General features: G+C 37.2%; 2 protein-coding genes and 1 long non-coding RNA gene across 19 annotated transcripts; all 3 read left to right on the top strand.

The window, feature by feature from the left end:
* The first annotated feature begins 23,746 nt into the window (after positions 1 to 23,746).
* Positions 23,747 to 28,453, top strand: LOC114294966 (uncharacterized). Of its 17 annotated transcripts, none has more exons than XR_014328104.1 (6): positions 23,747 to 23,989; positions 24,167 to 25,925; positions 26,496 to 26,616; positions 26,738 to 26,858; positions 27,769 to 27,974; positions 28,141 to 28,453. It is a non-coding gene; the product is annotated as an uncharacterized LOC114294966 (long non-coding RNA). The 17 variants fall into 17 exon arrangements; XR_014328101.1 differs by having other exon boundaries at positions 23,748 to 23,989; positions 26,496 to 26,575; XR_014328109.1 differs by having other exon boundaries at positions 23,754 to 23,989; positions 24,167 to 24,309; positions 24,476 to 24,551; positions 25,873 to 25,925; positions 26,496 to 27,974.
* Positions 28,454 to 30,841: 2,388 nt separating this feature from the next.
* LOC145823517 (kinesin-like protein KIN-7L) lies at positions 30,842 to 34,041 on the top strand. The gene is made up of 5 exons (XM_082923021.1): positions 30,842 to 30,915; positions 31,654 to 31,756; positions 31,858 to 31,938; positions 32,885 to 33,038; positions 33,655 to 34,041. Exons 1-4 carry the CDS (start codon positions 30,899 to 30,901, stop codon positions 32,963 to 32,965), a joined length of 282 nt encoding a protein of 93 aa, XP_082779147.1. The 5' UTR covers positions 30,842 to 30,898; the 3' UTR covers positions 32,966 to 33,038; positions 33,655 to 34,041.
* A 3,176-nt stretch (positions 34,042 to 37,217) lies between these two features.
* Positions 37,218 to 39,058, top strand: LOC114263304 (uncharacterized). The gene is made up of 2 exons (XM_028203802.2): positions 37,218 to 37,744; positions 38,497 to 39,058. The coding sequence occupies exons 1-2, from the start codon at positions 37,370 to 37,372 to the stop codon at positions 38,740 to 38,742; spliced, it is 621 nt and encodes a 206-aa protein (XP_028059603.2). The 5' UTR covers positions 37,218 to 37,369; the 3' UTR covers positions 38,743 to 39,058.
* Positions 39,059 to 72,089: the final 33,031 nt, after the last annotated feature.

Raw genomic sequence — 72,089 nt, 5'->3', positions numbered from 1 at the left:
TGAATTATACTTGCATATAATAGAGTTGAACTAAGTTGAATTAACCTAAACTTGCCATATCAATAGAGTTAAACTCGGAATGGAACTAAGTTCGTTTCAGTTAGGTTAACAGAGAAACCAAGGTTGAACACCTCGGTTAGTCTTTGATTGAATCTGACTTCAGCGAAAGACCATAAACGCATAATGTGAACTTAAGTCGAACTTAGGTTCATAGTAGGGGGCAGAGAGCAGGAATGATAAATAAACTTGAGAGCTTGGGACTTGTTGAAATTTTTAGAAAAATTTACAAGTTAAAGATTGGCCAAGGCAATAATGAAAGATGTACCCGAGGTACATCTTATCCCGAGATGACCAACCAGGTTGTCAAGCTTGGAAAGGTGGGAAGGGTGAAGTCTTGATAGAAGACAACAAGTAGAAGTAAAGAAGCAATACTTGATTGAATAAATTTTAAGAAACAGCACTTGTAAAAATATTTTGAAATATTTTTAAGTATTAGCCAAAGTATTCCAATGGTTGGCTGAGACAAACAGTCGAGGTATTATATCCGAGGTCCTCTAAACCGAAGTGGTTACACAGTTAAGGTGTGCTAGGATGAAAGTGGTGGAAGAGCAAAAATATTCTAAGTATGGAAGCATACATTCAACACTTAGAGAAAAAGAAGCATGCATTCATAGAAGCAACTTGTTCAAAATTGCAGACAAAAAAGGCACTTCGGCCTGACAAAGAGATTACTTGTCCAAAGTTGCAAAGAATTACAATTGTTCAAAAGTAAAGTTCAAAGTGAAGAAAAATTCCTAAGTATTGGAATTATGGGCACTGATCTCAGGTTGCTCAACCTCGGCTGTTGGCGTTGTGTCAACGTTGGTTGGCAATGTGGCTTCCTTCTTTGCCTCTATCTCGGCGTCAATTTCCAAAAGGGTCTAGTCCAAGATTTTCTCGACTGTCTTGACCTTGGCCTCGGAAGTTGTTTGTTTGGGAGAGGCACCCTTGGAAACCAAGTCTTCCTCCTCATCATAAGTCAAGTCCAGGACTTGATCATTCCATGTTGGAGACTTGGCCCCATCAGCAACTAGCTTCTCTTCTTTGGCATCCCTTGCGTCGGTTTCCTCTTCATCGGCATTGCCGCCCAATCCTTTAGTAGGCGGAGGGAAAAGAACTTGGAGTTTGTTGATATCTCGGAGGTCGAAATCCATTGGGATGGAAAGTTTGTTCAGAGCAGCCGTCCAAAGCAGCTGTCCAGCCAAGATAAAAACCTCGGCTGCAAGCCTGGTTTTGCTTGTTCATTGTAGGCGTCACGTACGTTGGCTTGGCCTTCAGTGTAGGCCTTTTTGTTAGCTGCCTTAATTTCGGCTGCCTTGGTCGCCAGGGCCTCCTGCAACTCCGCCTCAGCTTTGACAATTTTGCCTTCGGATTCTTTGGCCTTGGTTCTGAGTACATAGGCAACCGCTTCAGCAGCTTGCGTCTTTTCCTCAGCTTGATCTTGAGCTTGTTTGGTAGCTTTGGCTTGATCCAGCAGCATCTTCATTTTTGCCTCGGCGTTATTGAGGGAAGCAAGGAAGCCAGCAGTCTCTTTGGTCTTGTAGACCAATTCTTTCTTGAAAGCCTCGGCTTTCGTTGCAAAGGAATGAGTGCGCTGGATCACCTGAAAGAGGAAGAATGAGCAAGTTAGTAACATTTCTAAGTATGAGAACTTGAGATAAAAGCCAAAAAAGACAGGAGTTGAAAACTTACCAAAACAAAGTGTTGCATTATTAAAGCAAAGTTTTCATATTCGGTGATCTCGGCCATTCGATTGAGATCAATAGGCAGAAGAACAGCGGTGGAGAGAGAGGCGCCAACTTCGATGCTGTCAATCACACTGTCGCTAGTTGTCATCGGCTGGTCGCCAATCAAAATCGCTGGGGTCCATGGCTCGTTGGTTTTGAAAAATCCTCAGTCGTCTTCACTTTTGGACCTCAACATTTTGATTGCCGATTGTCGAATATCTCGACATTGGAAGGCCTCTTCTCGGTGGAGGCATTTTTCTCAACCTTGGCTAGTTTGGAGATCGGCAAGGTGTCTTCGATGTCCACTTGGGTAGTTGAGGCCTTTGCCTTAGCCTTTTTCACCCTCTTTGATTTTGGCTTGGACTAAGACTCTGATGGAGAAGATTGTACAGTCACCACTCCTGGCAGGTCGGCCAAGAGGTCCTCTACGACGGCTTTGTTGCAGCCCATCTCTTCAGCTATTGCAGCGACAGTGATTTTAGTGCCAAAATGAATTACTAGCAGAGCGATTGGTGGGTTTGCTGGGTCGTATGCCGATTCCTCAAAATCTCGTTATTTGCGACTTCAGGTTCTGCTGGCAGGGACGTTTGGTGGAGCTTGACGTTGGCGTCAGCGTTGGGAATGTGGAATCAACTGGGGATGGATGTAGATGTAACCTCAACGGGATGTGAAGAAAAGGCCTGGTCTAGCCTGGGTAAGGAAGCAACTGGTGGAGTTGTTGCAGAAAATAGAGTCTCGCTTCGACGGGGAACGTCAGGCAAGGCCGACTTGTAAGTCGGAATGTAATCAAACAGTAAGGGGGCCTTGCTTTTCTCCATTGGCAAGTCCAGCAACTTTTTTAGATCGGAGCCGGAGAAGAAAGTTTGTCGGAAATCCTTTGCTGGCTGGGGAAGAGTTACAAAAGAGAACAAGAAGAAAAACATTCAAAAAGAGATATATAAGTTGACAAGTCCTAGCAACAATAGGATTAAGAGGATGACTCGGTTCTTACCATCACCCTCTTTAAACACCGATCGGCGCAGAAGGAAGAGATGAAGATCATCATCAGGAGCAAACTCCTAGTTATCCGAGACGATCAAGTAATCATCTCCAGTACCTTTGTTGGAGTCTGGGAGGTCGGCTATGATTTTGTAGGTAGTGGATATGGGCTTGAGGTAATAAATGTAGCCTTTTTCAGACTTTAGGCCACACATGTTATAACAAAATTGGATGTCAGCCAATGTGATCCTAACTTTTTCTTGATGTGCAAGGGCAATTATACCATTGATAACCCTGTAAGAATTGATGGCTAACTGCATAAGGTTGAGTTTGTAATAGTGGAGGACTTCCTTGAAGCGAATGTCTAAAGGAAACCGAAGTTCACACTTAATCAATACAACAACGGGGAAGGGCATGGAGTCTCCATTAGGCATGATGGAATCCTCCTCTCCAACTAACCTAATCTGGACGTTGGCTGGGATAGAGAACTCTCTCTTAAAGTACTCAAATTTTTTTGGGGTGTCTACCTCCACCTGAACATACCCATGTTCTCGACTTATGATATTTTTTGAGGGATTTCAGAGAGAAAAGACTAGTAGGGCTTGGGAACCTTGGCTAAACCCTAAACAGGTACTGAGGCAAGAGTTTTGAAGATCTAAAGGGAATCTGTTTCAATTTTCCTAAGAATGTGATTGCTGTCAAACCCCCAAGCCTAAGTCTATAACAAAAATAAGAATCAAAGGCAAGAATCTAGAAAACAAGTCAAAGAGAAACATAAAAGAGCATGATTCAGACTAAAAAAAAACAACATAAATTCAAGGACACAGAGTAGGTGTGTGCAGATATGTAAGAGTCAAGCGCAGTGTCAAATTGTTAAACATCAAACACATGAACAGTGCGTATATATGTGCAAGAACCACGAACATTGTATATAGACAAAGATAGATTGAACAGCACAAATCGCAAACAAGCATGTTTGACATTTTAAGTGCTAAAATTCAAAGCACAGTGAAGATTCAAGATGATCAAAACATAAGAATAGGTGAAAAAACAGAAAGGGGATTCGATGGCAACATGTGGGGCATTTCGACAGACACAATGTAAAACAATATGGCGAAGAACAGTACAAATTATTCAAAAAATACTAACAGAAATACGGATAAGTATCAAGGACTTATCGACTGGAGCCAAAGTAAGATACGCCGAAGTCAAATGACTTGAACGATTAGAGTCAAATGATGAATGGTTCACCGACGGTAACAAAAAAGGCAGTTGCAGAGCTTGAGAGCTTGAGAGCTTGAGAAATGGCAGTTTGAAAGAGAAATGTTAGAGAGAGAGAGAGTCTGAGAGACGAAGCAAATTGAATTCGTAAAAATGAAAAGACAAAGGAAGAAGAAAGGGTTTTGTGGAAAAAATTGAAAAGGTGGCAAAACATAATGAGGCGCCTTGGATGACGTACTTGTCAGGCGGTGTACGTAGAAGCGACGCGACCTGACAGCGCGTGTCAGGTACGAACGGATACGTGGAGGAAACGGTTGAGTAAACTATGTGTAACAGCTCATGCGCAACCAAAACTCTTGGAGTTCTTGATTAATTAAGCAAAAACCTCAGCCAGAGGTGCAATCTCAGTTAAGACATTAAAAGAACTTGACTCTTGGTTCTTGATCATTAGTAAAGATGGACAATTGAGTTCTAGGTACTTGAAACCGACGAGTCATGATCTCGGTCATAGAAAAAATGAATTCTAGCTAACATAATATATAAGCGATGTAGGTTCCATCACCTCAGGTTGCCGAGGTAATAGAACTAGGGGACAGTTGTAGGGACATATTTTGTGAATGACAACAAGTGGCCAAAGGTGATGCTGAAGTGTCAGCTAAGGAACCAAGTGGCCTGGTCATGATACCGAGGCAATCTCGGATGGGCTGAGGTTATCTGCGGAGATGTCAGAATCCGAAATGAAAGGATAAGAGACAAAAGTCCTAGAACAGAAGAGGATCTCAGTCTGAATAAAGATAAAGCTCTTAGGGAGTTTATCCCTATCTAGCTGAAAGTCCAGAATGAGCATTGAGCCTGAGTCCATTGAAGTTAGGCTTTTATAGGGATCAGGTCAGGGCTGCCTATAAAAGCAGGTACCCCTGTGGGTCTTAGGTATGTGTGATATGCTGTGAGCAGTAAGTTCTTTCTTGTGAGTTAAACATAATTTGCTATCTTTGAGAGATATTAGATTACTGACTTGGTTGTCGGAGTGCCCCCGAGTGGACGAACCATCGCCAGATTCTTATCTTTCTATGACAAGTTGTTCGGACTTGATCTATTATGTCGGTGCTCTCCAGCTGAGTTCTCTGTTTAGTTGTGTGGTCAAAAATCAACACCCACAACTATATTTATTTATATGATTATTGTGTAATAATTTTCTATAACTCCTGTCATTTAAATTTTAATTTAATTTTTAGAGTTATAAGGTTTGTAATTTAATTGGGAGTTATAAGCTATTAAATGAATTTATTATTTTTACAGTTTCTTTAGATTATTTGTTGTGTATTTTGTTGTGGCTTTCTACTAACTTTCTTTACAGAAATACATATGCGTAAAGGAATGGAAAAATAAATATATATATATATATACAAATCCAAATGAATGAAATTTGGGATTGCAAGGAAATAAAAATTTGGATTACGAACTTTTTTTTGATTGAGCAGAAATACCTAAGCGAGGAAAGGAGTTTAGAAAATGGATAATCCTATTTGGATTGGTTTACATTTGTTTAGTGAAGCAATTTTTTGCTTAGGTTTAGTTGGTTTTTACCAATTGTGTAAAAGCAAGTTTTATTTGTTTATATTATTTGCTTAATCATTGTTGTAGCAATTTTTTACATTGCTTGTAATTTAGTAAGCAATTTTTAAATTGCTTGTAAATTTGGAACTTGGTTTGGTTTTCTATAATAAAAACCAAACTGTTTAGCCTTGGCTAAAGAATAGTTCTTATTTGTTCAAAAATGACAACTAAGACGGATTTGGTTTCAAACCTTTGGGGTTTGTGAAAGTCTTTGGATTTAATCATTTTATTCCCAAAGTGTTGGAAAACCAAGTTTGGAGAAAGTCTTTGGTTATAATCTGATTATTTCCAAAGTGTTTTTGGTTTATAATTTGATTATTTCCAAAGTGTTTTGGTTTTGAGAAAAGAAACCACTTTTTATTTTATTCAGAAATAATGGGCTCAGTTTCGGGAGTACTGGTTAACTTTTATGAGTGGTGTAATTTTGGTAGAAAAGTTTATTTGCTTGGAAATTGGTTTGTATAAACCTAGTTTATCCCTTGAAAAACTTAATTCTAAATTTATTTCTCATGGATTAGAAGTCAACATACTCTTGAAAGTTTTGTCTAAGATTAACTGGGTCTTAAGTGGGACTGGTGTGCCCCCTCCAGTCTTCCTGAAAACTTTCTTGACCATGTTCAATTATAGGGTAAGTGGTGAGATCAATTTTGAATTAAATTTCAAACTTTGGGATTTCCTATTGTTACGTTTAGTTTCTGGAAAAATAGAATAGTGAAATTTTGTTGTGGTTTTCTAGAAATGGCTTCAAGATGTGACAACAGAAATGTTGTTCCACTTGCCAACCTTAAAGCCTTACAAGGTTCTTAAAGGAAGATCTAGAGAGATCAAGTGTGATTAAAGGAAATCATAAGATTGCATGATAATATCTCTGAATTAATCAGAGGCGATTAGTATGTTATCATTGTGCCAATTATAACATATATGATTGCTATGTGACTTTGCTTGAAAATAAAGTTGAGACAACCCGTTAGGATGGGTAAATATAATTTTGAATTTTTAAATTCCAAATATATTCTTAAATTGGTGGCTCCTAGTGAGTGCAAGATCACTAATCGCAGAGATAGAAAACTAGTGGTTCCGAGGAGGTGTTAGACCACTGGCTACACAATTATGAGATTGTAGTTCCTAGTAGTGAACAGATTACTAATCACATGTCAAGACATGATGATTCCTAGTAGTGGAGATGCCACTGATCATATGTTAAGACATGATGATTCCTAGTAATGAAAGAGTCTATTGATCCTATGTCAGGACGTTGTGATTCCTAGTAGTAAAGTGACTACTGGTCACAGGTTAAAACATCGTGATTCTTAGTAACAGAAAGTCTATTGACCACATGTTGAGAAATTAGTGATTCCTAGTGATAAGACTACTAACCATGTTATGAAGTTCCAAATAGTAGACTATTGAACACTGGATTTGTGTTTCCTAATAGCAATAAGACTGTTGGCTTCAAAGTGATAGGTTGGACCAAATATGTTTGGGTGCCTAATTCAGTTGATGACATTCTGAGAATGTATTTACTGTGATATGATTTTAAGAGTTTCATAATTATTGTAACACAAGGAATTGTTTAAAGATCCTGTATGAATTTTTGGAAAAGGCCAAAAACCTTTGTATAAATGCTACAAATGTAGGGGTGTCATGCAAAAAGTAGTAATACCTAAACCCAAGAGGGTTAGAATAAGCCTAAAAATATGTTGACTTTGTATTCAACAGTTATGCACAATATAGCAGTGCATATCGATTTCTTGTGTTTAAGTCTGCTATTCCAGATATACACAAGAATACTATCATGGAATCCAAAAAAATGCATCCTTCTTTGAAAAGGCATTACCTTGTCATATCCAAGAAGGGGTTCCAAGTTCCATGAAAAAGGTTGAAAGTGACAATGATCACATAGATAATCAAGTTGATGATCAAGCGAAGGAATTAGATGAGCCAAGAAAGGGTAAAAGGGCTAGGACTGCGAAGTCCTTTGGTCCGGATTTCTTGACTTATATGTGAGAGGGAGGACCTCGAACTTTCCATGAAGCTGTGACTTCATTGGAAAGTCCTTTGTGGAAAGAAGCAATTAAGAGTGAGATTGACTCCATCTTACAAAACCATACTTGGGAGTTAGTTGATCTACCCCAAGTAATAAGGCCTTGGAGAGCAAGTGGGTCTTTAGAAGAAGAATGAAAGTAGATAGATCAATTAATAAGTATAAAACTAGGCTAGTTATCAAAGGATACAAGCAATGAGAAGACCTAGATTACTTTGATACGTATTCACCTGTGATAACGATTACATCCATTCGCATGATGATTGCAATAGCAGCTTTACGTGGTCTAGAGATACATCAGATGGATGTAAAGACAGCTTTCTTAAATGGAGATTTGAATGAAAAAATCTACATGGAACAACCCGAGGTGTTTTCAGCTCCAGGACAAAATAAGAAAGTCTGTAAGCTTAGCAAATCATTGTATGGTTTGAAGCAAGCTCCTAAACAATAGCATAAGAAGTTTAACAATGCTATGTTGTCAAATGGGTTCAAAATCAATGAGTATGACAAATGCGTATATGTCAAAGACACTGACAGAGGTTATGTCATTTTGTGTCTATACATTAATGACATACTCATTGTTGGTAGTTATGATGAAATAATTAGAACTGCCAAGAGATTGTTAAACTCTAAGTTTGACATGAAAGATATGGGCCTTGCAAATGTCATTCTCGATATTAAGATTACCAAAATATCTAGTGATATTATACTTTCTCAGTCTCACTATGTTGAGAAGATACTTGAGAAATTTGGTAAATCAAATACAAGTGTGTCTAGAACACCGGTAGACGTGAGTCTACATTTGACCAAGAATAATGGTGAGAGTATCTCTCAGTTAGAATATTCTCTGGTCATTAGAAGTTTGATGTATCTGATGAGTTGTACAAGGCCAGATATAGCCTACTCTATTAGCAGGCTTAGTAGATACACGAATAATCCGAATGCCACTCATTGGAGAGACATTACACGAGTGTTAGGTTATCTTCGCTACACCTAGGATTATGGGCTGCATTATACCAGATACCCAATGGTACTAGAAGGGTATAGTGACACTAATATCTGATATAAAGGACTCCAAATCCACTAGTGGTTATGTGTTTACCCTCGGAGGGGCAGTCGTGTCTTGAAAATCTTCCAAGCAAACGTGTATACTGAGATCAACGATGGAATCTAAGTTTATTGCTTTGGATAAAGCAACTGAAGAAGCTGAATGGCTTCGCCAGTTCATTGAGGATATTCCGCGTTGGTTGAAACCTGTGTCTGCTATCTGTATTCATTATGATAACCAATCGGCGATTGGACGGGCACAGAGTAATATGTATAATAGAAAGTGTAGACATATCTGTCATAGGCATGATTCCATATGACAGCTACTCTCTAATAGAGTGTTCTCTCTAGACTATGAAAAGTCTAAGGACAACATTGCAGATCCGCTAACCAAAGGGTTAACTCGAGAGTTAGTAGAAATGTCATCAAGAGGAATGGGGTGAAGGCCTTTAGTAATGTTATCAGAATAGAAAACCTAACCTAATTGACAGTAGATCCCAAGATCTAAGTTCAAAGGGACAACCAAATTGCGTGTAACGGATGAGTCATTGCGAAGGTAAATCCTCATGCCCATTCCTTTATATAGTGATACCTTATGGGATGGAAGGTTAAGTTGATACTTTTAATGATCTAAGTGTTGTGAATAGTCAACTATGGTATATCAAGATACCTTATGCAGGTCACCTATGTAAGTGCGAAGTGGGGCTGCTTCTTTAAGAATTGACAAGGCTGAATTCTTTAAAAATACTCACTAAACCATGCTAGTGTTCTAGGGCCAAACCGGACACACCAGTGAGAACAAGAATAATGGTTAGAGTAACTCCTGTGTGAGATTTATTGTCTCGATTTACACAAACGGCAGAACAGTTCAAGCCATCACGTTCACTGGTCAGCTAGTAAATCCGATAGGCATTCACTACGAAAGGTTCAAGGCCAACAACTACCCTTTTTGATGCAGGGTTATTCTATGTGGTCTTTCTCAAAGTCTTTGTTGTTAAACGTTGTCCGTTTTTCTTTATTTGGTCAATTTTATTCATGTAGGGGATTGTTGAAAAATAATGGTTTTCGGCAACTTTAATTCGAAATTAAAGTGGGACCCAACCACTGGTTGAGGTAGGTCTGAGTGGTTTTGTATTCTCTCAAGTAAGAAGATTACAATATAAAAATGATGGGTAGAAACCATTGAGTTGTGAATGAGAATTGTCTCATAAAGTGGGCATCAATAGAAGTTGGGCTTGGACTTGGACTTATATTTAGTTTTAGTCTTGGTCTGGACTGGTCTAGGCTTGTGTATGTGCATGTGTTGGACTTAGTCTTGGGCATGGGTTATGTGCTATGTTGGACCGGGCTTGTCTTGTGCGTATGTTTTAGACTAGGTGTGGATCAGGTTGTGACCCAATATTCGTATCCATTTTGCGATCCATCTAGTTGGATTATTTAAATAGCATTATATATATATATATATATTTATTTATTTATTCAACCTTTGTAACTCTCATCTTTTAATAATAGAGTTGATGATCATTATGCACATGGGAGTTTTGCACCTTTGTAACTTTAGTCCTAAAGGCTAAAATTGACGGCCATTGATGTTAGGTTTTATGGTAGCCTTCATGGCTAAGACCTCTTCCCTACAAGTATAAAAAAAGTTTTTCCCCCTTCAACTTAGAAGAAGAGTTTAAGAGAGATTTTTAATGGAAAATTGAGATGTTGTTTTGAGATAAAAAAAGTTGGAGATGTTTTTTATACCAAAGAAAAATTTCATATCTTCTTTTGATAGTCCCTTCTTTGGTTCTTGTTAGAGAGAGTGCAACCATTATCAAGTTTGCCGAAACTATTCAGAAGGTGCTTCTGCATTAGGTGGTTTCGACCATCGTATCCTGGGAGATAGACGCCGACGTACCTTCAGCATCCATCGGGAGGCGGTGAATCTGTTTTAAGAAAATTGTGGTATCACACAGGCTTTAGTTTGCTTCATTTTATTAGTTTTATTTTAATATAAATTTCTGCAAATTCCAGCATGTTCTTGTTCTGAAATTCAAAGTGGTTGTTTAATATGAATCTATTTATTTTGTTTGATTTACACAATTTGTACAACATTTTCCGTATCAGTAGTCTCTTGCTTTTTCTTTTTCTTTTTCTTTTTTTTCTATTTTTCCCCTGTTTTTGAAAAGAAAATAGAAAACCAAAAATGACATACCAAACATGCCCTTATGTTTTGGGTTTTCTTGCTATATGTATCTGCTCTAAGACTAACTTTTTAAGTGGATTGTATTAAAAAAACTATCAACATGTGGATCCTTGTTTCACAAGCAACCTCGTTCATTATTCGCTTCATATTTGGAATTAAGATAGGAAGCAATACCCTCAAACTACTACAGAATTGAGGAATGAGTGCTTACAAATTTAATCGATTCCACTGATATGGCTGACGATGCTAAGCTAGAAACTTTTTAAAATGAAGTAGTTAAGACATTTTAATATCAACCCATTAATTGATAAGTACAAATCTAATAACATCTATAATTTCTCACTAAACCTCTTCTATGGTATTATGTTCAAGAATAAAGATGACAACAGATAACTCATCTTCTTTTTTTTATTTTATAACCAAGTCAAGCAAGATGATCACCACTTTGCCTCTTCAATTTTACTTTAATTCATATACTTTTAGTCATTACATATGTCTTGAATGACATTCATAAGTTGTATGTAATTTTTAAAATCATTGACCATTTACTTAATATTCTGTCCCAGTTATTTGATGAAAACAACTTTGAAATTGAGTTTATGCAAGATGATAGTACAATGGATAACAAAGAACAAAGCTGATGAAGTTTACATTGATGACACATCAAATAAAAGAGTTGTTCAAATGCATAGAGTTTGCAAAGAACACATTTCCACCTTCATATACTTTTCCCTACAAGGTCTGTTGTTATCATCCATGGGGAGATAATGGTGATCTCTTGGTTTGAAAATTAGATCTTTAATGGGATCCAAATGTTTTAAATGCAAAAGAAAGTATTCTCATTCATGATATGATGCGCTTAAAAGACAGGGGATATTTTCTGATTGAGAATGGTAGAAGTAATCTGAACTGATACTTGTTGATTGGTATCTATTACATCAATTTCATCATTCGGGAAGTCCCTTCAAAAGCATAAGTGTTCCATTATGCAGGCTTTGTGACCCTTACCAAAAAGAAGGTGCCCATTGCTGCAGTTATTATGTCGTTATAACTTGCTTCTTGTGTTCTACATCAAGCAGCATTAGATGGCGGGCCTTTGTCGTCAGTTTTATTACTCACTTGGCCATTGGTGGGTTGTTATTTTCTCCTTCCTGTGGGGCCATAATCTCCCTTGATCTATAAGAGAAAATAGTTGGTGGCTATCTGCATTTATGACTCTACTTGTGAGAAAACTTCATTCTGTTTTCTTATGAGATTAGTTGTTCTATGAAACTTAGTTGCATGAAGCGGAAGTGGGCACAGGAGAGTGAGGGCATACAGAAGTTGCTAAGGTTGGAAACACCTATTGGAGAGTGTATATATTTTATGCATTCGAACAATTATTTTTCTCTACTTAGTTGTAATATATGTGTTAAAATATAAATAAACATTTGAGATTGGCATCAACTACTAATTGTCTTTGTCAAGTATAAATAAATATTAGAAAATACTATAATAAGTTTAAGTTATTTTTCTTTTGTTTTTTCGAAATTTGTATTGTTTAAGAGTTTCTATCTTAGTTGGGAGCGAGTTGCTTTCTCAACAAAAGTGAGAGTTTGTTACAAGTTTCTTACTTAGGAGCGTGGAAACATGTTTGTAAGTAAGAAACATCACCTAATTAGGAGTTTCCAACTACTAAGGAATGAAGTATATAGACAATAAAGAAGTTGTTGACTTGGTTCTCTTCTCTATATGGAATTGGATACTTCTTATTTCATTTCAAATGGTATAGCAAGGAGGCTAGTCGTGGAGGTTAACATTCTGACAAGCATGTAGTTGATCATCTTGTGAGAAACTGAACATGTATTTGTAAAAAGCAGCTATTCCAAACAACACAGTTTCTGCTTATGGGGGATCTGAAGTGAAGATATAACAGAGGCTGGACATTACAAGATTTGTAGAGCACAAGGATTCCTTTTGTGGTTTCGACTTTTCAAGTACATCTAACAGGTAATTCTTCCAAAATGGGAATTTATTTATATTGTTTTCCTAGGTTGAAGGATACTTGGTACTGGGCATTTTAAAATGTGACCATTGGACAAAGGTTGTCATAATTATACAAACTCAGTACACCTGATTTCTCAAAACTGAATTTCTATTTATACCTATTACAGATTATTGCATTATTTATCTTGTACATGTACATTAAAATCAAACTTTGGCATAAGTTGTATTTGAGCTTGAGTTCTGATTTTGAGATGAGTTAGTTGAAGCTTAGTGTAGACAGGGACGGAGGCACCTAATGCCTAGGGTCATGTGCCCCCCTAAACTTTCAATAGTTATACTATTACCCATATATATAAAAATTATGTATTCTTTATCTCTCGTAAAATTGTAATATTGTCCCTCCTTAAATCATATAAAACTTCTTGTGTTTTTAAAACTTTAAAAATGCTCTATTCTATTTTTTTGGTTATTCTTGTACACTTTTAACTAACAAAGTGCAGGCAAGAATTGAATTAATTGATAATTCATTTCCTATTTGGGGTCTGTTTAGTTGTTTATTTCTCTTCATTATGGGGCTCTTTTGTTAATATAATTGAACTTATTGATTGTAGATTTAGTTATTTCTTTGTACATATTGTTGGGTTAATAGAATTTTAGTTATTGATTATGAATTTATTTTTTTATTTTTTTGATAAATATAAGTCGCGTTGTTGTAAATCTCAAGATAATTATAATATTATACTTCATGAATTGACAAAAAAATAAAAATATATAAGTTTAATAAAATCACATTGTTACTTGGAATGAAAAAAAAAATTAAAAAAAAATTCAACGCTGTGATTAATATGTATGCCCTCTACGTTGAATTTGAATTTCTAACTCTGCCATTACGCGTAGGTATGCGAGTATATAAGATTATGTCGTTCTTCTCTTGAAAACTTGCAAAATGTTGTCAAAATGTCAAATGGTTATTCTCTTCAAAACCCAAGGTTATGATCATGGGTTCTGATTCTTTTTTTAAAACTCTTAACAGTTAAAAGGTGAAATTGTATATGATATGTACCTTTTTAGAATGCATACTGTTTAAATTTCCCTTATAGTTTGAATTGTGATAATGTACTTGGCTACAAGCTCTGAGTTTGATATACAAATACTTCTAAATATTTTTTATGCTAATAAAAAATAATTAGTATGTTTGGTTTGAGTTTTTTAGATTTAGTTTTTGAAAATTGAGTTTTTTAATTTTCGTGTTGTTTGTTTTTAGTGTAAATTTTTAAAATTTTAAAATTTTTTTTTACTTTTTAGATGTACTTTATTTAGATGTATCTAAAAAGTAAAAAAATTATGAAAAAATATTTTAAAAAGTTAATAAATACATAAAAATACAAAAAAATGTATTGAATTCTCATATTTTTTTTGTATTTTTGGTATTTAGTGAATTTTTAAAAGGTTTTTTTCACAAATTTTTTACTTTTTAGGTATATTTATGTTAGGTGTGTCTAAAAGTAAAAAAGAAAATTACTTAAAATATTTTTAAAAATTCAGTAAAAATAAAAAAATAAAGAAAAAAATAAAGTAAAATTTTTTAAAAAGTGTTTTTAAAAAAATTGGAACTAAGCAAATCTGATGCTTCTGTCTTAATTTAGCAGGTGATTACTAACTAGTATTTCACGGGTCCGTATCCAAAAAAGTGTAGGATTTGGGTCATTACACTATATAAATGATAGAAGCTCCAAAATTTCTACGGACCACACCCATGTGACATTTGGTTTTGATAGAATTTTTAAGCTTTCTTCAATGGCATTAAATATTTTGTATTTCTTCGTTTGGTTTTTGATTTTTGGCTAAAAAAAATATAAATAAACAATATTAGTTACATAAGTCAACAAGGAAAAATGTCACATCCAAACCATAATTATTATACTTTTTCTCTCATAAAAATTAAAAAAGTCAAAAAAATCAAACCAAACGAAGCTAAAAAGTCCCAACACAAAAAATTCAGCTAAAAAAACCAATATCAAACGAATACAACGAATATTGGATTACAATGTGTAGCTTTTATAGATTTTTGTTTCCTTTTGTAGAAGTCAAAATTCAAAACATGAATAGGAAAAGGGGTCAGTTAGAGATGTATCAAAAGAAAGAATGAAAGAAAGAGCGTTCACGCAAACAAGAGAATAAAATGAAGAATTTCTTCTCTTTCTTCCATCTGTCAAAATAATAATAATAATAATAATAAATATATATATATATATATATATAAAAACTTGAAAGAGGAATTATAAATCAATTGAAAATAGAGAAAGTATTTGTAAAAATATGAAAGTACTAATGCAAACAAAGTCATAACTTTCACTTATACTAGAGCATAGACTCGCATGTACTTTTATTTTTGTACAATATATATATTTTGCGTCCCCTTAATTTATAATTCTCCTAAAAATTACAAAGACCTCGGAAAGTCCATATCCAATGTATGCAACTTGGATCTTCAACAAATATGAGCCGAATATGATAGATTATATGTGTACATGTATGGTTTGTTGTATGGATTTATTTTTAAAAAATGGTGAAATTTATTTAATAATAAATTTTTGTGGGAGTGGCCAATATGGAAGCAGACTTGTTCGAAAACATGATGGGTGAACAAATTTACTTGCAGGTTTTTGTACATGATTAGGCAAGCTAGATCATTAAATGCACAAAAAAAAGGATCTATCAAGGCAAAAAGGTACATTCCAACACAAATTAGTCTAAAGAATAAGGAGTTGATTTAGTGGATGAGACACTTATTTACCACGTTATTGAACTAAATCGGATCTATCAATGCATAAGGATGCATTCCAAAAGGTACATTCCAACACAAATTAGTCTAAAGAATAAGGAGTTGATTTAGTGGATGAGACACTTATTTACCACGTTATTGAACTAAATCGGATCTATCAATGCATAAGGATGCATTCCAATACTAACTAGTCTAGTGACTAAAGTTGTGTTTTCTTTTCAAATTTCTATCTAAATCTATGAGTCAAACACAACCTAAAGAATTGACTTGGTAGAAGAGGCACTCATTTACCATGGTAAATTGGTAATGCACTAAAATGGATCTGTCTATGCAAAAAGATGCATTCAAATACTAAGATTAAAAAGCAACTCTAAATGAAGGATTTGAGAGGAATTTGTGAAAACACTTTTGCTTCATTCACTTTTCTCTTAATTTTTCAAAATATTTTTCATTCACTTTTCCCTCTAGACAAACTCGTCTCAAACCATTGATCCGAACACACCCTAAAAATTGTTGGAATACAAAATATTGTATATTTAGGAGATCCCCGTGATTTCTATAAATTACGATTATTTAGGGATTTGATTTTTAGGATTTGATTGTGTAATTATTTAATTCATTTTTCCTGTGTATCTTATATTGATTATAAATAGACATGGTCTCACCCAAATTAGAGTAAGCCAATATTGTACAACTTTCTTCTTGGTATCAGTGCCAAAGAAACCTTAGCCGCCCCTACCCATCACCACTGCCAGCCTCTCCTCCCTTTCCTAGTAACCGACTCACCTACCCAGCCCCCTTCAACCACCTTACACCACCCGAAACCCTTTCTCTCTCCCTCAACAGTCCTTTCCAGTCACAGCCGGGGTTCCTACAGCAGCCAACCAGGCTCCGTCCTGGTTCTGTGCAGTTTGGCATCCTTCTAGGGTGGTTTGGGCTGGTTTCTAACCCTGTTATGATTGTGTGTTGCTGATGTGGTAAGAAACCTGTGTGTGTTCCTTATTACTTGGGCTACCGGTTTGTTCGGTAGCATCTCTTTTGTGTGGCGTTGTTACTTTAGCTTCGTGGTGTTTCAGAATGTCTAACTTTGTTACACAAACGCAGAGCATTATGCCTCGTTCAGATGTTTCCCTTGCCTCTCATGTTTCGGTTCATCGGATTACTAGTGTGTTGCTTTATAGTCGTAACTTTGCTGCTTGAAGTCAGTCTATACGTCTCTATCTTGGAGGTAGAGGCAAATATGGATAGCTTCTGGAAATCAAGACACAACCTCCCGCTGATGATCCTAAGCGAGTTCAATAGGATATTGACAATTGCACCTTACTTGGTTGGATGTTTAACTCTATGGAAGAACGCATCTACAACATGTTCATGTACTGTGATACAGTTCATCGGTTGTGGAATGCTCTAACCCAGATATACGCACATGCCCACAATGATGCTAGGATTTTCGAACTCTATTAGGATATTTCTCATGTCTCTTAGGAAGCTTTGAGTTTTATCGTTGCCAAATTTTTTGGGTACTTTCAAACTCGCTAGGAGGAGTTAGCACAGTATGAGCCATTGAGTGATTTTTCAATTGTTGCCGCTTTTATTATGTCTGCTCATCTTGCATGCCAGCACACCTACCAATTTCTGATGGGTTTAAAGCCTGAATTCGAGTCTCTTCGTATTCAGATTTTGAATACATCACATATGCCATCCTTATATAAGGCTTTTGTTACTATTGGCAGCAAAGAGCGTCATCGTCGATTGATTCAACTGGTGGCTCCGCTTCCTTCATCTGTTCTTACCTTATCTTCAATTTCAGATCAAATAGCTTTTGCTGCCAAGTTTAGTTCTCGTGCTTCTAGTAGCATGGTTATTTTCCACCATTGTGGCACAACTGGTCATGTCCAAGCATAGTGCTTCAAGTTTCATCTTGAGTTAAAGCAACGCTTTGCAAGGACACACCCTTCAGGCCCTCCCCATACTGTTATTATTGCCGACACATCTAGTACTCCTCAGCCGACTCACTCTGTTGATCTTCATTAGCTTCAATCTCAGATTGGTCGCCTTCAAGAGCAACTTGGTTCATTCACTACCATGTCTCCAAGTGTCTCTTCCACTGTCACACTCACTACATATACTCCTACAGCCTTCATGTCCACGTTGTACCTACTTGGGTATTGGATTCTAGGGCCAATGATTATATGACCGGTGAGTTTTTTTGTTTATCCTCTCCTGTCTCTACTACTGCTCAGATTGTATGTCTTGCTAATGGGTCTATTTCACAAGTCCAACATAAGGGTGATGTGTCCTTGTCGTTTGATATTGCACTTACTTCTATCTTACATGTACCTCGTTTTGCTTGTAATCTTCTCTCTGTTAGTCGCATTGCTGAAAACCTTTATTGTGCTGTTATTTTCTTACCTACTTATTGCTTATTACAGGACTTGACTTCAAAGAAGATTTTTGGTAGAGGGTTTGAGCACGACGAGTTGTACTATTTCGAGGACCCTACACATTTCCATCCTACCACTTCAGGCCTACAAGCAGCTGTGTTACCTAAGTCGTCTTCCTATGTGTTTTCTTTTCAAACTTTTTCCTTGTGGCATGCTTGTTTAGGACATGCAAACTTTAATTATTTATGTTTACTTTTTCCATCACTTAATAAAACTTGCAAGGATCATCAGTTTCATTGTGTTGTTTGTAAACTGTCAAAACATACTCTACTTCTTATATTCCTCGCATGTATCGCACCTCCTGTATGTTTGACCTTATTTACTCTGATATCTGGAGTTCTTCTCCTCTTTTGACTTTTTTTGGGCATTGCTTTTATGTGGCTTTCATAGATGACTATTCTAGGTGTACTTGGGTTTATTTGCTTAAAAAGAAGTCTGATGTGCTTCCACTTTTTATTCAATTTCTACAAATGGTCAAAACCCAATTCCACACCGTTATACGCAATATTCGTTCTGATAATGGGGAGGAATACATCTCTGATGCATTTCGCTCCCAACTTAATTAACAGGAAATTTTGCAGCAACCTACTTGTATTTACACCCCTGAACAAAATGGGATTGCTGAACGTAAAAACCGTTAGATTATGTCTGTTGCCCGGTGTCTTTTTTGTGGGATGAATGTCCCTAAATTTCACTGGCATATGGTTATGCTTACTGCTGTTTACCTCATTAATCGGACACCTAGTTAGATTCTTCACGATTTGGCCCCTTTTCAATTACTTCGTCCGAATACCGTGTTATTTCCTCTTGTGCCTCGTGTGTTTGGTTGTACTTGTTTTGTTTAGGATCATAGTCCTACTCAAACCAAGTTAGATAACAAGTCTCTTAAATGCATCTTCTTGGGCTATCTAGCTCTCTCTAAAGGCTATAGGTGTTATGATTTGCTGTCTCGTCGTTTTTGTCATTCTATGGAAGTCACATTTTACGAAGATATGCCATTTTTTGGTTCTAACCATGTGTTTCAGGATTCCGTCTCGAGTGCACCGCCTCCTATTATGTCACCGAGTGCTCGCCATGTTCCTATCATTGATTCATTTGCTTCTTCATCATCGCATGTATCTGCACCTGCCAGTCCTCCGCCATTACAAACATACTCTCGTCACCCTCATGCTCTGCCCCCTCCAATATCTTTTTTGCCCTCAGGCCCAGGTACTCCCTCTACTATTCACTCCCCAGCTCCTTCCCGTTATCCTACTCGTGAACACCGTCCCCCTAATCAGTTTGGTTGGTTTGGTAGTACTAATCACCCTATTTTTCAGTTTTTATGTTATGATGCCCTTTTAGCTTCTCATCGGTCTTTTCTTGGCAAGCTTGAGTCGGTCTCTATCCCGCAGTCTATGTCTGAGGCACTCTAGAATCCCCAATGGGTTGTAGCTCTGCAAACTGAAATGGCTGCTTTGGAGCATAATCACACTTGAGATCTTGTCTCTTTACTTTTTGGTGAGACGACTGTTGGGTACAAATGGGTTTTTACTGTCAAATACTTAGCTGATGGTATAGTGGACCGATATAAGGCTTCTCTTGTTGCTAAGGGCTTTACCCAGGTTCCTGGCAAGGATTTTGGGGCTACATTTGCACTAGTTGCTAAATTGACCACTGTTCGTTTGCTTATTTCGTTAGCTGCCTCTTCTTCTTGGCCCATTCATCAACTTGATGTCAAGAATATTTTTCTATATAGAGACTTACTTGAAACAACCTACATGGATCCTTCACCCGTGTTTCGAGCTGAGGGGGAGTATGCTGGCAAGGTCTGTCGTCTGCGTAAGTCTTTCTATGACTTGAAGCAATCTCCTCGTGCATGGTTCCACCGTTTTAGCTCTGTTATCCTATCCATGGATTTTATTCAGTGTCACTCCGACCATACATGCTTCATTCCTCATCAGCTCCATGGTCAATGTATTATTTTGTTAGTCTATATGGATGATATCATCCTTATAGGAGATGACTCCATTGGTATTGCTAAGGCAAAATAGGAACTTAGTCGAGTATTTAACATCAAGGACTTGGGTCCTCTCAAATATTTCTTGGGGATTGAAGTAGCTCGTTCTCATAGTGAGATATCATTGTCCCAATGGAAGTATACTTTAGATTTTCTTCCGAACACCGATATGATGGGATGCAAGCCTGCATTTACTCCTATGGATCCAAATCTAAAACTTTCGGCTGAGTCTGGTGAGTTGCTTTCTGATCCATCTCGCTACCAGAGATTGGTAGGACGTTTGATCTATTTGACTAATACACGACCATATTTGATATTTGCTGTGAGTATAGTTAGTTAGTTTATGCATTCACCTCGTACTGTTCACATTGATGCTATTCACCACATTTTGAGATATCTCAAGTCATGTCCAGGTTTGGGTTTATTCTTCAATGATAGGCCTCAGATAGGATTGTTTTGTTTTACTAATGTAGACTATGCAAGTTCATTGACTGACAGACATTCTACTTCTGGGGTATGTACTTTCCTTGGAACCCTTCTTCTGTAATGGAAAAGCAAAAAGCAAGCGGTTGTTTCTCGATCATCTGCTGAAGCTGAGTACTGAGTACCGAGCTATGGCTTATGGGGCATGTGAGTTACTATGGCTCCGGTCCATTCTTACTGAGTTAGGCTTTGAGAAGAATAATTCCTCCAAGCTATTTTATGACAATAAGTCTGCCATCTTACTTGCCTCTAACTCTGTGCTTCATGAGCGTACTAAGCATATTGAAGTTAATATTCATTTCATCCGGGAAAAGGTTTGAGCTGGCATTATATGTCCCTCGTTTGTTCCATCTTCTGATCAGACTGCCGACATCTTCACCAAATCTGTTAGATCATCCCTACTTTGATCTTCCATTGGCAAACTGTGTTTGGTGGACATCTTTGATCCAACTTAAGGGGGAGTGTTGGAATACAGAATATTGTATATTTAGGAGATCCCGTGATTTCTATAAATTACGATTATTTAGGGATTTGATTTTTAGGATTTGATTGTGTAATTATTTAATTCATTTTTCTTGTGTGTCTTATATTAATTATAAATAGACATGGTCTTATCCAAATAAAAGTAAGCCAATATTGTACAACTTTCTTCTAGAAGTTGGCTTGGTAAATGAAGGTGCAATATCTTAATTCAAGTCTCATTGTTGCGTGTTGCAATTTCACCCATTTTCATTTCCTCGTGCAAAATATAATAATAATAATAATAACCAAAGTAAGTCATTGAAGCAAAAGTTGGCTTATCACCAAGTACCATGCATGGAATGGCATGGCAAGTTTCAAATTAGGAGTTGAAAGTTTTGTGATAAAATTGACTTTGATGCAAGTTGTTCTGCCCATGGCACAACAAGTGAGAGTTGACCCTAAAAACTAAATCTTTCAAAGAGCTTTTCTTTGCTGTTGAAATTCCCAATTACTACTACTCCATTAACTATCAACTATCCAGAAGGCAAAAAGAACGAGCATACACACACAAATTGATTGGCTCCATACATTTTTTAATAGAATATATTCTTCTTCTTTTTTTTTCTTTTTTTGGTGGGCCTTTTTTACATACAATATGATTCAGTCATTCATGCATGCAGATGATGAGGACGTGGTGGAATATATCAAAAGAAAAAGGAGAGAAGAGACTTGTTTTTGAAAAAGAAGCAATTTGATTGTAAGGAATACTCATATATCATATATATCCGAATCGTATGTCTAGTCTCTCTCTCTCTCTCTCTTATTTCTTCTTCCTTTTTTCTATTTGAATTGTATGTCTACGCTCTCTCAAATTGGCTATAAATAGAGACATCCATGGCCATGTATTTTTATGTCATGAAATGGAGAATTGAGTTGTGTTTGAGAGAGAGAGAGGAAAAGAGGCCTTACATGAAGGGGTAGAGTGTAGAGTTTGGTAGCCAAGGATGACTTGCCTACTCCCACACAAGGGTTGAGAGATGGATCACTTGGTAATTTTTATTCAGCCCTTGTTCGATTCTTAGGCAGTCATCTTGGCTAATCTGACTGGCTCTTCTCTCTCATGCTAGGCTTTCTCTTCTTCCATGAACATTGAAGACCGCTTTTATTTTGTTGATCATTTTGTTGTTTCAAGGTTTACATGAAATCAAAACAAACATTATTTGTGTATGTAGAATTTATCTTATTTAAAAAATAGTGAGAATTTATCATGCTACTTGGAAAACTATGTATATATATAGCTATGCTTATCTTATTAGCAGTGCTACGAACACATGCCACAAAATGGACATGCTTGTGGGAATCATTCTTTTGTCCCACATCTCTAGGCCATTATGTGAGATTAATCTATACATCTAAGCTTATTCTATGCTTATATGTCATTTTTGTTGAGTTATGTTTCTCATTTGATATAGTTAATAGTTATCTACGCAATATATATTTAGATAAGCTTTTAAAATTTAAAATATATAGATTAAATTTAATCTAAGTGCCCTACATCACTCCAAATTTAAATGTATACCATAAATTTAAATTTTGTATACTTCATGAATATTTTATAATATATAGCATTTATGTTCCCATTTTCCATTTTTCACTAGTAATGAACACAATCCCCTATTATTTTGCTCAAATGAACCAATAATGCTACTTTTACTATTTTTCATCTAATTCTATTTGAACAATGCTATACTAATAAACTTCTTGTACACTTTTATATATATATATATATATATGTATATATTATAAATTGATGTGGCATACAGTACCAAGCATTGGTCTTTGAAATGGATGCATTAAAATTAAATGACAGTGTATTTGTAAGAAAATTTGCTTTTATTGCATTGAGTAATTTTATTTATCACTATGCATCTATAACTATTAGACCAATTCACGTTTGTAATGACTCATGTCATGTGAGATTTATTATACCAATCGTAATTCAACAGTGGTCAAAAAATTTTGAGACTTCAGGTTAAACAACAAAATGAGATTTTATCTAAGTTTTTGAAAATTTGAGACCTTCCATGATAAAAATAAAAAATAAATTATAATTTTTTTTGTGAAGAACTTTATTCAGCTTGTTAAAAACTTGTTCGAACTCAATTCGTTAGGTAAACAAACTAATCTTGAACACATTTTAAAACTCATTATAGTTTTCAAATCAAGTTTGAACAATTGCATAGTTTGATAAAATTAAAAGTATATAAAAATATCAAATTACTCGAGCTGGCTCGACAAAAACTCATTTAAGTTCAATTCAAAATTTTGATAAACTAAACTCAAATATATTTTAAAACTCGTTAAAGTTTTTAACTAAATTTAAATAATTAACTATTCATCTCGTTCAACGCCCCTTTAACTGACGGGTTAAATGAGCTAATAGATGAAAAAAAAAAAAAAAAAAACCAACCTCTGCAATAAACCATCAACTTTATGACCCAATTAAGAAGGGCTAACTATGTGAGTAGCAGACTGGGCCTGAGATAGCCCAATCATGTCTCTAGACACTACAAGAAAAATAAGATATTACCACGTTTTTTTATCTGACGTTTTTTGAAAAACGTTGTGAAATCTCTTATAATTTTTTTTTTGAGCAAATTTAATTATCCAACTCGTTTTGTACACGGTTATTAAAAAATTGTGAAATACATTTATTTGTGATTGAAGAGGCTCCTTTGATAAAAAAGAGAGACGTGACTTTAGAGAACAGAGCATGACTTTTGAGAGAGAGCGAGAGAGATAGAGGGATAGAGACAGAACCAGAGAGAGAAATCAAGGCCTTGGATCTTCGATCTCCATCGATTCTTTGGTTGTATGATCTGGAAATTCTTATTCTACACTTGATTTGAGCATTTGTCTGTAATATCGTTTGAATCCCTCTTATCTAAGTCGATCTAGGGCTCAAGGTTAGAGTTTTTTGATATGGATTTGCTACATTCTCACAAGATCTGTAGACTTTCATGGCTTAAACTAACGATTTATAGTTGATTTCTAGTTTCTTTTCTTCTATTTTGTATTTTCTCTTTTCGAATCGATTTATCTAGGGTTTTGAGTGTCGTGTTAATGTCTCTGATCACGTATAGTGTAAGCAAGCAGCGTTGGATCTAGATTGTTAGCAACAGTGAGTAGAAGCAAGTTCAACAACGTAGAGATGTAGATCTTATTCTCAGATCTGCTCTCTATCCGATCAGATATGCTCTCTCTGTCTCTCTGATCTACTATTATGGTAATATCAAATCTGCTTTCTCAATCTCTCCGATCGAATTTCACGTATTCTATTCATTGCTCTATGAGATTTGGACCTCTCTCTCTCTCTCTCTCTCTCTGTTTTTGATTGAATCTCATTATCTTTGTCACTATTACATTTTTCTTACAAAAAAATGTCAAAACAGTTTCTAAAATTGGTGTTGGTGACTAGTTCATTGGTGCTCTTCTATGCATATTGATGATGACTGATTTGTAGTTGAGGTTAGTATTCCTGATGCTATGATTCATATCCTACTGACATAAAAAATTTTTATGGATTTTTTTGTTGTTGGAATTGCTTGTTGATATTGTGATTCTTATTGTACCATTTTCCTTGCATGTCAAATGTTCGATAAAATGTGTCAATGGAAAAATTTTGTTATTTTTATTTTATCTTTTAATTTTTAGCCAAACACTGGAAAATAAAAATGATGATAAAACTTTTATTGTAAAATAAACTTTTATTAGTGTAGTATTTTCTGCCAATCTGAAAGGGGTGTTATCTGTGTCTACCATGGGATCTTGTGCGCCCTTAATGATAATAATGTGAAAAATAGTTGTAGTGAACTATGTAATCATCTATCTCACAATCTTTTTGTTGTCTAAAATATTAGCTCCCCTTATCTTTCCTGATATCCTCTTGATATTGTTTCCTATGAGAAATATCAAATGGTCCATTTTTGGAAATAAATGGTCTGGACATTTGAAGATTCACCTACATTTTCAGTTTGATGTCAAACAAACTTGTCTAAATGGTTATTTTGGTACTAAGAATAGTCATTATCAGGTTGGACTGTTATCGAGCATGAATATGAAGCAACTAGGCAGCTATAGACTAAAGATTTTGATCCATAGTTTCTTATTTGTTAAGTGACTTGTTTGTCATACTGCTCAGAAATGGTCCTTTACTTTTGTTTGTAAATCTTACATTTTAATATTGAAATGGCAGAGGATGCACACTTTGCTTGTGATTTTCATTAGAAAGGTCATGATGAAATAATAAAGTTCTCAATTATAAAGTTCTCTATTATATATTTTCTTGAATGCTGGTTTCTAGAAAGTGGAACCATAAACCATAAAAATGATGGAAAACTTAAGTTTTATGTTGAGAAAGTTAAACCAAATATGAGTTATGGAAGCCTAATATGGAATCCTCTGATACTCTGAATATAAAGTAAAAAAAAATTGGTTGGGAAATCATGGATGGGATTCCGTTCTAGTCTTGATGTTAATGCTGTTTGGGGTTGATTTAGCCACTTCTTTTTTAGTTATTGCTATTAGGTGACCTGAGCTGTTTTGTTACTTGGTGGGATCTAAACTGGGTATCACTTCCTTCAGCTGAGTATTTGGTGGTCTCTTCTGTAGCTGAGTTGTTATATCTGCTGTATCTGTTTTTATGCTGTTAGATCTGTGTATCTGTGTATATGTTGGTAACACCTCTGCTGTCTTTGGTTTTGTGCTGTTACCTCTGCTGTAGTATTTTGTGTATCTGTTGGTCTCTCACTAACAGTTACCTGGTTTGATGGCTTCCACGTTATTGCAGAAAATATGATCGGTCTTAGCCAGTTGAAGTTGCTTTAGCTTCCCTAGACTTTGGTAGGCCACAACTCCTGTACCTTTGAGGATCATCCTCAGGAATCTAGAAGCTTTTTTATTTGGAAATGATCCGAGATTACTAATTTTCAAAACGGGATTTGTTGAATCATAAACTTTCAGTCTAAGCTCTTTTATGCTTGCTGAGTGTTAGTTTATGTTTTCCCTCTTTTGTTTCTATAGTTATAGGCACTGTTCTTTTTTTTCTTCATTTGCTTAATGGTCTCTGTGAGGGACATTAAGGGTGCATTTTGTATTGTTTTTGTTTTTGTTTTTGTTATTATTATTATTTTTTTGTTATTGAAAACTACCATGAAAACTTGTTTGGAAAACTATTTCTGGGAAAGTTTTCTGAAAACTCTTTTTATTAGAACACTTTAAAATTGTTTTCTGAATCTTCTAAAACTATTTTTGCAAAAATGAAAATGATACGACACTGAGGGGTGTTGAACTAAAAACGAAAATTTTGAAAATGATACCAAACAAAGCCTTTATGCCTATTACCATGCTGAGCTTGACCTATTAGTGTTGATCACTGTATCACAATAATGTTATTTAGTCATTTCATAACAGGTAAGCACTTGATCAACTTATTCATTCAATACACACCCTATAAACCCTCTGATGGCAGCTGGGAAGACCCTGCATATAGAGTGAGCAGGATTTAAATACTCATTTTCTACTTCTAACTCTGGTAGTATGTGAAGCATTGATATTGATTTCTTAGTTTGTTTCCTTCTTTATCTCTATAGGCAACACACTTTTTCTGTTTGATTATAAATCATTAGACAGTTAACAGATGAACATTTCTGTAGGAGTCCTTTGCACAAAGATGTTTTATCTTGATCGATGAGTATGCCGTAGGCTTCAGCTCATCAATTATTGGCTATGACATGTTGACTCCACCAGACCTTGAAAGAGAAATTGGTCTAACAGGTATGTTTTGCATAGCTACATGTGTTTGCTGTCCTCAAGAAAAAAACTCTTGGTTATTAAGTCTATATGTTTAACATAAAATTCGTCTAAATGTTTTTTTTTTTTTTTTTTTTGAAGGTGTTTAACTCAAGTCTTTCTTTAATATGTTCCTTCCAAGATATGATCAGAAATTTTTATAACAGAAACTTGAATATACTAGTGTTACAGCTAAAGAGTCAAATATATTCACTACTGTTGTTATCGTGTCTACAACTAGGGATGGTTGTTGAGCCTATTTGTTGTTCATACTTGTTTTTTTGGGGGGTAAATCTCCACCATTTGCTATCAAACCATCACCATCACCGTCACTTAAAAATATGGTAAAGACAAGACCCCCCAACCCACAAGGGAGCCATTTGCTAGATTTCGAGAAGAATTCACTTTATATACAATTCACTGTTTGCTGGTTTATAAAATCTCTCTTCTTCCAGATTATTGATGAAAAGTCTTTGATTAAAAAGTCTCTCAATACAGCATTTATAGCAGCTTGCCCCATAAAAACTGTCTTATATGAATACCTTTGGCTGTGGCATACATATTTGACAATTATAGATTGTGAAACACTTGCTAAACAAATAAATGGTTCAACAACAATTGAAGATAATAATAATAATAAATGAAGAAGAATGAGTAAAATTATAAAAAGAAACTTCTTACATGTTACATTTTTCTCTAACTATAAAGAACTCAAGGTTATATTGGTTGTAGCTCACTCTTGTACATAAATACCAACACCCCACACATGTACCCAGTCAATGTAACAGTAAATTTTCTTGTTATGCATTACTTTCAAGAATTTGGAAACATAATATTTCTACCTTTTAAGTTACTTTGACTTTGCAAAATTAGTTGTTATTGGTGTTTGGCGTAGGTTTATTTCCATGACATACCAAATGAGGTCATTGATAGCCTGGTAAAAATAGACAAACAATATGGATTTTATTTGTAATTTTTTTTATATAATATGCCTACTCTATGTGGCGAGTTATGTTCAGGGTTGAGGAAGGAATTATGCTCAATGTTGCTGGAGGTTTCATGCTTGAATATCCTTTGACATTGCCCTTTGTTGACACCATGGTAAGCTTGTCATCAAATTTGTTATTCCTTTCATCTGATTTGTATCTGAGTAATTATGTAAATGATTGAGAACTCCTCTCATCAAATTTGTTTGTTAGTTGGTTATTTGCATCATTTGATGGGTTGATTTCTCACAACATGGGCATCTATTGCTTTTCTCCTGCAGGTAAGGACAACTGATTTTGTTACGGAACTTCCAAAATCTCTGACAGAGAAGCTTATTCAAGAAGCTCTTTAAATTCTGTTAGTGGTGCTGATGTTCTGATCTTGATTCATTATCTTCGATATTTGTTTTTTTTTTTGCCATATTTCAAGTTATATGGGCTAAGTTGATTCGTTTGATTGGTTTTTATTTGAAAGTCCTGTATTTTAATGTCATGTTGGAATGTATGTATTAATATTTTTTCTGGGGTATGTATCAACATTTTTTTATGGGTGTGCTTAGTGGTTAAATATAAACAGGTAGGAAATGTTACAAATTTTCTTCTATTGTTTGTCAAATGTAAAATTGTAGCCATCTCGAAAAGAATTAAACTTGTTTGGCTTATTTTTAGTTTATGTGCTAATTATTTTTGACAATTGAATCCTTATTTTGCTAATAAATAGTTTTGTGTTTGAGGAAGGAATTCATATTTGGAAAAAATTCTGATCGGGTTCAGATATTCATTTTTTTTTGAAAAAAAAAAAAATTAGCGACATTTTAATAAAAGCACCACAAAAGATCTTGTACGGCGTTTATAAAACGTCGCTAAGTTATAGCGACGGCCGCATTTTCGACGTAATTTTAAAAAGTCGGTATATGTTTTGCCGACGTTTTTGATAGCTTTAGTGACGTTTTTTAAACGCCGGTAAAAGATATTTTTCCTGCAGTGAGAGTCATGTCGGTGAGGGCCAGTACTTCATTGTGCGACACCAACGATTCATCCACAGAATAATATTAAACAAGTGTTTAGCGTGTATTAAAAAAGTCTATTTTTTTTTTATATATATACACTTATTTAGGTCACATTACTCAATATCTATCAATATCTCTTTTCTACCTTTCTACCAACTTTTTTTATTTTTCTACACATTTTTTTTTATAAAAAATCAAAAAGTATACTTATATAAAATATCCCAAACCACCCCTAGAATTAAATAAATAAATTACTTAAAATGTTTTACAAACTCAACAACAGCATGGTTCATTACAAGAAAAGTTGCCTATAATGGCACTTGAGTCAAAGACGTTTTATAAAATGCCGTGCTATATCTCAATAGCCAACACGTTTTCAAGGCGTGATGCCCTGTTGATGGTCTCAATGAGCCAAACTTGTTTTACTTAACAGACACTTAACCCATTCCAATTACCATAGGTAACAAAATCTCTCATGAGCTGCACTTCTCTCTCAATATCGATCTTTCACTCACTGTAGCTGTTCTTCATCGGACTCGAATTCGATCTTTCTCACTCTAGCTGTTCTTCATCTCTCTCTCTCTCTCTCTCACAAATCGCAGATCCAAAATCGAACAAAAAAGTCGATCTAATCTGATCGAAATCCAAACTCGATCTGATCTGATCTCTCTTGCATTTTGTTAGATCGGTTCTTGCTCTAGCTTTTCTTCATCAAAATCGAACTCGATCTGTCTCGTAGATTATAGATCCGAAATCGAGCAAGAAAGTTGATCTAATCTGATCAAAATCCGAACTCGATCTGATCTGATCTCTCTCGCATTTTGTTAAATCTGCTGATTAACAAGGTTTCAAGCAAGTCGTTTTTATTTTGTTTTTCATTAACAAGTGTTAATCGGTGTTTGATTTCTCTGTAGGTGTCGATGAAGTGTAGAGATTGGTTACATGAACTTTTTTTTTTATGGATTTCCGGAGTTGTCCCTGACTGTTGGAAGACTTGCAGTTTTCTACAAACAAAGAGATTTGTACTTCTATCCGGCTTGGGCATATGCAATCCCAGCCACCACTCTGAAGGTTCCTTTTTCATTGTTTTCAGCTCTAATTTGAACATCTCGTTGGATACAGTCCTGAGGCTGGGAGGTTAATGTCACTTGACAACGCTTGCATTTTATTCTTCGTTATATATATATATATATATATTGTTTTTCTCCAAATATGTCTTTGATTTGAACAAGTTGTCACTATTTTACCAATATTTAAATCAACTACTTAGATTAGTCATTTAGCAACCAAAAGCTTTACTGGTACTTTCAAATAAACATTCACACCATACACAAACACACCCTTCTGAAACTGAATAGGAATTTTGAATTAATTTCTTTCATTGCCTTGTATCTTAGGCTCTTTCTCCGGTGCATTCTATTTTTAGCTCTACACTTTGCAGCTACATCCATGTTTCATTTTGTGGCATCTGTCTTCCGCACCGTGGTTGCTTCTACAACAGCTAGTAGTTTGTTTGTATTGTTTGTCTTATTATTTAGTGGCTTCATCATCCCAAAATGTAAGATTTCAATAACTCTTCCAATCTGATTTTTGGATAATTATTTCGGAAGATGAACTTAAGCTAAGCTATCTTGTTATTGGAAGATTTCAATAACTCTTCCAATCTGATTCTTTCTCCAGTTCATTATATTATTTAGGCATTTTTCTTTTTAGCTACGTGAGTTTTTACTTCACATCACATACATACATATATACATACTCGTGTATTGTTGATATATAACATTGTATTTAATTTATTTGTTTGTTGTGGTATAGATATGGAGATGGTGAGCCAACTGACAATTCTGCAAGGTTCTATAAATGGTTTTCAAAGGTAAATTTTGATTAATTTCTAATTTTGTTGTTACTATGGTTCTTTTACCAAGTGAGATTTGGGTTTCATGGCGTGTTATATGACTGCCTATAAGGTAAAGGAGAGAGAAATGGCTTAATCTTTCGTACGGAGTTTTTGGCCTTGGCAACAGGCAATATGAGCATTTCAACAAGGTCTGGATTTCATTTCATTTCATGTTTTGGTCTGTTCATGTTTTGGTCTGTCCACTGGATTTAATTTATTTGTTTGTTCTAGATTTCATTTCATGGCTTAATATTTCAGCTTCGACTTTCTCTTCTCAAGACTACACAGGGGCATCCTATGGTGAGAGTCCTGTCTTTTGAGAGCATTTTTATACTTATGCAGTCTTTGTTTGGTTGCTGAGAAAATGTTGATGTAAAGAAACTAGGGTTGAATTTAAATTATTGCTCTGCTTTATTAGAAGGAAATATAGGAAAGGAAATTTATTAAAATATGATGTTAGGTTTCTCACAATTTTGGCTCCCAAAATAGCCAAGAATCTAGCAGCTAACAAGTTTTGGCTGATTTGAAATTATTTTAATATTATTTTTTAAATCATGGAGTTTTTTTGCTTGTTGAAACAAAAAGAACATGAATTGTAGGAGTTAAGAGTTGAAATTTAATTTATTATTTTCCTAGGAATTTCCACTAATCGCATGGAGGGTCAGGTTTTGAGAGTTTAAGTTTGTCAGATTAGTTAGTAAGGGGTGGAGCTTGAAGAAGCGAAGCAACCTTATAGTAATCAAGCATTAACTAAGAGATGTGATTAATGATTCTTGGCAATGTGATTAACAAACTAAGTGATGGTGCAAAGCAAAGGTATTTGCCTTCTTAAGTTAATAATCCATCTCATAAAACAACTGTCTAAATGAATCAAAATATAAATGCAGGGGACACATTCCTTATCGGGATAGTAAACTCACTCGCATACTTCAACCTGCTCTTGGTGGCAATGCCAAAACTTCTATAATTTGCACTTTAGCACCAGAAGAGGTAGGTTATTAATATGTTATCGAGTTATATGTGTGTATATATATATATCTTACATCAAGTTTAACATTATAGTATGGTTTTAATATGGCTACTTCATCCAGATTCACATAGAGGAAACGAAAGGAACCTTCCAGTTTGCTAGCAGAGCCAAGAGAATAACAAATTGTGTTCAAGTGAATGAGGTTTTGGTTTAATAACACTTAATTCTTTTCCAACTCAGTAAGATTACAACATTTTACTTCAACATATACTTTTGTTACTGTAGCTGCCATATTGTTTGTCCCTGACATACTTTTTAGTAGAATCTAGCTGTGAAAGGTAATATATAATATGGATTCAATAGAAGCTAGTGTCTGAAGTGTTCCTTGAATTTTTTATTTTTGAGATGAGGGCATGTTGAATATTCTTAAATTTTTTTGTATATTGATTTCTTTCCTATGGTTTGTAATTTGAAGTTCATAAATTTTAAATGAGTTGAGCCAAAGAGAAAACCTAAATGTGATGGTTTACATGATTCATGTTGTATCCAATTGAAAAGTAGCTTACAGTTGGTTGGATGGTTACCTCTTTCTTAAGTTTCCAGTTTCAATATTGACTTTATTTATGGTTTTGGTCGTTGTAAAATAATGATTGTTAAAAAAAAAAAAAATAGGAACTTTACACTTGAACTAGTTCAAATGGGCTAAACTAGAATGTCAAAAATGTTAACGTGGGTGGCATCAAACTAAAATGACTTTGAAAATATTAAGTATGGAACATTTTCCAATGTTTATAAATTGAAGGATCTTACTTATATCATATATTGCATTATAGCACCACTTAATTGTGTATTTGCAGTTTAATCACCAAGTTGGTTACATAGATTTTTGAAAGCCAAAAAGTTAAACATTTCTAGATTTGTTCATTGAGAGCTTGCCTTGATTGTGTAAATTATCGTGTTTTAACTTAATTGGTCCCTCTGGGTTTGACATCATTTTGTTTGCAAATAGTTTTTAAATAATAATTAAGCATATTATCTAAAGTAATAATTATTATGTTAAAGTTGATTCCTTGCTCCTTTCAAATCTAATGGTATGGCTAATTGGAGTTGATTTTTTTTTTTTTTTTTTTGTTTCTTTTTGTTTGTAGATTTTGACAGATTCTGCCTTACTGAAGCGACAAAAACTAGAGATAGAGGAAATCACACAAAGCACGAGATCAATGCATTAGGGAACAACAAATGAAAATTGACAATCTCAATAGTCTTGTCACCGTTTCGGATTCCGATAAAAAGTCTAGCCAGGTAAACTTTTACAATGCAATGTCTTTAAAATGTTTATTGATGCTGTTTAATAAACCATCTTTATCCTCTTATCCTGTTCACTTTCATCAGAATAGATGAGTATGTAATACACTAAGAAAAAGTTCATAGATATCAGTTCACTTTTAATCAATTAGGCTTTATTTATCCTAACTACTTACCTGGGCAAAAGCAGTCATTTTTCCATTGGTTTTCTCTCTTAGTAAATGCTTGATTACGTTTGTTATTTGTTGTAAAATAAATAATTAAAGCCTTTATTATCAATTTATCAGTGAACTAGAGAGGCCTAATTATCCCTCCTCAATAGAGTGATAACAAGTCACTCCTGTATGATTATTCCAAATGCAATCTTTGCTTCCCATTGTATTGGTGGCCTTTTGCTTAGCATAAATAATTAAAGCCTTTATTATCACTATTGATTTTACTCGCAAAAGGTACACTATTTGTGTGGAAATAATAATATGACATGCAACATAGAATGCGCCCTTGTGAATATAGATACTGAAATCTCTGAATATAAATGTCCATAGTGTATCTTACTAATATTTGGGTTGATAATATTTTTGGTGGCTTCTCTGATTCATTTTGCCTTTTACAGGAGTAATGGACTGCAAGTTCCACCCTAGGCAACCATGGTTATTCACTGTGGGTGCTGATTCAGTGATCAAACTGTACTATCATTAAAAAAAGAAAAAGACGGTGAATTGCCCTGTCTGTGTTTCATATTATTATTGGTTGAAACACATTCTCACTTCAGCTAAAATGGATGATGGGGTCAATCAATCTCACCGGGGAGATTGGGCAGCTGAAGTGTGTTTTAGATATATGATTCAATTTTTGAAGGTGAAGATGACAAATCAATAGTCATTTCCCATATCAAAGTTTTTGACAGTTGCTTGTTTCATTTTGTTTAATTGAATTGGCAGAATTGTATTATGCCCCGACATATAATAGATTTTCTTTTAATTTTGGTTGTGTTCATATTATTACGTTGCTTTCTTTTTGTTGTGGTAATTTGAGAAAAATTAGGTCATTACATTTTCCAATTGAGCAATGTGTTTGTGCTCTTTTTCGGCATGGAGTTGGTGGGTTAGCGAGAAAATAACAACTGAACCACACCACCAATGGCCAATTGACTTGTCAACCGCAGACAACCCATCATTGTTTTATGTGAGATCTATCTTCATTTTAGATTGAGCGATGTTAGGTATAAAAAATAAAAATAAAAACCCTAAAATTCTGTACTGGGTATTAGATCAATCCATATTAGTGTGCTTTTTATTCCTTTTTAATTTTTTTGGGCAAATTACACTTCTTGACCATTTTGATTTTAATTGAGGTATTTAAAGTTTGAATTGTTGCTATTCTTAGGTATGCAATACATTGTTTCTTATTTTTAATTTTGTTTTCAAACTTAGTTTATTTATTATTTTAATAAATATTAATTATTAGTTCTTAATAATTGTTTGACAGGTATTTTTTTTGTTCAACCATATAAAATTAACAAAATTTAAAAATATATAAAAAAAAAAAGACTATGGCGGCGTTTAAAAAACGTCACTATATCCCACTCCAACGGCTAAATTTTTAAAATGTATAAATGTTTATGGCGGCGTTTTCAAAAACGTCGCTAAATGTCATAGTGACAACATAGTACAGTTAGTAGGACATTTGGCGGCGAAACGCCGCCTATACTAATATAACGACGTTTTCCAAACGTCATAAAGTTATAGCGACGACCGCATCATCAACGTTTGATACTAAACGTCACAAAAAGAATTAGCGACGTTTTTAGTACTTCTAGCGGCGTTTTTCAAACGCCATTTTCCAGCAGTGGTTAGAGGGACTTTTGTGTGAACAAAAACAAATGACATGATGTAAGTCTCATAATGTTTTTTTTTTTTTTTTTTTTTTTTGAACAATATCTCATAATTTGTTGATTTCAATGATTGTGATATTGTTAAAGAAATTGGAGGATTTTAATTTGAAGTAAAAACAATATACTGCTTGGCTTCACATTTTTAAAATTAATTTTCGTGTGTTTTTATTTTTGTAATTTTTTTATTTTTATTTTTATTTTTTTAATTACACATAATCTAATGTACTTAAAATATAGAAATATGTATGGAAAAATTATTTATTTTGAACCTTTTTGTATTTAGTAAATTTTTTAAAACAAATATTTCCAAAATTTATATTTTTTAAGTGGATCCAAAAAATTTATAAAAAAAAATTGTGAGATAAAAGATTCATTTTAAACACAAATTTTATTATATAAAAATTAAATCTAAATTAGGATTTTTTTTTAAAAATTTATTGGAATAAAAGAGATTGAGAATTGTGTTTTAGAGATCTTATCTACAGCCGACAATCAGATGCCACGTGTCAGTTTATGTCATAACCCACGCAACCCTTTACACCTAAATGCTTAATAGAACCATACTTTGAGCTGTAATATTTTATAATTTTAAAATTTATTTTTTAATTTGATCAATATTAAAGATTATTTGTTTAAATCTTACAAAAATTAAAAAATAATATATACTTTTTTCTATTGTTGTTTATTGTTTTTTTTTTTCCTCTTTTAATTTATCAATATTTAGTACATTTTGTTATATTCTTCCACTATAATTTTTTCTTTTATCCTTTTTTTTCTTGCAATATTCCATTCCGGTGAGTCTCTAATTATGTTTTTGATGTTCAATGAACATTCTAAACATTTCGTCGACTTTCAGTGATGTTTAAAACATTCTGGCGATACTCCGACGAACTTTCGGCAATACTTTATCGGCTTTCCAGTGATGTTAAATATTCCGGTGAGTCTCCGATGACCATTTAACAGAAGTTAGGCAGTGGTAGAATGTAGTAACATTTTTAAAGTTATAAAAAATAAATAAATAAATAAAAATTGATAACAATTAAAAATATGTATGACTAATTGATACAAGTGTTTTGTTTGGGCTTATTTTGAGAAGATGGTAAAAAGTGATTTTTTGACTTTTAACCAAGCTTTTGACTTTTTTAGACAAATGATTTGGGAAATTAATAAAAAGTTACTTTTAACTTTTTTTATTAATATTTGTTTATAATGCCAAATCATAAAAAAATGACCAAACCACCCTTATTTATTTAAAATATTTACAACTTTATCTATGTAACACATTTTAACCCATGAGGGGTAGAATTGTAATTTCATCATTGGCTAAAAACCAACTTCCCAAATGAAAAAAAGACAAAAAAAAAATTAACTTTTGACTTTTGCTGCTAACCTAAAAAAGTGGCTAAAAGTCATATTGCCAAAACGCCCCTTTGAAAGAGTAGTGCTACCGACCCACAGTGAGCCGACCCCTACTGACAACCCCAGTGAGGTGTCAACTCCCCATTGATTGAAAACACAAAAAAAAAAAAAATAGTTTTTTCTTCCAATCAGAGAGGATTCCCAGTACCCTTACTGGAAGTCCAACGCATTTTCCCTTTTAAAATTAGATAAATTTTAAATTTTGTGTATGAAAGTTAAGCGTCCCAATTAATATTAAGAATCAAATAAATAAATTACTTAAAATGTTTTACAAACTCGACAACAGCATGGTTAGAGAAACTTTTTTGTGTGCACAAAAATTGATGACATGATGTAAGTCTCATAATGTGTTGATTACAATGATTGTGATATTGTTAAAGAAATTGGAGGATTTTAATTTGAGGTAAAAATAATATACTGCTTGGCTTTACATTTTTAAAAATAATTTGTGTTTTTTATTTTTCAATTTTTTTTATTTTTGGTTTTTTTTTTTAATTACACATAATCTAATGTACTTAAAATATAGAAATATGTATGGAAAAAAAAAAAAATTTGTACCTTTTTGTATTTAGTAAATTTTTAAAAAGAACATTTCCGAAATTTATATTTTTTAAGTGGATCCAAAAATTTTATAAAAAAAAAATCGTGAGATAAAAGATTCATTTTAAACACAAATTTTATTATATAAAAATTAAATCTAAATTAGGAGTTTTTTTTTTAAAAAAAAAATTATTGGAATAAAAGAGATTGAGAATTGTGTTGCGCAGATCTTATCTTATCTACAGCCGACATCAGATGCCACATGTCAGTCTATGTCATAACCGACGCAACCCTAAACGTGTCACAATCCCATTGTCACATAGCTCCACGTGTCAGACTCTCGTGCATGCACTAACAACTACTTTCACCGCCTTTTCACTATATAAATCCCCAAGCCACCCAACAACATCTCTCATCAATCTATTCTCATCATTTCTTTTTCTCCTCTTCTAGTTCCCGTTTTGAAGACAAAAAAATGGCACATAACAGCAACCAATATGGGAACCCACCTCGCCAAACTGACGAGTATGGAAACCCACCTCGCAAAACCGACGAATTTGGTGACCCAGTTCGCCAAATTGACGAGTACGGAAACCCGGTTCACCATACTGGTACCATGGGAGATTATGGTACCACTACCGGTACCACAGGTGTTCATGGCACCCACACTGGCACTACGGGCACTTATGGCACCGGCACTACTGGCACCGGCACTACTGGCACTTATGGCACCGGGATGGATACCACCGGTACCACTGGTACCCATGGTTTGAGCACTGGTACCGGAGGCCATCATCAGCAGCATGCTGACGGAGGAGTGCTTCATCGCTCCGGCAGCAGCTCTAGCTCTGTATGTCTCTCTTATTCCTATCAACTTTTTTTACTTTTTATTTTAATACTGTTTAGACTAAATTCAATAGTTTGTTAACCAATCATTTATTTCTCTCAATTAATCTTCGAGCAATGTTAGATATCATTAAAAATATTTTATAAAGATGATCATGAAATTTTTTTTACTCTTAAATTAAATTACATATGCATTAAGTTATAATTTATTTTAATACTGTTAAGAGTAGATTCAATAATTAGTTAATCAATCATTTATTTCTCTCAATTAATCATTGAGCAATCTTAGATATCATGAGAAAAAATTGAATCTTATATTACATATGCAATAAGATATAATTTATAATATAAGGATGAAAATTCTTTGATGATCATTTTCATAAAATATTTTTCATGATACTAGCATTTTTGTTAATCATCTCACTTACCAATTATATTATTAGTTGAGTCGTACCCATTATTATTAGTTGAGTGGTGGACTTTGTATATATTTTTTATACTTTTATACATTCTAAAAAATATCAAGAAAATATTTAGAAGAATTTTAAAGTAAATTTTTTTTTTTATTGTGAGAATCACACCAATGAAGTTGAAGTGTAAATATGATTAGGCTTGTCTTCAGTTCAGTAATTGGGCTAGAGAGGGAAGTTTAAATTGTGGGTCTTATTGTGTATTTTTTGGGGGTAAAACAGAAGTGATTTAAAACGTAGATACGGATATTCGATTTACTCGTACTGGTTTGTCAAAATTGTGCAGTCAGAGGATGATGGTCAAGGAGGGAGGAGGAAGAAGAAAGGGCTGACACAGAAGATAAAGGAGAAGCTGCCAGGTGGGCACAAAGACCAGACACCGCAGTACGACAACACAACCACCACTCCAGGAGCAGCCACCACCGGTGGCTATGGCTACGGAGGAGAGGACCAACAGCAGTACCCTGAAAAGAAAGGAATGATGGAGAAGATCAAGGAGAAGCTTCCTGGCCACACCACCACTAATAAATAAATACAATTTTCATGATATATCATATATGTAAATTGCTTGTTTGTGGCCAGAGCGCCAGAGTCTACTAGTCTAGTTTATTTATGATGTGTGTTTTGTGTGTTGTCATAAAAGCGTTCTTCTTATACAGACAAGTAACAATGTAATGTGTGTGTCGGTGTCGTCTTTAATTATAATAAGCTCTCATGCGGGTCTGTGAGTGTGCGTTTTGTGCCTTTGCGCATTTTATATTTATGTTATGCGCAATGTAATGTAAGTTTCTTTCAAGTATTAATGATAAAATTGTAGTGGCCAATGGCCATTCTAATGGTTTTGTGTTCATCTGTGTCTCATTTCTTCTCCGTATTATGGTTTGTTGGGAGCAATTATTCTATATTTTGTTTGCATAGTTTATGTCGTAATACATATATACCAATTATATCAATCTTCTTTAGGCTTTTTTAAAAGATTTTGAATGAATCAATGGTGGGACTCAAAACCATATATACATATTAGATAGAGTTGAACATAATGAGTTGGAGGAGCTGAGCCATTGTGATTATAGAGTTTTGAGTGAATTGGGAAGAAGATGAAGAAAGGCTGTATCGTGTTCTAAATTGGGAAGCAGCTGTATAGTGTTCTGAATTGGGAAGAAAGTGTAAATTTGTCTTTTTGCTATAAAATTTGATTTTTTACTCTTATTTTCTCATACAAACTCTCAAATTCGGCACGTGTTTAAAAAAATTCTGTTAGTTTTGACCGGATTAATAATGGTAGGGAGGTAACCTATAATACAACGCTAAATAGGATTAATAATAATGGTAGAGAGATAAAGTGTAAAATAACATTATTTTTGAATGAGCCAAATCATGGAGGAGTAAAAGTAAAGTTTTTTCTAAAAATAATTTATGTATCTACCAAGTAAATATATGCATTTCATAAATTAATAAATAAAATGAAATACATGTATGACTTAAAGAACTTTTTGTTAAACCATTTTAATATCTTATATTTATTTATTAGTTTATCTTTTTCATAAATGGAGTTTTATTACTTTGGTAACCTCTTGGTCATAAATGGAGGATAAATATAATTCATTTTCTTGTTTAATAGTCATTATTTTGGTGTAACCATTTTCTTGTTTAATGGTCATTATTTTTTGTGTAACTGTAAGGTCCTTATAGCCTATATATAGTCTACTCTTTTCTATCTATACAGATTAACTATTTTTTATGCAAAAGAGATTACTAGCAAAGAAGGGTGTTTTATTGGTGGAGCTTTGGGTTCACCATCTTGTGCAGAGTTGGCATGAACCATACGACAAGTGGTCGGGCTATTGTATCCTGGAGGGGACAAGTCATAGTGTTATGACTGCTGCATCGGTATTTGGATTCTTCCTACCGCAGTGGACTTGATCTCCTTAAAGAAAACGAGATATCCGTGCCTCAGCCTGATCTATTTGTATCTCATTTTCTTTGCATCATTTATCAATAATATAGTTTAGTTTCTGGTATTTTCTCCAACAATTTTAAGGAGATCAAACATGGAACAAGTACCAGAAAAAACCAATGAGGGAATTGGAGATCTCAACAAACCTTTCAAGTTCAAAGGAGTTCATTTTAAGAGGTGGAAAGGAAAAGTTCTTTTTTCCCTTAGCCTTTTGAAAGTTGCATATGTTCTTACCGAAAAGAATCCGAACAAAATCCCAACCGAGGAGATGAATGATGAAGACTATGAGGCACATAAAGCAAAAGTGGCTTCCTACAATACAGATGAGTATAAATGTCGCTTTTATCTCTTAAATTGCCTTGCTGATCAATTTTATGATTACTATGACACCACTTACACTTCCGTAAAGAAAATTTGGAAAGCTTTACAGACTAAGTATGATACCGAAGAGGCAGGAGCAAAAAAGTATGCAGCTAGCCGGTTTTTCCGCTTCCAAATGATAGATGGAAAATCCTTTATGGAACAAGCACAAGATTTCCAAATGATAGTTGCAGAAGTAAGATCTGAAGGCATCAAGATTGGTGACAACATGGTAGTTGCAGGACTTGTTGACAAGCTACCGCCATCCTGGAGAGAATTCTAAAAGAGTATGCGTCACAAACAAAAGGAAACTTCCTTAGAGACGTTGATCACTCGTATCCGAGTAGAAGAGGAGGCTAGAGGCCAAGATGTATTAATAACACAAGCAGGTAATGGCAATTCTACCACAAAGATAAACTTTGTTTCAGCAAATAATAACTTACCCAAAGGTCATAATTCCAAGAATGCTTATTTGAAGCCTTATAAAAAGAATATAAAGAATTATGGTAAACCTCACAATAAGTGGATTAATCCAGATAAGAACCAAGGTCCATCACCTCCACAAAATTTTACATGCTTTGTTTGTGGCAAAAGTGGGCATATTGCTCGAACTTGCAAATTCCGAAAACGTGCACCTGCCTCAAAGGCTAACATTATCGAGGAGCCATTTGTGGCTATGATTACAGACATTTGCATGGTTAATTATGTGAACGGTTGGTGGGCAGATTCTGGTGCTAATAGACATGTTTGTTATGATCAAACTTGGTTCAAGGTGTATACTCCCTTTGGTGATGAGAAAACAATTATGCTTGGTGACTCTAGTCAAACCAAGATACTTGGGAGTGGTGAGGTTGATCTAAAATTCACCTCTGGACGTGTGCTTACTTTAAAAGATGTGCTTTATACACCGTCCATGAAGAAGAATTTGATGTCAAGTTATTTGTTGAATAAGGTTGGTTTTAAGCAAACTATGGAATTTGATCAATATGTGATTACCAAGAAGGGTATTTTTTTGGGTAAGGGTTATGCTTGTGATGGGATGTTCAAATTGAATGTTGAGATTAATAAACCATCTACTAATTCAGTTTACATGTTGTCTTCTATTAATTTATGGCATACTCGCTTGTGTCATATAAATAGTAAATATGTGGGAATCATGAGTAGTTTAGAATTAATTCCTAAAGTGACAAAAAATTTTGAGAAATGTGAAGTTTGCAATAAAGCAAAAATTACCAAGAGGCCTCATAAAAGTGTTGAAAAAAATACCGAATTGCTAGAATTATTTCATACTGATTTGTGTGAGTTTGAAAGAATTTTAACTCGGGGTAGTAACTGATATTTTATCACTTTTATTGATGATTTTTCAAAATATACAAACGTATATTTATTAAAACATAAAAGTGATGCTTTTGAGAAATTTAAAGAATTCCTTCTTGAAGTGGAAAATCAATTCGATAAAAAGATTAAAATAATTAGAAGTGATAGAGGCCGGGAGTATGAATCTCTAGGATTCAACTCTTTTGTTCAGTCATTGGGAATTATTCATGAGACTACTCCACCATATTCACCTTCATCAAATGGCGTAGCTGAAAGAAAAAATAGAACGTTAATTGACTTGACGAATGCTATGCTTATTGATTCAGGTGCTCCCTCAAATTTTTGGGGTGAGGCTATTTTGACAGCTTGCCATGTGATAAATAGAGTGCCACACAAAAAGACTAAAATTGTCCCTTATGAGTTATGGCGGGGGCATAAACCAAATCTAAGTTATTTGAGGGTTTGGGGTTGTTTAGCTTTTGTGAGGCTTGCAGATCCTAAACGACCTAAATTGGGTGAACGAGCTACCACTTGTGCTTTTCTTGGGTATGCGTTGCATAGTACAGCTTATAGATTTTTTGATATGGAAAATAATATTATTTTTGAATCAGGTGATGCTATTTTTCATGAAAATAAATTTCCTTTCAAATCTAGAAATAGTGGGGGTCAAATAATATCTGAAAATATTTTATCTATGCCTAGCTCTTCTACTCCTTCTCAAGTTTTTCAAGAAAAAGAAAATTTTCAAATCCAACCAAGAAGAAGTAAACGAGCTAGAATTGAAAAAGATTTTGGCCCTGACTATTATCTTTACAATGTGGAAGAAATTCCTCATACGGTACAAGAAGCTTTATCATCACCTGATGCTATTTTCTGGAGAGAGGCTGTAAATGATGAGATAGACTCACTACTTTCAAATAAAACATGGAAGTTAGTGGATTTACCTCCAGGTTGTAAAACTATTGGGTGTAAATGGGTCATTCGTAAAAAACTTAAACCGGATGGAACTATAGATAAATATAAAGCGAGGCTTGTCGCTAAAGGTTTTAAGCAACAAGTTGATCTTGATTTCTTTGATACTTTTTCTCCGGTTACTAGAGTAACATCCATTAGACTATTGATTGCAGTGGCTGCAATTCATGATTTAAAAATTCATCAAATGGATATAAAAATAGCATTTTTAAATGGAGATCTAGATGAGGAGATTTACATGGACCAACCTGAAGACTTTGTGGAGCCTGGCCAAGAAAGCAAAGTGTGTAAGCTAACTAAATCCCTTTATGGTTTAAAACAAGCTCCTGAACAGTAGCATGAGAAATTTGATTCCTGCATGCTTGAGAATGGCTATAAGACTAATGAATGTGATAAGTGCATATATTATAAAACTTGTGAAAATGCACATGTGATTATTAGCCTATATGTGGATGATCTACTTATCTTTGGCTCTAATTTGCATATTATAAATGAGACTAAAAATATGCTTAATAGCCACTTTGATATGAAAGATCTTGGTGAAGCTAATTTTATTTTGGGAATTAAAATTACCAAGACTAAGGATGGCATTTTTCTTGATCAGTCGCATTATGTTGAGAAAATTTTAAAGAAATATAATTTTCTAAACTGTAAACATGTTGCTGCTCCTTTTGATGCAAGCATACACTTATCTGTTGTAACAAATGAAAAAGAAGTGATTAATCAAAAGGAATATGCTAACATTATTGGTAGTTTGAGATATGCTACTGACTGTACTAGACCTGACATTGCATATGCTGTTGGAGTACTTAGCAGGTTTACTAGCAAACCAAGTCGAGATCATTGGCTAGCCATGGGAAGAATTATGAGATATTTATTTGGAACAAAAAATTATGGTTTGTTTTATAACAAGTATCCTGCGGTACTTGAGGGATATAGTGATGCCGATTGGAACACTTTGTCAGGTGATTCTCTCTCTACCTCGGGTTTTATTTTTATCTTGGGTGGTGGTGCTATATGTTGGAAGTCTAAAAAACAGACGATAATTGCTAATTCTACAATGGAAGCTGAGCTTATAGCGTTAGCTTCAGCATGTGAGGAAGCGAATTGGTTGAGAGATTTGTTACATGAAATTCCTTCTGTGTTAATTCGTTGTGATAGCACTGCTGCTATTGGTAGAGTGAACATTCATTTTTATAATGGTAAATCCAGACCTATTAGAAGGAAGCACAGTAATGTGAGATCCTATTTGAGTAATGGCATCATAACTGTGAATTATGTAAGATCTTGTGATAATCTTGCGGATCCGTTAACCAAGGCCTTGGTGAGAGATAGGGTCTGGAATACATCGAGGGAGATGGGTTTGAAGCCTATAAAGTCAAAAACCATGTATGAGGATACCCAACCTAGGGACCAGAGATCCTGTAACTACGTTCAATGGGAAGAACGAATCATATGGTGGTTGTAAAAATGCACTCTTTAATATTTTTGTTATCCATCCCTATGATGTAAGTGCATTTGTCCTGTAATGTTGGAGGGTTGAGTTTTTATACTCTTAATGAAATTCTGTAGCTCTTGTTGAGTGGAGTGTGTAAATTACAGGAACATCCTTGACAGATTTCACCTATGTGAGCATGAAAGTGGGGCCGCTTTCTATGAGAACAAGGCTTATTCTCAAATATGCTCATGAAAACTGGGATTAGCACAAGGCCGTAATGTGCTGGCTATTAAAGCTCATGTCAACACCTGGATTATTATGTGTGAGCAGTAATACTTTATTTCCCCTAAGTAGTCATAGTTCAAGTCTGAGACCACTACTGACTCTGGAGTAGAGGTTTCTGTTCCACTAATGAAAGTTCAATGCAGAGCACACCTTCATGATGCATACTAGTCTATCTTTGTTTGATAATCTCTTTTATCCTTGTTGATATTAAAATGAGTGGGAGATTGTTGGACCATTTTAATATCTTATATTTATTTATTGGTTTATCTTTTTCATAAATGGGGTTTTATTACTTTGGTAACCTCTTGGTCATAAATGGAGGATAAATAGAATTCATTTTCTTGTTTAATGGTCATTATTTTGGTGTAACCATTTTCTTGTTTAATGGTCATTATTTTTGGTGTAACTGTAAGGTCCTTATAGCCTATATATAGTCTACTCTTTTCTATCTATACAGATTAACTATTTTCTATATAAGAGAGATTACTAGCAAAGAAGGGTGTTTTATTGGTGGAGCTTTGGGTTCACCATCTTGTGCAGAGTTGGCCTGAACTATACGACAAGTGGTCGGGCTGTTGTATCCTGGAGGGGACAAGTCATAATGTCGTGACTGCTGCATCGGTATTTGGATTCTTCCTACCGCAGTGGGCTTGATCTCCTTAAAGAAAACGAGATATCCGTGCCTCAGCCTGATCTATTTGTATCTCATTTTCTTTGCATCATTTATCAATAATATAGTTTAGTTTCTGGTATTTTCTCCAACACTTTTTAAATATTTTTTATTTTTTATTGGAGTACCTAAAAAATTTTCTACTAATTTTAATTAAAATAAACAAAAATATATGGTGGACAGAGATAGGTATACAATTCATTTCACCAACGCCACTAGTGTTTTTAAGGGAGAGGATATGCCTTTTTAAAACAAGAGTATATGGAAAGTGTTTGGGTGTGAAATGCGCATTAACTCAACTAAATTTAAAAAATTACAACTCATATATATTTATGAAAATTTACGTAATATACTTGTACATTTAAAAATTGCCCTTATAATATTCATTACATAATCACACTAACTTATAATTTTAACTTTAAAAACATCACTATAGATTACTATTTATAATTTTTATCATAAAGTGACAAACACTAAAAAAAAAAAAAACTTTGAAAACTTTCGCCACAAAAATTTTTTACTTTCTTACTATGTGTTCTTTTTAGGAATGCGCATCATGAATTTATCTATGTAATCTTTCATCCATAAGATTGGCTCTCTAACTGACAAGGAGATAGCCCAATTACCGAAAAATAGAAGATGTGATTGAGATTTAATAAATTTTTGATTTTTCTAGTTAAATTTCTCAAATATATAGTATTACTAATATATTAAGCTTTGAGCCTGTATCTACTTCAATCAATTGGCTATAGCTTAGTTGATCACTCTTTTACACTTCAACGCAAGAGGTCAGAAAATTTTTTTTTTTTTTTTTTTTTTTTTTTTTTTTTTTTTGAGAAAGGGTGGATTACATTCATTTTCCCGATTGTGGACTCATATTGAAAAATAGTAATAATAGTAACAATAAAATAATAAATAAATAAATAAATAACTTGTAGCAAATTCATAATAAGAAGCTCTCGAAAAGCGAGTTGAGATCCTCTCCAGTGTCCCCTCCGACAACGGCTCAAATTGGCTCACTTCATTCCATTCAAAATATGCAGCTGAGATTAGTTTAAAATAAATAAAAAAACACTGACACATGTCTCATCACTCAGTCACATTCTTCAAATGAGACTTACCATGATGATGAGATACGACTCGATGGTGATAAAATTGTAGGTGGTATTAAAGCCTGAGTGGGAGATCGAATAAGAGGGGAATCGACTGATACAACCTAAGGGGAGGAAGTGAGAACTTTTGATCAATTGTTGACTGATCCCAAGCGTGAGCTGTTCCCAAATTGTACAAATTATACTTTGTTGAAGTTTGTGATTGAGGTCCTTAATATGAAAGTAACAAATCATTGGAGCAATAAGTCAGTTGATATAATGCTAGAGATTTTAAGTAGACCTTTCCCGAAAGAAAATTTGGTTCCAAAGTCAACTTATGAAGCTAAGAAAATACTACGTGACTTGGGCTTGTCATATGAGCTCATTCATGCTTGCATAAATGATTGTGTATTATTTTGGAAGGAGAATGCAACACTAGATAAATGTCCGACTTGTAAGACATCTAGATACAAGATCAATCATGGAAGGGGTAAGAAGATCCCTCATAAAGTATTGCGGTACTTTCCTTTGGCACCAAGGTTGAAAAGATTGTACATGCCAAGGAAAAGGGCTGAGGACATGAGATGGTACAAAGACAAACGAGTGGATGACGAGATATTGAGGCATCCTGCTGACAGTGATGAGTGGAAGGAATTTGATGCACAACATCCCGAGTTTGTCTTGGAGCCTCGAAATGTGAGGCTAGGGTTGGCCGTTGATGGGTTTAACCCTTTTGAGAACATGAACAACTCTTATAGTTTGTGGCCCGTCATACTCATTCCATACAACTTGCCACCTTGGTTGGTTATGAAGGATTCATTTTGTTTGATGTCATCACTTATTCCTAGAGAATCGCAACCAGGGATTGATATTGACGTCTACATGCGACCATTGGTAGACGAGTTGAATGATTTATGGACAAATAGTGCATTGACTTACGACGCCTCCACCAATGAGACTTTTCGAATGCATGCAGCTTTGTTATGGGCAATACATGATTGGCCTGCATTTGGTGACATATCTGGATGGAGAACAAAGGGTCATTATTCTTGTTATAATTGCAATGATGAACCGTATTTTAAATCTCTGAGAAGTAAGACGGGGTACACTAACCATCGATATTACTTGCCTGAGGACCACCCAGAAAGGCAAAAGAGTAGGGCTTACAATGGTAAGATTGAAAAACAAAAGAGATCTTCGGAGTTGCCAGTGGAAAAGATACAAGACCAAATGGACAACATGACAGCTGTCATATATGAAAGCATCCAAGTAATAGAAAAAGGCCCCGTCTGTAGACGTGCCCCGAGAACTCTCCGGCTCCACGCAGCGAGGGTGCGAAATCCTGTTTTGTTCTTTAGGCAACTACAAGTTCGGACTCATGTCACGGTTCTGAATCTAATCTCACAAAGTGCAATGTGAGACCAATAAATCACCAAAGAGTCCAAATCCGACAAATCGTTTTGGAAAACTGATTTTTATAATGAAGTGCCAAACATGGACTGCTTTGCCAGATAGAGAGTCGCCACCTAAATATTTTATTTTGGGGATTTAGGAAACCCTGACTCGTGCCTCAAGCCACGTGTCCGTCATCACCAAAGTTGCCTCGGCTCTGGAACTTGGGTACGAGAGGGAAAGGTCATGCAATGAGCACCCCCGCTCGCCCGATCAAAAGATCGGCCTTTAATAAGTATGATATTTTGTTTTTGAAAACACATGTGTTCTTATTCCGTTTATTAACCTAGAATTACTATGTTATGCGCACAGCATACAAGTATGGACTAGATCGCCTAAGTTGGAACAAAACATTGCATATTCGTTTGTGAAAATGATTTTGAAGTTTGCTACTCGCAAGTAGGCTAAAACGAGGATTTTGATGAATTGTTCCAATTCAAGCAATCCAACCTTCACCCACAAGCATTCAGGCAGTTAAACACTTATGCAGTTAGCCTCATGGAAAACATGCTATCATGGCAACATACACATCTCATGCAGTATGCTAAAGCATAAACACTCACAGTGTACTCCGAGCCAAAACAGAGAACTAGTTAGAAATCATGCGTGATCCTAGTTCATGTTAAAATGGCTAATGCAACACATGCAAAAATGCAACTAAAATAGGCTCGGCTATTCTAAGATGTCATATGAAATACAACTTGATACATGTATTCCAATAGGTATTGCAATATAATGCAGTTAGTATGATGCGCCGAGCCCAGTGCATGCAAGATAAAACTAACCATCGTAAGCCGTTAAATAAAATGGAGAAAGAAATGGGGGTTGGAAGACATGTATCACACACACGCACGCTTATTACAACAATTGGCCCTCTCGACGGAGGGTCCGAAGAAGAAGCTAACTAGTTAATCTAAGCTAATTAAACTAATTATTACATCACAAAATTGAATAACTAGGTACAACTAATTATTACAACACAAATGAAATAGCTAAGCACATTAGCTAATTAAGTACAAAACCAAAGCGTAAACTAGCTAAGCAAATTAGCTAAGTAAAGCAGTAAAACAGGAGCCTCAAGGCAGAAAGTATATGCATGCTCGGTCGCCTCGTTCGGAAATCCAACGCGATGCCCCGATTTGTCTCTGTTTGCAACTGTTCCCAGAACCTTGCACAAAGCTCCAGAAAGCTTCTAACTCACCTTGGGGACCTGTGGGAGGGCTGCCGACCAGTTGTTGATGCTTCCAGCCACTGGCCGACCACTTTTTGTTGTTGCAGACCAGAAAAAGTGATCGGCCAGCTAGTTTTTCTGGCTGACCGGCCAGTTTTTGCTGCACTTCTCTAATTTGTTGTAACAGAGAGCAAGAAAGGGCATGGCAATGTATTTGCAAGATATGTGTGCACAACCACCCTCCCTATCATTTCATGAGCTTAAGAGAGTGTAGTTCTCAACCCTCGGGCCACCAACCACGCATCTCGATGCATGATGATCGAGAAGCCAAATTGCACAATTCAATGTAAATGAATGCACACATAAGTACATAAAGGCTAGAACTCTATCATGTATGATCAAGAGCGTCGGCGATCAAGAATTGAGGCACGTTTCATCACTTCAAGTATGAAATGTCCCTCGTTTCCCGTATTTGGACTAACACCTAATCCAAACAAAATGCAACAAATAACATGGCATACACGATGCAATGCAACATCAAGCATGCAAACATACAATGCAAGGGACAAGTGTGCAACAACATGCAATGCAACATGGCATACTCAATGCAATGAATAACATGGCATACCCAATGTGATTATGGCATACACAATGCGAACAAGAACATGACATACACAATGCAAACAACAACATAACATGCACAATGCGATGTAACATGGCATACACAATGCTCAATGGACTTAAACCGAATGTGGGTAAACCTCAGCCATGCCCAAAACGGTGGCCATGGTGATGAAACTAAGGCATGAAGAGCACATACAAGCATGCACATACAATGGCCCGTTGACTAGGTATAAGAGCACAACTCTCAAGAGTGCTCAAGGAGTGGCAAACATGGAAGTGTAACAACACTATAAGCTCTGAAATCAAGTGTGAAATGATGCCAAATCATTCAAACAACACGAGCAAAGCATGCAAGGGCCCTAAAGCATTAAAGTTAGCAAAGAGGACTATAAAGGAGACATGCAATACATGGCACAAAGGCATGAACCAGCCATGGACAGAGCTTAATTAGGTCTAAACAAATACCAAAACATGCTAAGATGGGGGCTCAAGGACCTAGGCAAGATGGCATACATGCTAGGCCGCAAACAACGTAACAAAGCATAACCCTTAAAGGCATTCAAAGCATAAAAGAAGTAGGAACATGGCAATGCTACATGCTCTGAAATGTCATGTTATGTGATGCTAAATCATGTGCACAACACAAATGAAGCATGCTATGGTGCCCGAAGCTTGAAGCTAGCATAGGCATCTGTACTACAACTATGCAAAACATGAAGCATATGGTCAAGGAAACCTAAAACAGTCCTAGAACAGGTCAAAATGAGTCTAAAACATGTATGGAATGAAGCCAAAACAAGCTAGCATAAAGGGCATAAGGCATGATGTATGCAAGGAAAATAAGGTGGATTACACTTCACCTATCGAGGCCAAGCATGAGATGGCTTCGCCAACGAAAATCAGAGTTATATCATGGCAAAATAACCCCAAAAACATACTGAAATGATAGCTCGCAAGCTTAGGCATGAAGGCATGCGCAATGGCTCATGTTTAAGGCATAAAGGGCAAACCCTCTAACGCATTGAAATAGTGACAAATGCAAGTGCATGAACATGAAACATGGACTGAAATCACATTACAAATGATGCTAAATTATTCAAATAGGCCAAGTAATGCATGCCAATGGACTTGATACACAAAGCTAATAAGCTAAAATGCACTATAGCTATACAAAGCATGGCATGCATGACCAAAACAATACAAATCAGAGCTAGAGCATGCTAAAAGATGGACAAAAGTTTCTTAGAGTTAAGCCAAAATCATGTTAGAATGATGGTCAAAAGTATGATACACATTAGGCTAATTCATGGAATTGCACTACAAGTGCATGGAGCATGCATGGGATGACAAAACCAAACCTTAACAGAGGTATATGATAGAAAAATAACACCAAAAACATGCTGAGATGGATTCAAAACAAGCTAGAATGACATGCTACTTCATGAAGCATACAAGACTAGTTTGTGAAATTTACACTACAAGTGTACTAAGCATGCATGAGGTGAGAAAACCAAACCAAAACAGTGGTATGCCATGCTGAAATAACCCCAAATACATGCTAAGATATGGCCAACATAAGCTTAACAAATATGCTCAAACATGAGGCAAATGAAGCAAGTATATAAGACACAAGGAGAATGGATGACCCTCTCTTATTTGGGACCTCAAAACACCATTTCCACCTCTGAAATTTCTCTGGAATTCAATGGTAGAAAGGTCATGCAAAGGCTAAAACAAGAGCCAAAAGGGATGGCCCAAAACAAGGCCTAAGAGGGAGTAGGATACCCCTAACACAAAAGTGACCTTAAATAAACATTTTAAGGACTGAAATACAGAACTTTTTGCAATAGGAAGTTAAGTCTAAAACACTATGAAAATAGGTCTAAAAGCTTAAGCAAAGATAAGGGTTTTAAAGGTTAGAAACTCACCCTTGATGAACACCTTCAAAGCTGCAACTCCAGCACTCTTTTTGAACCCAAACTAACCTAAAAACTCCAAAACCAGCTCCTAAGAACCTCAGCAACAAAATGATGGTGTTTGAGTGTGTGTTTGTGTGTTAAAGTGTGGTAAAACTACACTTTTGAAGCACAAAAATGAAGTAAAGGGGAAAATAGAGGCAAATATGTATCTATATCTCTCAAGCACAAACTTCTGAACCTGGAGGAGGAGGGGGGAGGTTCTCTCTTACAGAGAACAAAGAACAAGCTTTTGGCCTAAAGCCATCCCTCCACACACGTGTATGGAGAATGGCTTCTGTGCCTTCTAGCTGGCACAGCTGGCTCTAAAATATCTCCATAAAGGTGATGAAAAGCAGCCGACCACTTAAAGTGGTTGGTCGGCCAGCTACTTATAGTGGTCGACCGACCACCACAAGTGGTCTCCCAAGACAAAAAGTGGTCGGCCATGGGGGGAGAAGGTCTACAGCATGAAAACAATACAGTGGTGTAGTGGCCAACCAGAAAAGGTGGCCCAAAGACCAAGGAGACCAGTTGGCCAACCAGAAAACTGGCTGGCGGGGAAGAAAGTGGTCTCCAAGGAAAAGGACTGGTCTCCCACCCTTGTACTGCCTTCCAAAAAAGGAAAACAAGGTTATACCAAAACAAACCAAAAAAGATGCAAGACGAAAGTTCGGGAGGCAAAGCGCGTAGCTGAAAGCCTCGAAAACTAGTCTATCGACATCAAAAGTGGTCAATGACCACAAAAGTAGTCTCCCGAACCACAATGTCCCTCTAGGCAGAGGCAACAAGGTGTGGTTCAAAAACCAAGCCAAACAGAGAATGTCAAGCGGTCCCGAGTCAAGGCGCGCGGCCGAAGACTCCGAAAATCGAAAACTAGTCTCCAAGCACGAAAAGTGGTCTACAACCAGAAAATGGAGGTTTACAAGACCCCTCCCTCCCTCCAGGGAAGGAAAACAAGGTTCGGTCCACAAACCGAGCCGAAGCACAAAGAGTTTAGAGGTTCGGAGGCAAGGCTCTCAGTCGAAACTCCGGAAACTCGAAACGAGCACAACATGCACAATCACCGAGCGCTCAATCGATGATGTCTGAGTCTTAAGGTCGGTAAAAAATGAGATGTCTATAGTTTCCCCTCTTTGACAGAACTCGGAAGTCATAAGATGACGGGAGTGAATGTCAAAGCCCAGAGACGACCCATTTTTGACAAGGCTGAAGACTTAGACAAGCAGGCAAGATAACAAAGAGATGTGCCCGCAGGCAGGAGCGAAATGCAAATGACATGCACAAAGCCGAACATAACTTATGATCATGCAAAGAAAGTTGTAATGAAGCTGTGACAACCCTCACATCTGATTAGTGCTAATCTATGATTAAGTATGATAAGTAATGGATCATACTGAAATTCTGAACTGATTGCATGAGTATAGTGTTTTAAATGCATTTCTATCTGTTAGTCATTAAATGATCTGTTCATGATTTATCTTTGAATTGCGAATTGAAGGTCCTATCGGTGACCGAATCAGAAATCGATTGGTATTTTATGCTAATTAGAATTTATGTGATTTTATGGCGGATTTAATGTAAATTTGATTTGGAATGATTAAATTAGATTAAATAATGCTAGTTTAGTGGAATATAGATTATTACCAAATTGCCACTTAGTGGGCCACCATTACAAACTTGTTTGGCACCTTCATACATCATTCTTCCGCCATGTTCTTAGAGACCCAAACCATATGAGAGAGGGAGAGTAGGAGAACAAGATTGATTCATCTAGAATTGGCTTGGAGAACTAGAAGAAATTGAAGGAATTGCATAATTTGACCTCTACACTTAGAATTCAAGACTTAAGGTAAGGAATCCATCCTCTTAATTGTGAAATTGAAGTTGTGTCTTGCATGATTCATGGAAATTTGGAGATTAATGTCAAGAATTAATTTAAGAGTTGAGTTGAGTAGTAATTCATGCATGCATGTACATATTCTTGCATTTTGAGGTTGTTCTTCATGAATTTCCACATGCATGTTCATATTTCGAATGCAGTCCATGAATTCACCATGTTCTTGAGCTAAAACTTGCATTTGGTCATGATTTTGAAACATTAGAGTTCATGGGAACTCATGCATGTATAATTTTTGCATTGTTCTTCATGTTCTTGAATTTTGAGTTGAAATTGTATTCAATTGTCTCACTTTTGGGCCTTGATTTTATCAATTGATCTTCAAAACATGTCATATTGTTGGTTTTCAAGTGTTTTACAGAAAATGGGCCCAAGAGGTTGAGTTTTGAGGTGTTGAATGCTTGGTTTGAGCTTGGGAGGCAAATCTGAAAATTCCAGATTTTGGCATCCACGCTCGAGCGAAGGATTCCATGCTCGAGCGACCGTATTTTGTTCAGAGCTCCGCTCGAACGAAGAAATGCTCGCTCAAGTATAGATTGCAAGCTTTCAGATTTTTAGTGCGCGCAGACGCACGCTCGAGTGACGAGACCTACACTCGAGCGAAGGATGTGTCTTATGCTCGAGCGAGCATCGAGCGAACATCGAGCGGAGATTTTCAACATCCAGCACTTTTTGCATTTTTACAGACCGCTCGAGTGAGGAAGTCCACGCTCGAGCGACCCCTCTGTTTTGGAAAGCTCGCTCGAGCGTAGAAAGCCACGCTCAAGCTAGACCCCTGTTTTCTGAAAAAATTTGAAAAGTGTTTTAAAGTGCATCTTTGCATCCCCATTCCATCCTAGGCATTCCTAGGCCTAGTTTAAGGCATCTTAATGAGGACATTGATATAAAACCACACCGAGTCAAGATAGGGACTAAGTTGTTGATTCCCAAGTGTATAACTTAGTGTGTGTTCGTTCTGTAACTGTGTATGGTTGGCATCCAAGGACGCTCATTAACTGCTTATAGCCCAATGCTCTGTGAGTAACAATGTTGTAAAGATATGTTCGATGGTGATTATTTTCTGAACAATTAACTGTACTGTTTTCTGAAGTGATACTGTTTACTGAATGAATGATGTCCTATTTATGAACTGTACTCGTGGCATCCATAGCAACTTATCGTTACTGTACTGTTACTGCTACTGTCACAGAGATCTCTGTCGGTTCCAATACTTGGAACCAATACTGTATACTGTTATGATGGCCATCAACTGACTGCTTGGTCTGTTAAGACCTACTGTACTGTTTGTTATTGGATGTACCACATATAACCGATATGACTGATTTATTACCGAAAGGACATTCATTCGTAACCTCTTTACGCATTTGTTATTCACTGGGCTTTAGCTCACTGTTTATATTTATATGTAGGTGTTCAGGCACCGGACCGATGCTAAGAGCGTCAGGTTAAGCTCCTGTTTTGTCAAGGCAACCATTGTGCCTCACTGTGAGGTTCCAAGTCTATCCAAGCTAAGGCTGTTTGGGGGTGTCTCAGTTTCACCCTTCCGTCTCTGTTTTGTATTAAATGTTTAGACCTGACTGTACAGTTGGTTAGGGATTCAGCCCCTAACATGGATGTTTGTATATATGTCACATACATGTATATATATGTGTGTTTTGTTTATGAATGTGGTTTGTTTATAAAAGTCTTTTCGCATTCAGACTGTCACAGCTCATTGGACACCTTTTAATTATTGGTTTGGCTTCCGCCAGCCCCTTTACTCTGTATTATTGTCATTACTGTTAAGCAAGCCTTCGGTAATCACGGACTACTGGCCGGTTGCAATGCTAAACCCATAGGGGCGGGTTTGGGTCGTGACAGAGTGGTATCAGAGCGATATCAACACACGAGTTATACCGCACACACGTGTCCAAGTGAGCTATAGGATGTCCTAGAAAAGTAAATAGAGCATTGCATGAGCATTGAAAAAGTGTGTGTAGCCATGACATGAATATATGTGCTAATGTGCTAATGTGTTTAAGTAAGCAATTCCTATGTTTATTATTACTGTATTGCATATAGTGAAATGGACAATGCAAGGAATGTCGATGAAACGGAATCATCTGATGCCAGAATGGCAAGATTAGAAAGAACAGTTGAACTGTTGACCGAAGCTTTAAGGCAACAACAGAACCAATAGCCCACACCTCCTCCAGTACAACCCGAACAAAATGTTAATGATGATATAATTGCTCTGACACAGAAGTTCAGCAAAATGAAACCACTATCATTCCAGGGAAGCCTTGAACCACTAAAGGCCGAAGCATGGGTTCTCGAAACTGAGAAATTATTTGAAATGTTTCCGTGTTCGAAAGCACACAAGGTATTGCTGGCTACCTTTACTTTACAAGAAGAGGCCAGAAGGTAGTGGATGCTTGTCCGTGATGCAAATACTGTAATGACTTGGGCTCAGTTTAAAGCGTCCTTCTTTGAGAAATACTTTTCCCAGTGTGTCCGGGATCGTAAAGTGACTGAATTTGAGCAGTTAAAACAGGGCACCATGTCAGTTGCAGAGTATAAATCCAAATTCACTGAACTTGCCAGATATGCTCCACACATAGTAGACACTGATTATAAAAAGGCCAGAAAGTTTGAAGACGGACTTAATGTCGAGATACTTGATCGAATTAATGTCCTGAAACTGCTTAAATATGTGGATATCCTCGACCAAGCAATAATAGCTAAGTCGAATATTGAAGCACTAAAACAAACTGAAACACCCGCGACTGAGTGGCGTGGTAAGAGACGGGGCTTTAAGTTTAAGAAAGGCCGAAATAGCCCATTGAACAAAAAGCAAAATACAGGGTCAACAACCAGTTCTAGTCCGGGAAACAATTCCATACCACCCTACCCTGAATGTGGGAAAAGACATAAGGGGGTTTGCTATAAAATCTCTGGTGCTTGGTATAGGTGTGGCAAAGTGGGTTACATGGTTAAAGATTGCCCTTCCACTTCTCAAGACAATAGTAAAGCTGCAGCTAGCGCCGCAGCATCAACTGCTCCACCGAAACCCAACCCCAAAGCTATCAGAAAGGAGCCTCTAAGGCAAGGCCGAGTGTTCACACTTGTACCGGGAGATGTGCAGAATACCGAGACCGTTGTGTCAGGTATACTCTCAATCTGTGCTCAAAATGCTTATGTTCTGATTGATTCGGGGTCTACACATTCATATGTCTCGCATGCTTTTTCGCGAAAACTAGATAGACCACTGGAACCCATGAATTATTTGTTAGCTGTATCTTCACCTGTTGGGGGATCCATGACTTGTGCTTATATGTACCCTGCATATGAAATTATTGTTGGGGATGTGCATTTGTATATTGATTTACTGCCTTTGAATATCGATCATTTCGATGTGATATTGGGAATGGACTGGTTAACAAAGTATCATGCTACCATAGACTGTGTAACAAAACAAGTTGTTTTCCGTCCACCTGGATTGCCTGAATTTGTATTAACGGAGTTGGAGTAGTACCTCCCCCATACCTGATTTCATTTATGAAAGCATTTAAACTAATTAGAAAGGAGTGTAAAGGGTATCTATGTTGTATATTGACTGTACCTACTGATGCTAAAGCTAATGTGGACAGTATTCCTATAGTCAGAGAATTCCCAGATGTTTTTCTAGATGATTTGCCAGGGGATTTGATTGACAGGGACATTGAGTTCACCATTGATGTGATTCCGGGTACACAGCCAGCTTCTAAAGCTCCGTATAGAATGGCACCTGCCGAACTGAAAGAATTGAAAATTCAGCTGCAAGAACTGTTGGATAAGAAGTTTATCAGGCCTAGTACTTCACCATGGGACGCACCAGTTTTGTTTGTGAAAAAGAAAGACGGCTCATTGAGACTCTGCATTGACTATCGTGAACTGAACAAGGTAACAGTGAAAAATAAATATCCATTGCCTCGTGTTGATGATTTGTTTGACCAGTTACAGGGTGCCCAGGTCTTTTCAAAAATTAACCTTAGATCTGGATACCACCAGTTGAAAGTCAAACCAGAGGACATTGAAAAAATTGCATTTCGAATGAGATATGGATATTATGAATTTCTTGTTATGCCTTTCGAAGTTACTAATGCACCTGCTGCATTTATGGACCTTATGAACAGAATTTTTAAACCATTCCTCAACGAATTTGTAGTTGTTTTTATAGATGACATTCTGATTTATTCCAAGAGTGAAGAGGAACATGAACATCATCTGAGAATTGCATTGCAGACCTTAAGAGAACAAAAACTGTATGCTAAACTAATGAAATGTAAATTTTGGCTAGACAATGTAATGTTTTTGGGACATGTGATCAGTAAGGATGGCATTTCAATTGACCCACAGAAGATTGAAGCAGTAGTGAATTGGCCCAGACCGCCTAATGTTACTAAAGTCCGAAGTTTCTTAGGCTTAGCCGGATACTACAGAAGATTTGTGAAGGACTTCTCTAAAATTGCCCTACCGTTGACTTAGCTGACTCAAAAAGGGATATCATTTGACTGGACTGACCAGAGAGAATCAGCTTTTCAAGAGTTAAAGACTCGACTTGTGACTGCACCGATTCTTACCCTACCCTCAGGTACGGATGGATTTACCATATTTAGTGATGCTTCTTATAAGGGTTTGGGATGTGTCTTAATGAAGAATGGTAAAGTTATTGCATATGCTACCCGACAACTGAGACCGCATGAGAAAAATTATCCGACCCACGACTTGGAACTTGCTGCAGTAGTGTTTGCATTGAAAATTTGGCATCACTATCTTTATGGGGCAACATGTGAGGTGTACACAGACCACAAGAGTTTGAAATACTTCTTGACACAGAAAGAACTAAATATGAGACAGCGGAGATGGTTAGAACTGATAAAAGATTATGGCTTGCAAATTTTGTACCATCCGGGAAAAGCTAACACCGTTGCCGATGCACTGAGTCGGAAATCAGTTGGAAATTCAACCTGTTTACTCACTGGGCAGAAAGAATTGCTATGTGACCTTGAAAAATTTGAAGTTGAGATTGTTTTGCGTGAACAAGGTGGAACTTTAGCCGCTATTTCTGCTCAACCGGCACTAATTGAGGAGATTAAAGAGAAACAGCAACAGGATGACTTTTTGAAAAAGGTCATTGATGAACGGGAGTCCAAACCGAGGCTGGACTTTAAATTTGAGAACAATGTGTTGAAATTCCAGGGAAGGTTGTGTGTACCCAATGATTCTGAACTGAAAAGACGAATTCTGCAAGAGGGCCACAATTCGAAACTGTCTATCCACCCAGGAAATACGAAAATATACCAAGACTTGAAACTGAATTGCTGGTGGCCAGGAATGAAGAAAGAGATTGCTGACTTTGTATCGAAATGTCTTCATTGCCAACAAGTTAAAGCTGAACATCAACGACCCACAGGCTTACTACAGCCTTACTGATACCGGAGTGGAAATGGGAACATATCACTATGGATTTCATTGTTGGTTTACCTTGCTCCAATAAAGGTATGGACTCAATTTGGGTTATTGTTGATAGATTGACTAAATCTGCTCACTTCTTACCTGTCAAAACAATCTATAATGCGGACAAATTGGCTACAATTTATATTGATGAGATTGTTAGATTGCATGGAGTGCCTGTATCTATTGTTTCTGACAGGGACTCGAAGTTTACATCGAGATTTTGGCAAAGTCTGCAAACTGCATTGGGTACTGAACTGAGACTAAGTAGTGCATATCATCCTCAGACAGATGGTCAGTCAGAAAGAACCATTTAGACTCTAGAAGATTTACTGCGGATGTGTGTTCTTGATTTCCAAGGAAATTGGGAAAGCCATTTACCTTTAGCTGAGTTTGCCTACAACAACAGTTTTCACTCGAGCATTGGTATGGCGCCTTTCGAGGCTTTGTATGGCAGAAAATGCTGATCTCCTATTTGCTGGGAAGAAGTTGGAGATGGGCCTTTGCTTGGGCCTGAAATTGTACATGAGACTACTGAAAAAGTGAAACTGATTCAACAAAAATTGAAAACCGCACAAAGCCGACATAAAAGTTATGCGGATGTCCGAAGGCGAGACAGGGAATATGCAGTAGGTGATCATGTTTTTGTTAAAGTGACACCAATGAAAGGGCAAACTCGTTTTGGAGTCAAGGGTAAGCTAACGCCGAGATATGTCGGACCGTATGAAATCATTAAGAAGATTAATCCGGTGGCGTATCAAGTAGTGCTTCCTCCTGAAATGGAGCATATGCATAATGTCTTCCATATTTCAATGTTGAAGGATTCTCTTCGGGATCCCTTCCATGTGATTGAGCCTACCCGTGTAGTGCTAAGTGATGAATACACTTATGAAGAACGGCTTATTCAGGTTGTAAACCGACGAATCAAGAAGTTGAGGAATAAAGAAATTTCGTTAGTGAAAGTGGACTGGCAAAACCATGGTGGCGTTTATACCACTTGGGAAAGGGAAGATGATATGTTGAAGAGATATCCTGAACTGTTCCCTCTGGATCTAGTATTCTTTCAGAATGAAGGTAATCTGATTTTGGAGGACCAAACTCTTTTTAAGGAGGGAAGACTGTGACAACCCTCACCTCTGATTAGTGTTAATCTGTGATTAAGCATGATAAGTAATGGATCATACTGAAATTCTGAACTGATTGCTTGAGTATACTGTTTTAAATGCATTTCTATGTGTTAGTCATTAAATGATCTGTTCATGTTTTATCTTTCAATTGCGAATTAAAGGTCTTATCGACGACCGAATCAGAAATCGATTGGTATTTTATGCTAATTAGAATTTATGTGATTTTATGGTAGATTTAATGTAAATTTGATTTGGAATGATTAAATTAGATTAAATAATGCTAGTTTAGTGGAATATAGGTTATTATCAAATTGCCACTTAGTGGGCCACCATTACAAACTTGTTTGGCACCTTCATACATCATTCTTCAGCCATGTTCTTAGAGACCCAAACCATATGAGAGAGGGAGAGTAGGAGAACAAGAGTGATTCATCTAGAATTGGCTTGGAGAACTAGAAGAAATTGAAGGAATTGCATAATTTGACCTCTACACTTAGAATTCAAGACTTAAGGTAAGGAATCCATCCTCTCAATTGTGAAATTGAAGTTGTGTCTTGCATGATTCATGGAAATTTGGAGATTAATGTCAAGAATTAATTTAAGAGTTGAGTTGAGTAGTAATTCATGCATGCATGTACATATTCTTGCATTTTGAGATTGTTCTTCATGAATTTCCACATGCATGTTCATATTTTGAATGTAGTCCATGAATTCACCATGTTCTTGAGCTAAAACTTGCATTTGGTCATGATTTGAAACATTAGAGTTCATGGAAACTCATGCATGTATAATTTTTACATTATTCTTCGTGTTCTTAAATTTTGAGTTGAAATTGTATTCAATTGTCTCACTTTTGGGCCTTGATTTTATCAATTGATCTTCAAAACATGTCATATTGTTGGTTTTCAAGTGCTTTCCATAAAATGGGCCCAAGAGGTTGAGTTTTGAGGTGTTGAATGCTTGGTTTGAGCTTGGGAGGCAAATCTGAAAATTCCAGATTTTGGCTTCCACGCTCGAGCGACCGTATTTTGTTCAGAGCTCCGCTTAAGCGTAGATTGCAAGCTCTCAGATTTTTGGTGCGTGCAGATGCACGCTCGAGGGACGAGGCCTACGCTCGAGCGAAGGATGTGTCTCACGCTCAAGCGAGCATCGAGCAAGCGTCGAGCGGAGATTTTCAACATCCAGCACTTTTTGCATTTTTACAGACCGCTCGAGCGAGGAAGTCCACGCTCAAGCGACCCCTCTGTTTTGAAAAGCTCGCTCGAGCGTAGAAAGCCACCCTCGAGCGAGACCCCTGTTTTCTGAAAAATTCTGAAAAGTGTTTTAAAGTGCATCTTTGCATCCTCATTCCATCCTAGGCATTCCTAGGCCTAGTTTAAGGCATCTTAATTAGGATATTGATATTGAAACACACCAAGTCAAGATAGAGACTAAGTTTTTGATTCCCAAGTGTGTAACTTAGTGTGTGTTCGTTCTGTAACTGTGTAGGGTTGGCATCCGAGGACACTCATTAGCTGCTTATAGCCCAGTGCTCTGTGAGTAACAATGTTGTAAAGACATGTTCGATGATGATTATTTTCTGAACAATTAACTGTACTGTTTTTTGAAGTGATACTGTTTACTGAATGAATGATGTCCTATTTATGAACTGTACTCGTGGCATCCATAGCAACTTACCGTTACTGTACTGTTACTGCTACTGTCACAGAGATCTCTGTCGGTTCCAATACTTGGAACCAATACTGTATACTGTTATGATGGCCATCAACTGACTGCTTGGTCTGTTAAGACCTACTGTACTATTTGTTATTGGATGTACCACATATAACTGATATGACTGATTTATTACTGAAAGGACATTCATTCTTAACCTCTTTACGCATTTGTTATTCACTGGGCTTTAGCTCACTGTTTATATTTATATGTAGGTGTTCAGGCACCGGACCAATACTAGGAGTGTTAAGTTAAGTTTCAGTTTTGTCAAGCCAACCATTGTGCCTCACTGCGAGGTTCCAAGTCTGTCCAAGCTAAGGCTGTTTGGGGGTGTCTCAATTTCACCCTTCCATCTCTATTTTGTAATAAATGTTTAAAACTGACTGTACAGTTGGTTAGGGATTCGGCCCCTGACATGGATGTTTGTATATATGTCGCATATATATATATATATATATGTTTTGTTTATGAATGTGGTTTGTTTATAAAAGTCTTTTCGCATTCAGACTGTCACAGCTCATTAGACACATTTAATTACTATTTTGGCTTCCGCCAACCCCTTTACTCTGTATTACTGTCATTACTGTTAAGTAGGCCTTCGGTAATCACGGATTACTGGCCGGTTGCGATCTAAACCCATAGAGGTGGGTTTGGGTCGTAACAGAAGCAAATATGCAAAATAAATGCAACAGTTTAAGCAAGCAAATATGAACCAAACTACATTATATGCAGAAAGGATGTAAGAGAATTATACGATTCTCACTATGTCTCGCGCGGAGTAAATACAATACCGTCTAGTCACACCAGCTTCAAATGAACTGTACATACAATATCGTCTGGTTGCACCAGCCTCAAATGAACCGTACATACAATATTGTACCTGCACAAGAAAAACACTCAGCAGGTACAATATAGTTAGAAACACATGTTCAACGCTATATCAGGATACAATTCCAATGCGAGATAAACGAGTGCATACACAATCCCGATGGAAAGGTGCATAGCAATGCAAGTGAAAAGTGCATAGCAACGCAAGTGAAAAGTGCATAACAATGCAAGTGAAAAGTGTGTGACAACGCAAGTGAAGGGGATGCATGACAATGCAACCTAAGTATGTGCGACAATGTGGGTGGAGGGGTACATGACAATGCAACCTAAGTGTGCACATAACAATGCGGGTGGAGGGGTGCATGACAATGCAACCTAATTGTGCGTGACAATGCGGGTGGAGGGGTGCATGACAATGCAACCTAAGTGTGCGCATAACAATACGGATGATAAGGTGCATGACAATGCAAAAGGAATGTGCAAAACAATGCGAGCAAAATATGCGTGACAACGCAAATAAAGTGTGCCTGACAATACGAGAGAAACGTGCATAACAATGCGACGAGTGATGTGCATAACAATGCAAGAAGTGATGTGCATTATAATGCATTTGAAATGTGCAACTCCAAAAGTACGTTCAAAGCAGAATACTGAAAACGGATATACAAGTCTTAACGCAAGCAATTCAACCGTAACCTCCGATTTACCTCTCGGAGGGGTCACAACGTATTCAAAAGGATACACCTTGCTCTTGACGAGTAATGATAAGCCACGCATCGAAGACTAGAATTAAAGTTCCCGTATGGACGATTTTGAACTGAAAAGTGTACTTTTCTTGTACTTTCTCGAGATCCGAGGGCGCCAATCATCACCAAAACACACAGGAAGAACAATGGGACCTTGGAGACCATCTAGGAGGGTGGCCGACCAACTAGAATGCTGGCCGACCAGTTATTGACCACCAAAGTGGTCGGCCGACCAGAAAAACAGGCTGGCCGATCAGTTTACACAATTTCAGGGCAGCTTGGTCTTTTCACGTGGAGATCTTTAAAAATTCAACTCCAAAACACTTTTCATCACACCTCCAAGGCCGAAATACATTTCTCTTCCTCCCTAGACCCTTTTCTCACTAAGATCTGCACTTTATATGCGTTTTCTAACGCCCCACACGAAGTTGTTTCGCGAAAACTTTCGATTCTCTTCGTTTTAAACCGATTAGAATTTGTTTTCGGAGCTTCTGTCTCCACTTTCACCACTTGAGGTAAGTTTCTCTCGAAGTTTAGCACCTTTTCTCGGGCGTTGACTTTTGTTGACTTTTTGCAATTTTGCAAATTTTTGCATCTTTTTTCAGATGGCTGACAATATTCCATATGGCGAAGGCTCCCCGAGAGTAGAGGACGAGCCCGACATTATGCCACTGCCTCCGAGGATTCGGCCATTCGACCCAAAGAGGTACCACCCGTAAGAGCATATACTACCTCCCAGTACTTTCCATCATTTTACCGATTTCGCGCGACGGGCACCCGCAGACTTACTGCTACGGGAGCCTGAGTCTCACCTATCTCATCATGCGCGAGAGGTGCGAACTTCACTTTTACATTCCCTGCGAAGTATTTTGCATTCCTTGCACATTTCATGTTTTTGCTATGTATTTTATCTGCTCGTTCCGAACACATTCACATACACAGTACTTCTGCATGTTCTGAACATAACTTACGCACAGCATCCGGTTCATACAGGCACACAGCTCTCAACATAACACTTTGTTCGTTTGGCACACAGCACATTTTGGGCACACAGCTTAAAACACAACACTTCGTTGATTTGGCACGCAGCTCGCAACACGGTATTTTGTTTACTTGGCACGCAACTCATAACATAGCACATTACTGACTTGGCACACAGCTTATTCATAACACAATGCTGACTTGGCATATAACTCACAACACAACACTCTTGTTAATTTGGGGCACAGCTCATTTGGGCACACAACTCATTTCGGGCACCCAGCTCACTTTGGGCACACAGCTCATTTTGGGCACACAGCTCATAACATAGCACACTGTTCAATTTGAACACGCAGTTCATAACACAGTACTCTGCTCAAACTGAACACACAGTTCATAACGCGATATTTTGCTCAATCTGAACACACGGTTCATAACGCAATATTCTGCTCAATCTGAACACACAGTTCATAACGCAGTATTTTGATCAATCTGAACACACAGTTCATAACGTAGTATTTGCTCAATCTGAACACACAGTTCATAACGCAGTTTTTGCTCAATCTGAACACACAGTTCATAACACAGTTTTTGCTCAATCTGAACACACAATTCATAACGCAGTTTTTGCTCAATCTAAACACACAGTTCATAATGCAGTTTTGCTCAATCTAAACACGCAGTTCATAATGTAGTTTTGCTCAATCTGAACACACAGTTCATAACGCAGGATTTGCTCAATCTGAACACATAGTTCATAACTCAGTTTTTGCTCAATCTGAACACACAGTTCATAACGCAGTTTTTGCTCAATCTGAACACACAGTTTATAACGCAGTTTTGCTCAATCTGAACATACAATTCATAACGCAGTTTTTGCTCAATCTGAACACACAGTTCATAATGTAGTTTTCTTTTAATTTGCACAAGGCTCATAACGCAGTTTTCTTTTAATTTGCACACGGCTCATAACAATGCTAAATCTGAACACACAGTTCATAACACAGCATTCTTTTAATTTGCACACGGCTCATAACACTGCTCAATCTGAACACACAGTTCATAACGCAGCATTCTGTTAATTTGCACACGGCTCATAACACTGCTCAATTTGAACACACAGTTCATAACGCAGCATTCTATTTAATTTGCACACGGCTCATAACACTGCTCAATCTGAACACACAGTTCATTACACAACATTCTTTTAATTTGCACACGGCTCATAACACTGCTCAATCTGAACACACAGTCCATAACTCAATCTGAACACACAGTTCATAACGCAGCATTCTGTTTAATTTGCACACGACTCATAACACTGCTCAATCTGAACACACAGTTCATAACATAGCATTCTTTTAATTTGCACACGGCTCATAACACTGCTTAATCTGAACACACAGTCCATAACACAGCATTCTATTTAATTTGCACACGGCTCATAACACTGCTCAATCTGAACACACAGTTCAAAACGCAGCATTCTATTAAATTTTGAAACTGAATACATCTGTTCATTCTATATGCAGGTATCTTCCCGTTTCACACGGGGTTATGGGTCGATCATTGCTAGGGAATGGTACATAGAGCTCCCAGATGTTGTCTGACATATTATGGATGAGGCAGGATTTGGCCCATTTTGTGCGGGACTGTCGTATCATTCGGCGAGCAGGACCCTTCTGGGTGCACTTGTAGAGAGATGGTGGGACACCACCAACTCCTTCCATTTTTTCACCACTGGGGACATGACGATGACCCCGTATGACTTCTCGTTACTGATAGGCCTCCACGTGGCGGGCCGGCCGATCCCATATGATACCAATATGGGTGAGTGGAAGGCAGCTTAGACTTATCTTCTTGGAGCCCATCCGCCGCCCTGCAAATCACTAGGCATGGTCAGGTACACCTGGTCCTCCGAGCAGTACCGGGGGACTATACCCGAGACTATTGAAGTCGTACAGCAGTATGCCCGGGGATTTTTCATGTTCCTCCTTGGGACCACTCGGCACTTTGATTGGGGTGGTGCTGGCCTCGCTACCCTTTATTACTACATGAGCGCGACCTCCCACGAGCGGGGGACCATAGTAGGTAGCTACTGGCGAGCCTGGGAGGTACATTCTGCCCTCTTGATTTACATTTCTGCTTTTCATTATCTGTACACTACACACGGCACACACTGCACGCATTACATTCTGTTCTCTGCATTCTGCACTCAGTATTCTGCCTTTTTTAGACATTCTGTATTCATATTCTGCACTCGGCATTCTGCATTTTCTGTTTATTCTGTATTCTGACAGCCATTGTCTTGCCTTTCACAGTTGTGGGCTTATGCCTACTTCCCGACACTCGCCCCTGAACTAGAGGTCGAGGAACCGCTTGAGATATCGTACTCACGCAGATTCGATGATCTGTGTCGGTCTAGGCCCCGGGAAACATTGCCATATCTCCGGCAGTACTTTGACACCGTGCAAGCGACAGAGGTAATCCAGAACTCTTTGTTCTTCATGCTTTCAGTTTTGATTCATCTTGCATATTTATGACATCTAATCAGTTTATGCACTTGCTATCTGCAGATCACTTGACAGCCTTGGCTGGCGATTCTCGGGTATTCTTGTTTCGAGTTCACCGGAGCATGGGGCGCCTCCCGATATAGGGTTTTGTTTGACGGACCAGTCGGCAGAGCCTGGTTTCTCAGGGATCGCTTCATGTGCCAGACGATAGGCAATCCCACTCAGGAGATCCTCTCAACACCGCTACTAGACATGCGATCCACAAAGAGTCTCACTCCCCGGGAGGTTAACGACCTTATGCTAGGTGTCGACGCAGTTCTTTTCCTTGAGGAAGGGGAGTACGCGACATACCACCATACATACTTGATGCCTCCACTGACAGGCATTCGTACTCCCACAAGGAGAGCTGCTGATATGCCATCATTGAGTCAAACCTGGGCTGCAGACATGCCTTCGACTAGCAGGGCCGGCCCATCGAGGGATAGGGCTAGAGAGATATCCTCAACTTGCCAGTATACTGGGTGGCCAGATCTTCCGACCGAGTTGACGGGCTGGCAGTATGGGACATCTTATCCGATTCCACTAGAGCCTCCATTGCCCGATCATTGATATGTCAATGACCCTGACTCACCACCGGTATGCTCCACAGTTTTCATTTATCACTCAGATATTTAGACATTCATTCATTCGCTGATGACTTGAACTTGTATCTGTAGCCTCCCAGAGAGTATACTGAGGGGTTGCTCAGAGTGGTGGCCTCACTTGAGAGCATGGTCCTGCGGAGGCAGATGCTGCTGTACGTCTCCGGCGTTCGGGTACTTTTCAATTTCCTTGCATTTATCATACTTCTGATGACATATGGAAACTGAACATTTCACTGCATTGATTCATTGCATGCGTAAAGCACATCTGATACATCACATTCACATACTATATCTGCATGCACCCACTCTATGTATCATTCTCGCATCTGCATCTGATATACATACTGGCTAATGCATTTAAACTGTCCTTTTCAGGTCCCACCTCTGCAGACTGGGCCATCCAGGCCTTCTCGAGCAGCCAGGAGAGGGGCCTCAGCACGCAGCCGAAGGGGGTGTAGAGCACCTGTCAGTCATGACGAGAAGTCTAGCGAGGAGGATGAGTCAGCACATCGACAGTCAGAGACATCTGCAGGCAGGGATGACGACTCCGGTTCCGGTTCTGAGGGCGGAGGTGACGCCGAGGAGGATTCCGAGGACGGTGACTCCGATTCAGACAGAGGTACCGACGGCGGTGGTGCAGAGGCTGCTCAGCCGAAGAGGGTGAAGAGGGCCTCTCGGTCTTGAGCTTGATAGCACTCATGCAGATGTTCCTGGTTTATTTTTCTTTTTACATGTAATTGTAGCACATTGTACAACTTAGGTAGTTTTATTTTCTTCGAAACTTGTACCCTGTTGTAAAATGTTGTAAAAAGAAGCTATGATGGAATAAAAATGACTTTTTGTACAAAAGTGTTGTGTTTGTATTCTAAACATCGCATCGCACCATTTTGCACAAAAATGAGATTGAATGGAAACTGAACATTCATGTATTGCCAAGTCAGGTAGTGAACCAACACAACAAACTAAACAACTTAACTCGGTAAGAAACAACAAAACCATAGCAAGTTTACAACTCGATAAGCAAAGAGCAACAACTCGATAAACAAATCGCAACAACTCGATAACCAAAGAGCAACAACTCAATAAGCAAAACTTAACAACTCAAAAAGCGAATGCATTTTGAGACAAACAAAGCGACAAAATGTATCCGAAACAGAGGTAAACTCAGACCTTCAGCAATCTCACCACACGGGAAAGCTAGAGACTCCCTTCTAGAGACAAGAAACAGCTGGAGACCAGCTTTTTGCTCATGGCCGACCACCATAAGAGCTTGCTGACTAGTTTTTTTGGTCTGCAGACCAGAAAATGTAGCTGGCCAACCAGAAAAACTAGCTGGCCGACCAGAAAAAGTGGTCGGCCGACCACTTTGCCTGGGGACCTCCAGTTTTATGACACTTGTCCTCAAAACAGTGCCTTATCCTCCATAAAGGTTCCAGCTTCGTGGTTCCCTCATTCCAACTCAGTTTTGCACCAAAATGGAGGCATTTCTCATCCAAAATCTCACAAATTGGATCACCAACTTAGATGGCTCGAAAAAGCTGAACTTCCGGGGCTTCGGCATAAATGCACTATTCACATTGAATCGCACCCCACTGCGTTTTCCGTTCCTTCATGTCGCGGCAAGATGTTGGAATCCGATAACTCACGTCTTTAGCTTTGGTGGACAAGAGATGTGTCCCACTTTCGAAGACTTCCAAGTTTTGATGGAATCTGAACGCAACGAAGAAATCGTGCCCCAGTTCCGCTTTGGCCACGTCCAAGCCTTAGGACGGATGTGTGGGCTTACTTTGCATGACGCGCGGTCATTGATTTATGACGGAGTGTTGGACAATCCGAGTTTGATTCATTGGTTTTTTGATGTCGGTGACCGCGGCGACCATCATTGGCAGGGCTTTTGGCGACATGCGCTTTGCTTGTGCATGCTATCCCATTTCTTGCTTGCCCCAGGCTCTAGAGGGTTTAGCGCTCGTTTGATTGAGGTCGTCGAGGGCTTGAAAGAGGGCAAAAACTGCATCGCCATGACACTAACCGAGACATTGATGGGTTTGGACGCTTTCCATCACCGAGAGACGACTAGATTCACGGGGAGTCCACTACTGCTGCAGGTAATGTTTCCCACCCTATCTCACATATATTTCTCACATCACTCGGCCTTCAGGCTCGATTTTTCTCTCAAAACCCTTTTCTCACTTTTCTCTCCACATGCACCTCTCTATTCTTTAATCTCTCATTTTTCATCCCTCCCCAGATATGGTTGATGGATAAATTAAAAGTTGTGGACTCATGCCCAGCATATTTAGCTCGCAGCTATTTCTTCCGGCGACATCTAGTTGATGCCCCTGATGAGGGATGGTGGTACGAATGGATGCACAGTTTGACTGCTCTTGACATTGCTTGGCGCTGCCCCTGGCTTTAATCTACCGACGATGAGCTACAGCATGACTCACCAACCTGGGATTCAGTTGATCGGCCTGACACACTGTGTCCTTTATTTTCCGTTTCGAATCCGACGTCAGTTTGGTCATGATCAGACTTGCTTGGAGGAAAGGATAGAATACCCTGCTGCATTTCTAGTCTGAGGCACACAGCTAGCTCGGTATACCACAGGATGGAGGACGAGAGAGCTTCTGGCCCCCGCTCCCAATTTCAGTTGCACCCTCTTTGATGAGTGCATAGCTTGGCTTGATGAAGAGATGCAGGTTGGGCCTACTTTGGCATCAAAGGCTTCCACAAGCTCTGGGAGGGGACGCAGGAACACCTGACTTGACTATGCCCCGAATTTATTTGCTTTAATCAATACTTTCAAGTTTTCTTTATGAATGTAATAAAAAGCAACTTCAATTTGTATTGAAGAGTAGGAGAACTTTGTATTGAAATCAATGTAATTGAAGGTTGTGGGTACTGAAAATTTTCCGTTTGGTCCAAAAATGGTCTAAGTCGTAAAAAGATTAATTTGAGCAAAATCAACTTTTATTAAAACTTTTCAAAACCATTTTCGATATGGATCACAACTGGACACACCCAAGATCTATCACTGAGATGTACAACCCCGGATTCTCAGCAACTGGAAAGTTGCCCCTAGTCTGAATAGCACTGCACTGGAGATCACAACCGAGCTCTTGAATGCAGAATAGCCAAAGATGACCAACAAGATCACACGGACAAAGTTGATTGGGGAAGTGTTTATGGCTTGACTTCAGAATGAAGTTGCCTACATATCCCAAAGATAGGAATCAAGCCTTACGTAGTTCGGCTCGGGTTCACTCGTGTATTAACACTCTCCTTTTGCGCTCTAACTTTTGCCAAGGCCGCCCTTTCTAGGTTTTCAACCTTGCGAGCTCAGTTTTTATTATTTCAAATTTTTCATACTCTAACTTTTGCCTAGGTCGCCCTTTCAGGTTTTCGGCCTAGCGAGCCACTCAGGGAAAGTATTTCTTCAACTTGTCCATGTTGATCGGCTGGGAGAACTCTAGGCCATCTAGGTCCATCAGAACGACATCTCCACCCGACCAGATAGACTTGATGATGTAAGAATCAGTCCAATTAGGTCTGAACTTGACCCTAAAGTCGTGGATGGGAGCTCAGTTGTCTTTGAGCACAAGATCCCCTTCCTTCAAATTCCTGGACTTAACCTTCTTGTTGAAAGCCCTGGCGATTCTTCGTTGATAACCCTGAACGTGATACGGTGCTTTCAGCCTTCTTTCATCAAAGAGCATGAGTTCTTCGAACCTGCTTTACTGCCAATCTGCCTCAGCTATCTGACACTCAACTAATACCCGTAATGACGGAACCTCAACTTCGATAGGCAGAACAGCCTCCATCCCATAGACCAAAGAATACAGAGTTGCTCTAGTAGAAGTTTGAATTGAAGTCCGGTAGCCCCACAGAGAAAACGGCAGCTTATCTGGCCAGTCCCTGTAGGTTTCCACCATCTTCTGTAGAATGTGCTTGATGTTCTTGTTGGCGGCCTCAATTGCCCCGTTGGTTTACGGCAGATATGTAGATGACTTATGGAAAGCCACGGTATATTTCTCCAACAAGTCGGTCACCTCCTACTTGAAGTGGGAACCATTATCTGAGATAATCTCATTCGGAACCCCGTAGCGACAGATGATGTTATTCCTGATGAACTTAGCAACATGCGATGCCTTCAAGACCGCATAGGATTGGGCCTCAACCCACTTCGTAAAGTAGTCTATCGCGACCAGAATATACTCATGCCCGTTGGACCCCTTCGGAGTGATAGCCCCAATCACATCAATCCCCTTGACTGAAAATGGCCATGGTGAAGTCATGTTGTACAGCTTCGACGGCAGAATGTTCATGCAATTTGCATGGATCTGGCATTTGTGGCATCGCCGAACAAAGCCAACACAATCCTCTTCCATGGCGGACCAGTAATAACCCTGTCTAAGGATCTTCCGGGCTAACATCACCCCGTTCATGTGCGCTCCGCACTCTCCTCCATAGATGGCCTCCATCAGGCGCTTGGATTCTTCAGCATCAACACACAGTTTATGCATCCCGAGATGACCTCTCTTGTATAGTTTACCCCCGCAGACGATGAACTGAGCAGCCATTCTTCAAATTGCCCTCTTATCTTTGTCATTTGCCCCTGGTGGATACGCCTCTTTTTCTAAGAAGTTTCAAACATCATAAT

The sequence above is a fragment of the Camellia sinensis genome, chromosome 4 (genome assembly GCF_055761805.1).
Source record: "Camellia sinensis isolate YWXY chromosome 4, ASM5576180v1, whole genome shotgun sequence".
Lineage (NCBI taxonomy): Eukaryota > Viridiplantae > Streptophyta > Magnoliopsida > Ericales > Theaceae > Camellia > Camellia sinensis.
Note: the sequence above shows the minus strand (reverse complement) of the source record. Positions and strands in the feature narration are given on the sequence as shown.

Excerpts from the sequence above, each read along its gene's own strand:
- LOC114263304 (XM_028203802.2), top strand. The coding sequence starts at position 37,370 with ATGGCACATAACAGCAACCAATATGGGAACCCACCTCGCCAAACTGAC. Across the intron at positions 37,745-38,496 it reads CCGGCAGCAGCTCTAGCTCT|TCAGAGGATGATGGTCAAGG; the intron begins GTATGTCTCTCT and ends AAAATTGTGCAG.
- LOC145823517 (XM_082923021.1), top strand. Across the intron at positions 31,757-31,857 it reads GCACTTTAGCACCAGAAGAG|ATTCACATAGAGGAAACGAA; the intron begins GTAGGTTATTAA and ends TACTTCATCCAG. Across the intron at positions 31,939-32,884 it reads ATTGTGTTCAAGTGAATGAG|ATTTTGACAGATTCTGCCTT; the intron begins GTTTTGGTTTAA and ends TTTTGTTTGTAG.